Source organism: Nicotiana tomentosiformis, chromosome 2 (genome assembly GCF_000390325.3).
Source record: "Nicotiana tomentosiformis chromosome 2, ASM39032v3, whole genome shotgun sequence".
Classification (NCBI taxonomy): domain Eukaryota; kingdom Viridiplantae; phylum Streptophyta; class Magnoliopsida; order Solanales; family Solanaceae; genus Nicotiana; species Nicotiana tomentosiformis.
In genome coordinates, this window is record NC_090813.1 from 87,358,581 (window position 1) to 87,430,669 (window position 72,089).

Consider the following 72,089-nt stretch of genomic DNA (forward strand, 5'->3'; position numbering starts at 1 on the left):
ATATAAACAATCTTTCAGAGATTTCACAACAATGACAGATAGTAACTAAGTGCAACAACAAATGGAAATCAAGTACAACCTCTTAGGACAACAATCACTCCCTGGGCTCCCAGCCCCTCATCACTCACTCTCAATGGGTACCCGCGCTCACTAGGGGTGTACAGACTCCAGAGGGGCTCCTACAGCCCAAGCGTTATAATCTGCACAGACAACTCACTTGCTGCATGGACAACTCACGTGCCATAATATAAATATCTGGATCTGTACGGCCAACTCACGTGCTGCACGGCCAACTCACGTGCTATAGTAAAATATAAGGATCCGCACGGCCAACTCGTGCTGCACGGCCAACTCACGTGCTATAGTATAATATAAGGATCTGCACGGCCAACTCACATGCTGCACGGCCAACTCACGTGCTATAGTATCAATATCTCACAATCAGGCCCTCGGCCTCACTCAGTCATAAATCTCTTCAGTCTCTCAGGCTCTCAATAATCATGAAATCAGCCCAAACAACAATGATATGATGTATCAATAATAATAACAGAGACTGAGATAAAATGTGCAAGTAAAAACTGAGACTGAGTACATATAGCATTTAGCAGGCAATTCAACAAGTACGCGACCTCTGTGGGTCCCAACAGTACTATCACATAGCCTAAGCATGATTTACAGTCAAATTTTATCAACACATAGAGAGCATATAGCTAACAACAAATTATTCCACTTTACAGTTTTTCGGGACGGACCAAGTCACAATCTCCTCGGTGCATGCCCACACGCCCGTCACTTAGCATGTGCGTCACCTCCAAAATAATCGCATGATACCAAGATCCGGGGTTTCATACCCTCAGGATCAGATTTAAAACTGTTACATACCTCAGAGTATGAAATTCTTTACTCTACTATGCCTTTGCCTTGCAAATCGGTCTCTGAATGCCTCGAATCTAGTCACAAATAATTCGTTCTAGTCAATTAAATTTATTGGAATTAATTCCATAAGAAAATACTAATGTTTCATAAAAATCCGAAATTTAGCTCAAAAATTGCCCGTGGGGCCCACGTCTCGAAACCCGACAAAAGTTACAAAATCCGAAATCCTATTCAACCACGAGTCTAACCATAGAAATTTTATCAAAATTCGACCTCAACTCGACCCCCAAAGCTTCAAATCTTATTTTCAAATCCCTAAGTTCCAACCCCCGATTTACACCTCAAAAACATGTAATCTAGTCGGATTATTCGATGATAATTCAATATTATGGAATAGAAATGATCACAAGGGACTTACCTCAAGTTTTCCCGTGAAAACCTTGCTCAAAATCGCCCAACCCGAGCTTGAAATGCCAAAAAATGGCAAAAGCTCGGAATCCCTCTGTTTTTGTACTGTCCAGGGATTTTCGCATATGCGGCAACTTGGCTGCTTCTGCGCCAACCGCATGTGCGGAAAAAGTCTCGCATCTGCGCCTTTGCCCGCATCTGCGCGCCTGTTTACACTCCTGCGCAGGTGCTTCTGCGCGCGTCCCTCTGCATCTGTGCTCACGCAGATGCGGAATTTCCCTTGCACCTGCGACCACTGCCTTATAGTCCATTTGCGCATCTGCGCTTTCCCGACTCGCTTCTGCGGGCTCGCACCTGCGATAGAATTTCCGCATGTGCGATTGCAGTAGAGGGCAGAAACTTTAGCTATTTCTTCTAAGTCCGAATTTGATCCATTAACCATCCGAAACTCACCCGAGGCCCCCGGGACCTCAACCAAATGTATCAACAAGTCCTAAAGCATCATACGAACTTAGTCGAGCCTTCAAATCACATCCAACAATACTAAAACACGAATCACACATAGATTCAATCCTAATGAACTTTGAAATTTCTAATTTCTACAAATGACTCCGGAACCTATCAAATCACGCCCGATTGACCACAATTTTTTCACACAAGTCATAAATGACATAATGGAGGTACTCAAATTTTCAGAATCGGATTTCGACCCCGATATCAAAAAGTCAACCCCCCGGTCAAACTTCCCAAAAATTCAACTTTCGGCATTTCAAGCCTAATTCCACTACGGACCTCCAAATAATATTCCGGACACTCTCCTAAGCCCAAAATCACCATACAGAGCTATTGGAATCATCAAAATTCAAATCCGAAGTCGTTTACACATAGGTCCATATCCAATCCATTTTTCTAACCTAAATTTTTAATCATGAGACTAAGTGTCTCATTTCATTTTGAATTCCTTTCGGACCCGAACCAACTAACCCGATAAGTCATAAAACAACTATATAGCATAAATTGAGAAGTAAATGGGGAACGTGGTTATAACACTCAAAACAACCGGCCGGGTCGTTATATTCTCCCCCTCTTAAACAAACATTCGTCCTCGAACGGAATTAGAACAATATCTGGAGTCTCAAATAAGTGTGGATATTTGCTCTGCATCTCCTGCTCAATCTCCCAAGTAGCTTCTCCGACTGGCTGGCCTCTCCACTGCAACTTCACCGAAGCTATGTTCTTTGATCTCAACTTTCGAACCTGCCGGTATAAAATGGCCACCAGCTCCCATCATAAATCAAATTACCGTCCAGCTGCACTGTACTGAAATCCAAAATATGAGATGGATCCCCGACATACTTTCGGAGCATGGATACATGGAACACTGGATGAATACCTGATAGACTGGGTGGCAAGGCAAGTTCATAAGCCACCTCCCCAATTTTGTTAAGTATCTCAAAAGGCCCAATATACCGAGGGCTCAACTTGCCCTTCTTCCCGAATCTCAACACACCCTTCATGGGTGAAATCTTGAGCAGAACCTTCTCCCCAACTATGTGAACAACATAACGAACCTTCCTGTTGGCATAACTCTTCTGTCTAGACTGTGCCGTGCGAAGCCGTTCCTGAATTACTTTGACCTTCTCTAAAGCATCCTGAACCAAGTCAGTACCCAATAGTCTAACCTCACCAGGCTCAAACTAACCCACTGGAGACCGACACCGTCTCCCATATAAAGCTTCGTACGGAGCCATTTGAATGCTTGACTGGTACCTATTATTGTAAGCAAACTCAGCGAGTGGCCGAAATTGATCACAAGAACCCCCAAAATCAATGACACAAGCGCGTAGCATATCCTCCAATAACTAAATAGAGCGCTCGGACTGTCCGTCCGTCTGAGGGTGAAATGTTGTACTCAACTGAACCTGTGAGCCCAATTCTCGCTGCATTGCCCTCCAAAACTGTGAGGTAAACTGCGTACCCCGATCTGAAATAATGGACACCGTCACACCATGTAGGCGAAAAATCTCATGAATATAAATCCCAGCCAACCGCTCTAAAGAATAAATAGTACCGACCGAAATAAAATGTGCAGATTTGGTCAACCGATGTACTATCACCCAGACAGCATCAAACTTTTTCAAAGTCCGTGGGAGTCCAACTACGGAGTCCATGGTAATACGCTCCCACTTCCACTCCGAAATTTCAAGTCTCTGTAGCAATCTGCCCGGTCTCTGGTGCTCGTACTTTACCTGTTGACAATTTAAACACCGAGATACAAACCCAACTATATCTTTTTTCATCCGCCTCCACCAATAGTGTTGTCTCAATTCCTTATACATCTTTGCGGCACTTGGATGAATAGAGTACCGCGAACTGTGAGCTTCCTGGAGAATCAGCTCACGCAAAAAATCTACATTAGGTACACATAGCCTGCCATGCATCCGTAATACACTGTCATCTCCAATAGTGACTTCCTTGGCATTACCGTGCTGAACCGTGTCCTTAAGGACAAGCAGATGTGGATCATAATACTGGCGCTCTCTGATGCGATCATATAAAGAAGACCGAGAAACCACACAGGCCAAAACTAGATTTGGCTCGGAAACATCCAATCTAACAAACTGATTGGCCAAGGCCTGAACCTCCAAGGCTAAAGGCCTCTCTTCTACCGGTAAGTATGCTAAGCTGCCCAAACTCTCTACCTTACGACTCAAGGCATTAGCCACCACATTGGCCTTTCCGGGATGATAGAGAATGGTGATATCATAATCCTTAAGCAACTCCAACCACCTTCGTTGCCGCAAGTTAAGATCCTTCTATTTAAACAAATGTTGTAAACTCCGATGATCGGTATATACCTCACACTGGACACCGTACAAGTAATGTCGCCAAATTTTCAAGGCATGAACAATAGCTGCTAACTAAAGATCGTGGACTGGATAATTCTTCTCATGTACCTTTAACTGTCTGGACGCATAGGCAATCACCCTACCGTCTTGTATAAGTACTGCGCCGAGACTAATCCGCGACGTGTCACAATACACAGTATAAGACTCTAAACTTGTAAGCAACACCAATACTGGAGTTGTAGTCAAAGTTGTCTTGAGCTTCTGAAAGCTCTCTTCACATTCATCCGACCACCTGAACGGAGCACCTTTCTAGGTTAATTTAGTCATAGGCAATGCAATAGATGAGAAACCCTCCACGAAACGACGACAATAACCGTCCAAGCCGAGAAAACTCCGAATCTCAGTAACTGAGGATGGTTTGGGCCAATTCTGAACTGCCTCTATTTTCTTCGGATCCACCTTAATACCTTCACTGGACACTATATGTCCCAAGAATGCCACCGAACTAAGCCAGAACTCACACTTAGAGAATTTGACATAAAGTTCCTCCTCTTTCAGCCTCTGTAATACAATACCCAAGTATTGTGAATGCTCCTCCTGGGTATGTGAGTACACCAGAATATCATCAATGAATACCACAACAAATAAATCAAGATATGGCTGAAATACACTATTTATCAAATGCATAAATGCTGCTGGGGCATTAGTTTGCCCAAAAGACATCACATAAAATTCATAGTGGCCATAACAAGTCCTGAATGCCGTCTTTAGAATATCCGAATCCCGAATTTTTAATTGGTGATACCCAGACCTCAAATCAATTTTGGAGAACACCCTCGCTCCCTGAAGCTGGTCAAATAAATCATCAATACGCGGCAATGGATATTTATTCTTGATTGTAACTTTGTTCAACTGCCTATAATCAATTCACATCCGCATAGTACCATCTTTCTTTTTCACAAACAGAACCGGTGCACCTCAAGGTGACACACTAGGCCTAATAAACCCCTTTTCAAGGAGTTCTTGAAGTTGCTCTTTCAATTCTTTTAACTCAGCTGGTGCCATACGATACGAAGGAATAGAAATGGACTGAGTGCCCTGCACCAAGTCAATACCAAAATCAATATCCCTATCGGGTGGCATACCCGGCAGGTCTGCAAGAAATATATCCGGAAAGTCTCGCACGACCGGTACTGAATCAATAATAAGAGCATCTGCATCAAAATCTCTCACAAAGGCCAAATATGACAAGCATCCCTTTCCAACCATACGTTGGGCCTTCAAATAAGAAATTACCATGCTAGGAACAAGATCTAGAGAACCCCTCCATTCAACCTTTGGCAACCCCGGCATCGTCAACGTCACAATTTTTGCATGGCAGTCCAGAATAGTATGACATTGAGACAATCGATCCACAGTAATAATATCGCCCACCGGTGTAGATACACAAACAGGTGAAACTAAGGACTCACAGGGCATATCCAGATAATGAGCAAAATATGATTATACATATGAATAAGTGGAACCAGGGTCAAATAATATAGAAGCCTCCCTGTGGCACACTGAAACAATACCTGTGATCACTGCGTCTGAGGCAACAGCATCTGGCCTGGCAGCAAAAGCATAGAATCGAGCATGCTCGCCTCCTGATTGGCCTCCCCCTCTTGGGCGACCCCTAGTTGCCTGACCCCTACCCTGAGAAGGCAGGGCGGGTGGTGTAACTGCTGGTGCTGGTTCCGTCGGTCGAGAACTCTATTGTGAAACCCCACACAACAGCCTAGGACACTCTCTCTTGAAATGACCAAATTCTCCGCACTCGAAATAACCTTTCCTCTGACGGAATTGCTACTCCTGATAACCCGAGGAATGACCTGCAGAATCCTGTGCGGATGAGGCATGATGAGAACTCTACGCTGGTAGTGCACTAAATGAAGACTAGCCTGAGTGAGCAATATAAGAACCATGGCTAGCTGATGCACCACGATGAGCTGGACGACTCGTATGAGCGTGTCTGTAAGAACGGCCCCTACCACAGTAAAACTGACCCCCTGAAGGAACACTGCTGTAATAACTCGGACCATGAGGCCTCTTAGCCTCTCTTTCTCTCTCCACGTTCCTGGCTACGAACCATCTCTATCTGCCGAGCAATGTCCACTACCTCGTCAAAAGTAGCACCAGATACTCTCTACCTAGTCATAAGTAACTGCAGCTGATATGTGAGGCTATCAATGAACCTCCTAATACTCTCCCTATCAGTGGGAACCAACCAGACTGCGTGATGAGCCAACTCAGAAAATCTCATCTCGTACCGCGTCATGGACATATCACCCTGGCGAAGCTACTGAAACTGTCTGTGCATCTCTTCTATGTGGTACTGAGGTACGAACTTCTCCAAAACGACCACGGAGAATTGATGCCAAGTAAGGGGTGCTGCGCCAATAGGCCTACGTCTCTCGTAAGTCTCCCACCATCTGAGTGTAGCCCCAGAAAACTGAAAAGTAGTGAATGAGACTCCACTGGTCTCCAGAATACCTGCTGTCCGAAGCATCCGTTGGCACCTATCCAAAAAATCCTGAGCATCCTTTGACTCAGTACCGCTAAATGGTGGAGGTCGAAGCCTCTCAAATCTCTCAAGTCTCCTCTGCTCATCGTCTGCCATAACAGGAACTACCGGGGCTTGAGCAGCTGCAACCGGCTGGGCTGGTAGTGCCCCCGGTATCTGAAGTCCCTGTACTACCTGGTCTGGAGTACGGGCAACAAGGGTATGAGTACCTCCCCCAGCCTAAGAAGTGGCAGGTTTGGCCTGAGCCGAAACCACCTGAGCAAGGCCAGTACAGGCTGCCAAAATCTGGGCCAAAGTCTCCTGAATGCCTGCAATCTCAATGGGCACAGCTGGTGCCTGAGCTGATCCTGTCGGCTCAACTATATCTGGAATCTGCTTCTGTGCTGGAACAACTGGTGGTACTACAATTGCTATTCCAACTGTGGTATGAACTATACCTCGACCTCTACCTCGGCCCCGGCCTCTACCACGGCCCCGGCCTCTCGCTGCCCTAACTGGTGGCACTGGTGGCTGACCATCTGATCCGGTAGTACGTGTCCTCACCATCTGTGAAAGAATCGAATAGCAGAAATTTAGTTTCCAGAATCAATAAATTCGCATGACGGAATACAAGAAAGTGAAATTTTCTTAAGGATTCTGCAGCCTCTCGAAGATAAGTACAGACATCTCCGTACCAATCCGCAAGACTCTACTAAACCTACTCATGATACATGAGACCTATGTAACCTAGGCTCTGATACCAACTAGTCACGACGCAAAATCCCAACCTGTCATGATGGCACCTATCTCGATACTAGGCAAGCCAATAATCTCAATAAACGAAAGCGTCTCTTTAAGGTTGAAAATATAATATTTAAATACACTACAAACACTTCCCAAAACCTGGTGTCACTAAGTACATGAGTATCTAATATGAATACAAGTGTGAAAAATATAGTCCATAATAGTCTGAGACCAAATACAGTAAACAAAGAGATAGAGAAGGAGAGACAAGGTGTGCGGAACACGGCAGCTACCTCAAAATCACCTGAAAATCAACCGCGTGAAAGGATCAACACACGTTATGTCCGAGAACACCTGGATCTGCACACGAAGTGCATGGTGTAGTATCAATACAACCAACTCAACAAGTAACAATAATAAATGAGAAGCTGAAGATAGTAACGAGCTACACAGTTATGGTTCATTTCCAGTAATTCCACCAAAGAATAGACATGCTATTAAATCTAGCAGTTTAATGTCAAATCAATTTTTTTTATACAGTTCCTGTTCATGTTATCCGTATATTAACAATCTTTCAGAGATTTCACAATAATGACAGATAGCAACTAAGTGCAACAACAAATGGAAATCAAGTACAACCTCTTAGGACAACAATCACTCACTGGGCTCCCAGCCCTCATCACTCACTCTCAATAGGTACCCTCGGTCACTGGGGTGTACAGACTCCGAAGGGGCTCCTACAGCCGAAGCGTTATAATCTGCACAGACAACTCACGTGCTGCACGGACAACTCACGTGCTGCACGGACAACTCACATGCCATAATATAAATATCTGGATCCGCATGGCCAACTCACGTGCTGCACGGCCAACTCACGTGCTATAGTATAATATAAGGATATGCATGGCCAACTCACATGCTATATTATAATATAAGGGTCTGCCAACTCACATGCTATAGTATCAATATCTCACAATCAGGCCCTCAGCCTCACTCAGTCATAAATTTCTTCAGTCTCTCGGGCTCTCAATAATCATGAAATCAGCCCAAACAACAATGATATGATGTATCAATAATAATAATAGAGACTGAGATAAAATGTGCAAGTAAAAACTGAGACTGAGTACATATAGCATTTATCAGGCAATTCAACAAGTACGCGACCTTTGTGGGTCCCAACAGTACTACCACATGGCCTAAGTATGATTTACAGTCAAATTTTATCAACACATAGAGAGCATATAGCAAACAACAAATTATTCCACTTTACAGTTTCCCGGGACGGACCAAATCACAATCTCCTCGGTGCACGCCCACATGCCCGTCACTTAGCATATGCGTCACCTCCAAAATAATCGCATGATACCAAGATCCGGGGTTTCATACCCTCAGAACCAGATTTAAAACTGCTACTTACCTCAAAGCGTGAAATTCTTTACTCTGCTATGCCTTTGCCTTGCAAATCGGCATCCGAATGCCTCGAATCTAGTCACAAATAATTCATTCCAGTCAATAAAATTTATTGGAATTAATTCCATAAGAAAATACTAGTTTTTCATAAAAATCCGAAATTTAGCTCAAAGATTGCGTCACGGAACCCGACAAAAGTTACAAAATCCGAAAGCCTATTTAACCACGAGTCTAACCATACAAATTTTACCAAAATCTGACCTCAACTCGACCCCCAAAGCTTCAAATCTTATTTTCGAATCCCTAAGTTCCAACCCCCGATTTACACCTCAAAAACATGTAATCTAGTGGGATTATTCGATGATAATTCAATATTATGGAGTAGAAATGATCATAAGGGACTTACCTCAAGTTTTCCCATGAAAACCTTGCTCAAAATCGCCCAACCCGGGCTTGCAATGCCCAAAAATGGCAAAAGCTCGGAACCCCTCTGTTTTTGTACTGTCCAAGAATTTTTGCATCTGCGGCAACTTGGCCGCTTCTGTGCCAACCGTATGTGCGGAAAAAGTCATGCATCTGCGCGCCTGTTTGCGCTCCTGTGCAGGCGCTTCTGTACGCGTCCCTCCGCATCTGTGCTCACGCAGGTGCGGAATTTCCCTCGCACCTGTGACCACTGTCCTATAGTCTATTTGCGCATCTGCGCTTGCCCGGCTCACTTCTGCTAGCTCGCACCTGCGATAGAATTTCTGCAGGTACGATTGCAGCAGAGGGCAGAAACTTCAGCTATTTCTTCTAAGTCCGAATTTGATCTGATACCATCCGAAACTCACCCGAGGCCCCTGGGACCTCAACCAAATGTACCAACAAGTCCTAAAACATCATACGAACTTAGTCGAGCCTTCAAATCACATCCAACAACAATTAAACACGAATCACATATAGATTCAAGCCTAATGAACTTTGAAAATTCTAATTTCTACAAATGACTCCGGAACCTATCAAATCACGTTCGATTGACCACAAATTCTGCACACAAGTCATAAATGACATAACGGAGGTACTCAAATTTTCAGAATCAGATTTCGACCCCGATATCAAAAAGCCAACCCCCTGGTCAAACTTCCCAAAAATTTAAGTTTCGGCATTTCAAGCATAATTCCACTACGGACCTCCAAATAATATTCTGGACACTCTCCTAAGCCCAAAATCACCATACGGAGCTATTGGAATCATCAAAATTCAAATATGAGATTATTTACACATAGGTCTATATCCGGTCCATTTCCAGACCCGAACCAACTAACCCGGTAAGTCATAAAACAACTATATTGCATAAATTGAGAAGTAAATGGGGATCGAGGTTATAACACTCAAAACGACCAGTCGGGTCATTACACCCCACCTGCTGTAACTCCGGCCTCAACATCGGCTCCAATTAATATTGATGATGAAGAGGATGTTCCGGATGACAGTAGAGGTGGTGATACCCGGGTTGGAGGTTTGATTAGATCAAGGAAGCCAGCAGTGTGGCAAGATAGGTTCGTGAGTAAGAAGGCCTACCACAAATTCCGGGAATGGTGGCCACAAAGGTCGCTCACCCTTGAGCGGCATTTCATAGAAAGAGATATTCTACCCCACAATCCCAATGTGAAGAAGCAATTTGATGAAAGAGTGGGGTGAAAATTCTTCACTAGCAAGCTACCGGAGGCCAATGAGTACTTAGTCAAAGAATTCTACACCAATGTCGCCCATATCAAAAAGGGCACCTATGTGACTAAGGTACGGAACCGGAAGATCAGATTTGATGGCAAGACACTGAACACATATGCCAGGTTCGATGATGTGAACGAATCCCTGTACTTGGAGAAGTTGGCATTAGATGAGGCAGCCCGTCTATGGCTTGCAGGGGTGATACCCATCCCTGGGTCAACACCGGCTTGGCTTACACCTGGGATCTATATTGCTAGAAACACTTTGAGCTTTGAAGCAAAAGGGTGGTGCACCTTCGTCTGCAGCCGCCTTGATCCGTGCCTGCATGACAGTGAAATTCCACTCTCCCGGGCGATCCTCATAGCGTCCATCATGGCGGGGTACCCAATAAATGTGGGGAACCTCATGGTCCAGAACATATCTAAGGCAACCGGGAAGGAAGAAATGTCCTACCCTTACCCCAATTTCATCACTATGTACCTAGAAGACCAAGGGGTTGAGGGGAGACACTTTGACACGAAGGTGAAGCCGAAAAGGCCCTTCTCTTGGTACAGCCTTCAGGGAGCAGATAATCACAAGTCCAAAGGCAAATCCACTACCTCCGCTGGCTAGTCTGAAGAGCAAGGGTAGTGGCCACTGGGTCCGAGCCTTCCACAGCCGAAGGTTCATCTGCTGATATGCCACCTCCGTCCTCAGGGCCATCTGTCTTTGCCCTACTATCTGTGCCTTCCTCCTCATCTTACCCCCAGACTGCACTGCGGGTTAATCAGACTTTATCCAGCATCAACAACTAGATGCAGGTAGCTACATCAAAACTATCTTCCTTATCCAGTGCAGTCGCAGCACAGGTAGCTCCTGCACAGCTTCAGATGCCTCCGTCAGTGGAGAATTCATTAAAGAAGATCCTTGACAACCAAAAGCAAATTCTGGAGACTCTGGGTACTCATGCGAAGGTAATCAAGGAGATGGGAAAACAGGTCAAGAAGGTGAAGAAGAATCAAGAGCTGTTAAAGAAGGAGGTAGAGAAGCTTACTTCCATCGGCGATATTCCTCTAGACCTCCTTATGGAGGAGACTGCACCAGCAACACAAACAGCACAGCCATCAGAGCAGGAGGCTGACAGAGAGCCGGTGAGAAGATTTGTGGTACCCCAGACCGAGGACCTGGAGATCCAATTAGAGGATCCTGATGGTGCTGAGACAAATACGACATATGGACTTTTCTTTACTCTTTATCCCTCCCCTGATCTTATTTTTACTTTTAGCATTGAGGACAATGCTAACTTTTATTTGGGGGGGTGGTCTTCTTATTTTGATTTGATGACTGGCATGTAATAATTAGGATACTATTTTTCTTTATTTTTACTTATCGTTATTTTCATTTTTGTTATTTTTCACTTTTGGTATGTATATAACTTTACCATTCCATGTATATATTCATCCCCATTTTGTGTATATTCGTTTCACTCCCCTATTGTACATATTCATTTTACTTTCCGTATTTTACTTTATAACTTCTTTTGTAATTTTCCTTAATAGCTTAGCTTCTTATTTCCTTTAGTAGCTTCTTTTTGAGTTTGTAGCCTCTTTTTACATTTCTACGTGATCAATAAGCCTTTGGTTTTCTTAATGCCATGGTTTTTTTCAAAGATGAATGTTATGTGAACCGGGTGGATCTTCCCAACGATTGATATCGTGACAACCTTCTTAAGGGATTGAGTCTGATTTTCTTTCTGTTTTGATATATAGTAGTAATGAATAAAAGTGTCTCAAGTAGGCTTCACTTGGCACTAACACATTTACTTTTGACCTCATGGTTAGAGACAAGTTTGTTGACGAGATTAGCTCTAGTTGTGACCTTTAGACTCTTGAGTTGACTAAAACTGTCATCAAGTGGTTTCTGTGAGCCATCTTTAATCTTCAATCTTAGCTGAGGTTGTTGTGGGCCCTCGACTCTATTCTCTGTAACGATCCAGTAGCTTGAGAGGTGAGGTATTGAATTGCAAGTCCAAGTCTCGGGCCAAAAAATCTAGAACTTGCCCTGAATGTTTGTCTAGGCAAAATTCTAAGTGTAGATCGACTTGAGAAGTGAGTGTAGGCTCTCCTTGGTCCCATTTGAACTGCAAAAGCTTCCGCAACCCACTAATATGATATCCCTAGTCAACCCCTTCGAGCCTAAGCCTTTTTCATTCAATAGCCACATTACAAGCCTTCATCCATTTTATAATGACCCTCTCTTGGCACCCAATCTTTTCTTAGCATTCATGATGAGCAATTAGCAAAAACATAAGTTTGAGGGAGAGACGAGAAATTTTAAAGTGATGAAAAGTACAAAGAACAAAAAGAATTGATGAAAAGAAAAGGCAAAGAAATGGATGAAGAGTTAAAAAGAAATATGTCAAGCAGAAAGAAAAGGTTGAAGGGATTCAAAGAAAACAATGTTGAAAGGCATGGAATGATGAGAAAAGGAGAAAAATGATTGTCATGAACAAGAAAGAGTGACAATGTGTCTCTCTAGTTCCCCTGAGGAATAAGAAAATGACTCAAAGAGTCAAGAAAGTATGAACCGAAATGAGAAAATGGAGTGCTCAAGGAAAGATAAAACCATCAAAGTTCATTGTGTCCTACCTTGATCCAAAAAGCCTTCATTACATCCCGCTAAAGCCCTATATGATTTCAAGTTGAGTGAGCTTGCATTAGTGGTGATTTACATAAGGGGGAAGCTTATGGTACTTAGAGCCGGACTTGTGGCATTCTTTTGAGAGTGATGAGCACACTTCTTTACAATCCTTGTTTTGAGTGTCACATTCTATAAAGTGAGATTTGCTCATGGGGAGTAGAGGAGGAGGAGTTTGGGATCTACAATGACCTACGTGAGAGAGCGAGCTTCCTTGATGAATTCAGTCAACTCTTGATGCTTTTGTGTCACATTAGAACTATGGAAGTCATAGCATGATATTGTTGATAATGCATTTGTGTTTAAGGTAATTGTTAGTCCCAATTGATGTTTGATGAAGTCACCTTAGGACAGCTGAAAATTTCATTTCTTTTTCTTGTGGAGGTGGGAATTACCTTGTTTTCTTGAGGACAAGCAAAATCTTAAGTTTGGGGGAGTTGATAACTAGGGGTTTTAGCCTATTATTTACTCTCTTTTGCTTAGGTTTTGGGTCAAAAATGCGTAAAGGTATTCCCGAAAACTAACTTAATGTGCTTGTTTGAGGGTTTGGTCAAAATGAGGCAAAGAAGCCATAATTAACTCATGAAGGAGTCAAACCTACATGAATCCAAGGCTAAGACATAAGCGCTGAGAGTGGCAGAAAAGCACGCCCGCGTAAGGACCACCGCTGAGGCGGCCACTATTACGCGGTCCGCGAAAGTAGATTCAGAGAAGCTGCTTTGAATACTAAAATCACCGCTGACCGCGTTGGAAAGACGCGGCCACGAAATCTTTGGTGCGGCCGCGAAGGGAATTCTGCTAAGAGCGCATCTTGAGGTTCAGAGACCCTGCAAGTCAGATTTAACTGAAGAACGCAGTTCGTGTCCAAATTATGCGGCCGCGATGGAAGCACACGCAGACACAATTAAAATTACGCGGTCTGCTAAATTAAGCCCAATCCAAGCTCAGTATTAAAGAAACGCGGACCGCGCTCATTATTACGCATCCGCGAAAGCTCAAGCGCGGACGCGGTCAGAATTACACGTCCGCGAATCCTCCGCAGGGGCATTTTTATCCAAAAATTTCAGCCTAGTATAAATAGATCCTTTTATCAATTTTAGGTCAAGTTTTGTTGAGGAGAGCACGTGAACGGTTGGTTTTTCCCTTTTTGGGCAATTTTAGAGCAGATTTACTTTCAAACTTTAGATTTTCATCTTGTACTTTAATATTATGGCTTATATTTCATCTTTATCTTTGATTTCTACTATTATTATGAGTAGCTAGACACCATAACTAGGGTTGTGACCCAACCCTAATATGGATATTTAATGGGTCTTGAATTTTACGGCTTAATTATTTATGGGTTAGTGATATTTAGACTAATTCATACTAAAATTATAGAATTAGTGGTTGCAAACACTGACTCATGCCTTTATGACTTAGGCTCTTCTTGAGAAAGAGGGACTAAGTCTAGAAAAATTAGGCTTACAAGGAATTGGGGTGAACTCAAGAGATTGATAGCCCCAATTAAAGGGTTAAACCTAGAGATAGTAATACCCGACTTGAGCCTATTTTACTTGTATTGTATGAACACCCAATTGGGCTTGAGAAAGCCAAATCGGGCAAAGTCACTCAAACTACCGAGAGGTATAGAGTGAACACTTATGTTTGATGGTTATATCACGACTCCAATCATAACAAGCTTGTCCTAAATTCTTGATACTCATTAGATACTCACCTAGGCAAAAGTCACTTCCCTAGTGCCTTTCAACACTTGAAAACTTTCACCAAAAATATTGCACTTAGCTTACACTGAGCATACAATAGTATAACATTAGAATATAATTAATCGCAACAATGTTTGGAAGTGCAATTAAGAACAACATGCACATCTAGATTAGTTAGACACCTAACTCCAAACCAAATTAACTCCATGTGGAAATCGATCCCGACCTTGTTGGGTAAAACTGCATCGACCATCCTCGCTACTCTATAGTGGTGTAGGTTTGGACCCGATTATGTAGCCGGGCGGGATGGGATGCACCTCAGGCCAGCAGCTGCATTGAAGCACACAGGCTGTGGGACGCATTGATTTTTTTTTTGTATTTTATGTATTATTTTTATATTATATGCGCATTATATTTTTATTTTTCCGGTTCTTTGTTATTTTAATACTACAATACAAACACAAACATAGCAACTTAACATAATTTAAATTCAGTACAAATAATGAAAATATATGACACGGAAAGCATAAAGATAAAATACTACACTCAATACATACATGTCATTGTTTAGTCACTACCGCCTAGTATTCTCTGCCCCCAACCACTTTAATTTCTCTTCCAGCCTATTTTTTTCTTCTTCCGCCTCTTTTAGTTTCTCTTGCAATGCCGTAATTTCTCGTTTCATTTCAAACTTACGGCATTGGTATTCACAGTTCATATCCCAAATATACTGCAAAATTCGTTTGTAGCATTCCTGCTTAATGGGTTCATCAAGCCATACCTCAAAATTGCAATAATTTCCGTCATTGCCTCCAAACCTGTTTACACACATCCAGTATTTGCACCCAACATGACCATCGGACCAACAATCCTTCACCATACAACGTTTGCCACAATAGCACATTGGTACATAATTGCGTCCAGACATTTGTTAATGCAAATAAAACCCTGTTTTTATGGAAAGTTTTGCGATTTGTTTTGGTTAAGCGCGGATAATAACTAAAATGCGCTAGTTATTTATAGGCAAGGCAATACACATAACGTAGTATTTAACCGCGCGATGCTTCACATGTTAAAGATTCTTTCGGGTACATTACAACTTTTGCAGGCGGTCAACTTTTCAGGTCGACAAGACAACACACATAACGTAGTATTTAACCGCGCTATGCTTCACGTGTTAAAGATTCTTTCGGGTACAATACAGCTTTTGCAGGCGGGCAGCTTTTCAGGTCGACAAGACAACACACATAACGTAGTATTTAACTGCGCTATCTTATTACATACGGGACTAGGACTTGTCACATCACCTTTTTCCCGAGGGATAGGGGGTTTTCTAATTAGAGTAACATTAATCGAAATGATATTATTTATTTAATTTCAGAGTCGCCACTTAGAATAAGTTATGGTGTCCCAAGTCACCGATTTATTTTAAATCCCAAATCGAGGAAATTTGACTCTATTTTTGGTCCGCGAATATAGAAGACCGGATAAGGAATTCTGTTAACCCGGGAGAAGGTGTGAGGTACTCCCTAGTTCCGTGATTTTAGCACGGTCGCTCAACAATTAATAATTAGCCTAATTATCTAATTTATTACATGCTTAAAAACCTATTGTGCATTTTTTACTTTTAATCGCTTTTAATTATTTATGGAACTTATTTGAACAAGTCATGATGTCGCACTCATTTATTTTTATACATATTGCGAATCGCGTCACGTGAAACGCACCCGCAATTTACAACATGTTTATTTTTATTATTATTCGAAGTTGAAATCAAGTCGCGTGAAACGCGCACTTGGATTTGGGTTTACGTATCGTGACCATGCCACGGGAACCGTACCCATAGTCATGACGATTTATTAATCGCGCCTAAAGCAACTAGCACGTGTATGAATTATTTCTCCCTAAGTTCGAGATTATTGTAGGGCATGAGAATTATGGAAGGAGTTATTTTGGAAGTCAAGAAATATTTTGGCAATTTAAGGTATTGAGAAGTTATCCCCATTTAAAGATATTTACAAATTACTACTCTATCCTTGAACTTATGAGATAATTATCTATTATGAAAGAGTGGGCTAACTATTAATCTATTGACTAAAATTAATAAGGCCCGGCAAATTAAACTTGTAAAGCTAAATTGTTACTACTAAATTGTAATTATAAAGCTAACAAAAAGAAACATAAAATCATTATAGCATCACAAAAATCTCAAACTAAGAATAATTCACCACATAAAAATAAAAACAGGGAATAAGCAATATCCAACAACAAACCGATAACAAATACTCTCTAAAATTCTAAAGTAGTAAAGTTAAAATTCAAACATTCAGATGAAGTGAACAGGATAGAGACGGACCTTTATTGCTCAAAATTGCTAACGATTACAGAGGAAAGGAAATACCACAAACAACGATCTTCAATCGAGCTAGGGACCCAGAAACTCGAACCGAAATCAACAACCTCGAAGGATTCAAATTATCTGAGTTAGACGATGATATCGGGCTGATTTTCACACTGATTTGGGGTAGTTTTCGGTGGTACGGGACTGGTTTTATTGCGTTTTTGAGGTTAGTTTGAGCAGCACTTTCAACTAGGTCTAGGAGGTGGTTTTTGGATGATTTTCAGTCAGGTTTAGTTGGCCTTTTCAGGTGCTTTGAAGATGGATTTCAAAAGGTTTTTATGGCTGATTTTGGAGTATGGGGTGAGAAAGAAAACGGGAAAGAAAAGGGGTCCTAGGAAGGTCCCCTCTCTTATTTTTGTGTCGAGAACCTCCTCGTTGCTGCTATCCCTTTTCCTCTTTTCCTATTTGTCTATATATCCATTTGCTTGGAAAGAAAGAGAATTTCCGAGAAACATCGTGGGGGACCCTTAGCTTAAAAAAAATGTGAGTGGGAATTAAAATGGGGTGCATGTGAGTGACTTGTCAGATTGTGCAAAAGCGTTTTATCTCATTTTGTCTTTTTGTGAGGGATCCACACATAAAGAGTGAAAAAAAAATTTCTTATAAATCAATTTTTATTTTTCTTAAATACTAAATGTTAAGATCCTTTTTGCTCTTTTTTCGTCCTTTTCTCTCTTTCTCTTTTTTTTTTTTTTCTTTTAAAAGATAATACATACCCAAACAAAATACTATTCTAACTAAATTACTAATAAACTAAAAATGTATTGTTGAAATTACTAACTTAAGAACTAAACTATATTAAACTAAAGAAAGACATATTTTAGAAACTTTAAGGTGAAACAAAAGCTAAAATATCAAGATTAAAACCTAAAATTATTTAAATACTAAAAAGTGGTAAAAATCTAAAAATATGATCAAAAATTAGGTGCTCACAGTTATCCCTCTTTTCTTGAAAATATGAAGAGTTTTCAGGCAAAGACAAAGTGAGCGATATGACCAATTTTTGACCAAACCGTTAATAATTATTTTATTTTATTTTATTTTTTTTGAAAGGAAGAAAATAAAACAAAAGAGTGCAACTGATTTTTCCCCAGCAGAGTCGCCAGAGCTGTCACACCTCCTTTTTCCCGAGGGATAGGGGATTTTCCAATTAAAGTGACATTAATCGAAATGAGATTATTTATTTAATTTTAGAGTATCCACTTGGAATAAGTTATGGTGTCCCAAGTCACCGATTTATTTTAAATCCCAAATCGAGGAAATTTGACTCTATTTTTGGTCCACGAACACAGAAGACCTGGTAAAAAATTCTGTTAACCCGGGAGAAGGTGTGAGGTACTCCCGAGTTCTGTGATTTTAGCACGGTCGCTCAACTATTAATAATTAGCCTAATTATCTGATTTATTATATGCTTAAAAATTTATTGTGCATTTTTTACTTTTAACCGCTTTTAATTATTTATGGAACTTATTTGAATATTGAAACCCTTTGTCATCATTATGTGCCTTCCTGATTTAGCTTAGCCTGTACTTGGCGCTCCCACAACTTGAACTTCCCGTACCTTTGTCTTTGGCTCGCATGCCGCTTCATGCCGCCCAAACTTGCCCACACTGCCTCATCAAGCCTTTGCCAAGCTCGTCTTGCCTGTCCCAAGACCTTAGCCAATACTAGTTCACATGACAATGTTTCTCGTCCATTGTCCTGCATGATCGTTTTGCTCCCGCATAGGCCAATGGCAAGGCCATCACTCCCCAATCCTTTCCACAGCCGTGCCATGTCCGATTGTCAAAGAATCAGTCCCTAACAAATCACCCGCACCCTTTGAAATCGACGTCCTCGTCGAGCCGACTTAATGAATCTGCCCCAAGGAGTTGTTGACAGATAATGCCCCTGTTGCTCCATTCCACAAGAGAGTTTCCGGGGTTTTGACACTTCTTGCTCTCATGAACTGTTCCACCATTGGCGCAGTTCAGCATTTTTGCCACAAGCCATGTTCTCAAACAGCAACATTTTGTCTGCTACTGATCATCTTACCACTTCCATGAATCTTGCTCTGCTCTTATACTCGTCTATCAAAGCAGTTCTGCTAAGCTCTGATATCAGTTTATCAGAGCACTTCTGCTTCACTCGGATACTAGTTGTATTAGAGTACTACCGTCTCAGCTCTGATATCAGTTGTCACAGGGCCAAATTGGGTCAATTTTTCGCACCTAACTTGACACTGCACAGCAGCAACCTGACACTCAAGTTACTCAGCCTTTTCCAACACTTAGCCAACTTTTCATCAAGTTTGGCTTCCCATAAGATTCGGCAGCAACATAAAGAGAACGCCATCAGTTATGGGAAAAACCCAACCTTTGTATTAATCACAAAATATACAAAGGACCTATCTTTGCCACGAAACACTCTGTTCACAGCCCACTTCGTCCGGCCAATATCACAAATAGATCTTGTCACACTAAGACCTGCCAATGCTCCAGCCTTAGCCCACTTTCGAAAACACTTAGAAACCCTCAGTTTTCCATCTTGTTTCCTAATTTGCTATGAACATAAGTCATTCATAGCTACTAAGACCTGCCTACGCCCAGCCTTATCCCACTTTTGAAAACACTTAGAAACCCTCACGTTTCTTTCTTGTTTCCCACTTTGCAAAGATCACAAGTTGATCTTTGCTCACTAAGACATGCCTATGCCTAGCCTTAGCCCCCGTTTTGAAACACTTAGAAAGAATCACCTTCCTAACTTGATTCCATTTCTTTTCTATGAACACAAAGTCGTTCATAGCCCACTTAGTCAAGATCACAGGTCGATCTTGACACACTAAGACCTGCCCATGCCCAGCCTTAGTTCGTCTTCGCCTTCGTCTTGGAGACCCTCTTCTTCATTTGAAGACTCTCTCCTTCTGCTCGGAGACCCTCTTCTTCTTGAAGACCCTCTCCTTCTATTCAGAGACCCTCTTCTTCTTTGAAGACCATCTCCTTTTGTGGAAGCCTCACATATGACCCTCTTTTTTCTCTGGAAGGATCACATTTTGAACTTCCTCACTTGATCTAAGACTAATCTTAGTCTTGATCCTCTATTTCAAGACCACTCTCAGTCTTGATGCCTTTCTTCACGAAATGCCCCCATATATATAGATATAGGGGCTGTCACTAGCAGATTTGAAGGGACAACATACAAAGGGGCAATTCTGTCATCGTGCTTTGCCCAGTCAAAGCACTAAATAAGCACTTAACCATTTAATGGGGCACTCACCCATGAAATGGCCCTCTTCAGCACTTAGTTCTGTTTTTGGAGCACTCAGCCTTCATGGTGGAGCACTCAACTCTTCTGGTGGAGCACTAGTCCCATCTCCCACTGAACCAAGCCTTATACACAGCATTGCTAAATCTAATCATATCTTGTAGTTGACATCCCCCAACTACATAAGTCATTATCTTACATAAAATGATATTAGCTACAAGCACTAAACAGACATGGATACAAGTCATTACAAAAATACAACGGCCCACTACTTTGGCATGTACTCTTCATGTGCCCTTTTTCTTGGTCAGCTATTGCACGCCCCAAGGCTGGCATTGCGCCCAGCCTTGGCTGATTCTGACATTACTCCACACAAATGTCTTGTACGCAACCTGATGTCCATGATTTTACTGCACATGCCCGACGTCTGTCGCCCGCACATTGCCTTAGCAGCATTTGTGCCTTGTCTTTGTCAACACTTGTTTCACCCATGCCATTGCTTGTCTTTTGTCTCATATAGCTTTGCCTTAGATATTGAAACCCTTTGCCATCATTCTGTGCCTTCCTGATTTAGCTTAGCTTGTACTTGGTGCTCCCACAACTTGAACTACCCGTACCTTTGTCTTTGGCGCGCATGCCGCTTCATGCCGCCCAAACTTGCCCACACTGCCTCATCAAGCCTTTGCCAAGCCCGTCTTGCCTGTCCCAAGACCTTGGCCAATACTTGTTCACATGAGAATGTTTCTCGTCCATTGTCCCGCATGATCATTTTGCTCCCGCATAGGCCAATGGTAAGGCCATCACGTCCCAATCCTTGCCACAGCTGCCCCACGTCCGATTGTCAAAGAATCAGGACCTAACAAATCACCCGCCCCCTTTGAAATCAGCGTCCTCATCGAGCCGACTTAATGGATCTGCCCCAAGGAGTTATTGACAGACAACACCCTTGTTGCTCCATTCCACAAGAGAGTTTCCCGGGCTTTGACACTTCTTGCTCTCACGAACTGTTCCACCCTTGGCGCAGTTCATCATTTTTGCCATAAGCCACGTTCTCAAACAACAACATTTCGTCTGCTACTGATCGTCTTACCACTGCCATGAATCTTGATCTGCTCTGATACTCATCTATCAAAGCAGTTCTGCTAAGCTCTGATATCATTTTATCAGAGCACTTCTGCTTCACTCTGATACTAGTTGTATCAGAATTCCTGTAAACATCATGTGTGCCTTTAATTTCCTTGCTGCCTAAATTCATCTTCCAAGTCTAAAACATCCCTGAAATAATCTAACTGTTGGAAAGGCTGATGTTAAGGCTGGGCTTGACTGCCGCACGGGGCAAAACTCGGACGGGACTTGAGTTTCCAAAACCGCCCTTGCAGCCATTGCCGAGACAAAAGAAAAGGCAAAAAAGGTTGCCAAGCCTGAAAGTTCCCCATCAGGCGGGAGTCTCGGTAGCCAGTCTTGCTATCCTTTTTGCGTTCGGGTTATCTCAGGGTGTGATCCGGATATTTTACTTTATTGTCTTACTTTCTGATGTAAACCCTTCTATCATTAAAAATTAAAAAAAATCAAACCAAATAAAATTAATATTTCATTGTCCACAAATGTCTGTTTTCTTAATCTTGTCACCTTCCTTATTCTCTTTTCAGTTCTGTTAATGCAGATTTTAATAACATGACATGCTTGTGGACTTCATGCCCAGATCCTAAAACGCTGTCAGACCTCGAAATAATGAATCAAGAAGCAGAATGTTTTGAAGACAAGGCTTATAAGAAAATAAATAGAAAATTGGAACGAAGTTGAGATTCCCTCTCTTCGGATCATTGTTGAAGCTGAGGTTGAGGATAAAGATTGGGTCAAGAAACGATTTGAACAATTGACATTGATTGATGAAAAATGATTGGTCGCTGTTTGCCACGGGCAGTTGTACCAACAAAGAATGGCTCGTGTCTATAACAAGAAAGTACGGCCCAAGAAATTTGAAAAAGGATAACTCATTCTAAGACGTATCCTCCCACATCATGAAGAAGTTAAAGGAAAATTGGCTCCAAATTAGAAAGGTCCATACATTATAACGAGAGTATTGCAAAAGGGATTAGTGTACTTGGGAAGAATTGAAGGAATGACCCCGAGAAAACTGTCAATGCAGACGCGGTCAAAAGGTATTATGTTTGACCCTTTTACGCAACTTTAATGCTCTCTGATTGGGATGACGAAGGCATTCATTCTTGATACCCAAACACTATAAACCCTTTGCAAACCCTTTAAGTCGGTTACCTTTTCTTTGATTACCCTCTTTGGAACCTGAAAGCGTTATTGCAAAAAAAAAATGAAATGAAAAATGAGGAAAAAGGAAAGGAAAAAGAAAGAGAAGAAACCAAAACAGAAAACAAAACCAAAACAAAAGAAAATCAGAAACAAAGTTCCTTGAACTACGTTTGACTTGATTCCGAAAGGATACATAGGCAGCCTCTCTCTGGGGTTCAGTCACACTAAAATAAAAATCCACATTCCCCAAAAGTTGAAACTGGGGTAGAATTTATAATTGTTCAGCGATGGTTTCGCCCGAAGGGTTCCAAAGTTGTAAGTCAGTCCAACTCCTTTACCCAAACCTTTTTCAAAGTCCTTCTGATCAATCAATGAGAATGTTCAAGAATTGGAGGATACAGTCACAGGATCTGATGCAACCAAAATGAGAGAAATGAAATAAGAGAGTCTTATTGGTGAAAGCCCTCACGGGCACTGTAAGGCGATGGGAAGTAAAGAAATTAGAATGAGAGTCTTGTTAGTGAAAACTCATAAAGAGCACTATAAGGTGATGGTGAAAAGAGAAATGAGAGAGGTCATTTGGTGAAAAAATGCAAAGTGCGCCACTGATCGAAAAGAGGATCTTCACAGCCATTGGCATTGACATAGTCCTAGGCAAGGTTTCTCGGTTTCAAGGCAAAAGTTGTGTTGAATTTCTGAGAGTCGGACAGTTTACAGAGATCATGCATCCAGTCTAAAATGCATGTCATATTCATTGAAGTCCGCATGTACTCCAGATAAGTCCTTCTTTCCTTTCTCCCAAAGGGCCACTTCTTGTCTAAATTCATTCTCTATTCTACTGTTTGTTTTTCTTTGAATCCTTTTCGGTCTAACTCTATTCCCAAATTAAGACAAAGAAAGAATGGTAAAACTGATTTATAGGGCTCTCGTTTGATACAAGCTAATATAAAAAAAAATAAAAAATAAAAAGGCACCCACAGCCTTGACAGGGGCATCAAGTCAACCCCGACTAGCCATGGCAACCGATCCTCCAAAATCAAAAGCTCTTAGAAGGAGGAACTCAAATTGAAGTGCCTACAAAGGCAAAATGAAGTTGAAAAGGTTAAGTCCCACGTGGCTAACCGTCTTGGAAAAGTTTGAAAAGCCAAAGGTTCCCCAATGCTCTGAAGTTAAATTTAGAAGAAAGAAGTGAAAAGCCCACAAAGGCAAAATAAAGCTGAAAAGGGTTAAGTCTCACGCGACCAACCGTCATGGTAAAGTTTTGGAAAAGCCAAGGGTTTTCCACGGCCAGAAATGAAATCGGTGTTCAGGGAACAACCAGTTGCAGCTAAAAGTACCATCAAAGAAGACGGGCCAAGATCAAGTGACTGAAACACTCAAGGCCGCAAAACCAACCACCGTTTCAAACTGACAAATTATTTTTTGTTTGAACCACAGGAAACATGTGCAATCCAAAAGCAGCCTTGCAAGAAGCAGGTGCAACTAAAAAATAAAAAAGAAAGAAAGAAGAAACAGCGCAGGAGCTAGAAACAGCTTTGCAACAGCGACAACTCCAAAAGGGAAGTCTTCTCCAAACTCTTTCCCATATTTTACTCATTATCTTAAAAAACAAATATGAAATTAAAAAGAAAGAAAAGAAAAAAAACCAAATCATGGTAGTATAGGGCCTCCAATCCCTAGCTGCGATTTTCAACATAGGGTTTCCACTCCCTAGTTGAGATTATTTTAGATATAGGGTCTCCACTCCCTAGTCATTTTTTTCAACATAGGGTCTCTACTCCCTAGTTGATTTTATTTTAGACATAGGGTCTCTACTCCCTAGTCGCTTTTCCAACATAGGGTCTCCACTCCCTAGTTGAAGTTATTTTGGATATAGGGTCTCCACTCCCTAGTCTCTTTTCCAACATAGGGTCTCCACTCCTTAGTTGAAGTTATTTTGGACATAGGGTCTCCACTCCCTAGTCTATTTTCCAACATAGGGTCTCCACTCCCTAGTTGAAGTTATTTTGGACATAGGGTCTCCACTCCCTAGTCTCTTTCCCAACATAGGGTCTCCACTCCCTAGTTGAAGTTATTTTGGACATAGGGTCTCCACTCCCTAGTCTCTTTTCCAACATAGGGTCTCCACTCCCTAGTTGAAGTTATTTTGGACATAGGATCTCCACTCCCTAGTCTCTTTTCCAACATAGGGTCTCCACTCCCTAGTTGAAGTTATTTTGGACATAGGGTCTCCACTCCATAGTTGATTTTATTTTAGACATAGGGTCTCCACTCCTTTGTCTCTTTTCCAACATAGGGTCTCCATTCCTCAGTTGATTTTATTTTAGACATAGGGTCTCCACTCCCTAGTCTCTTTTCCAACATAGGGTCTTCACTCCCTAGTTGATTTTATTTTAGATATAGGGTCTTCATTCCTAGTCACCCTTTCCAACATAGGGTCTCCACTCCCTAGTTGATTTTATTTTAGGCATAGGGTCTCCACTCCCTAGTTTCTTTTCCAACATAAGGTCTCCACTCCCTAGTTGATTTTATTTTAGACATAGGGTCTCCACTCCCTAGTCTCCTTTACAACATAGGGCTTCACTCCCTAGTTGATTTTATTTTTAGACATAGAGTCTCCGCTCCCTAGTCTCTTTTCCAATATAGGGTCTTCACTCCCTAGTTGATTTTATTAAAGACATAGGGTCTCCACTCCCTAGTCTCCTTTCCAACATAGGGTCTCCACTCCCTAGTTGATTTTTATTTTTTTAGACATAGGGTCTCCACTCCCTAGTCACTTTTCCAACATAGGGTCTCCACTCCCTAGTTGATTTTATTTTAGACATAGGGTCTCCACTCCCTAGTCGCCTTTTCCAACATAGGGTCTCCACTCCCTAGTCTCTTTTCCAACATAGGATATCCACTCCCTAGTTGATGTTTTTAGACATAGGGTCTCCATTCCCTAGTCTGTTTTTCCAACATAGGGTCTTCACTCCCTAGTTGATGATTATTTTAGACATAGGATCTCCACTCCCTAGTCGCTTTTTCAACATAAGGTCTCCACTCCCTAGATGATGTTTTTAGACATAGGGTCTCCACTCCCTAGTCTGTTTTTTCAACATAGGGTCTCCACTCCCTAGTTGATTTGATCTTAAATGCAGGGCACACCACTCCCCGATATTTTTGCCAATATAGGGTATCCCATTCCCTAGCCACATTTTTCCAACATAAGGTACACCAATCCTTAGTTGAAATATTCTTTTGACAATAAAAGAACACCATCCAAAAAAACAAAACATGACTTTTTCAGGGTACACTACTCCTAACCTTTTATTGCTTTCAATAAAGAAGTAGTTTAGAATTTTGTTACAATAACTCACAAAATTTTTCTAGTGTAAACTGGAGCAGAACAATTTCGTTCGTTTGTTTGTTTTGGTGTCTGAGTAGGTTTTACCTCGAGGCACAGGGTTTGAGATGACCAAAAGAAGAAGTCTCAATTCAGATTAAAAGAAAAGAAAAAATAAGTGAATCCAAAATACAAAAGCAATTGAAAAGATGTGAAATGCTCAATACATGACTGAAGTTACGAGCATTGGAGTCCCGTTTTAATTTGAAGAAGCTATAGAACAATGAACTAGAACCTACAGCTAGCGAGCATCAAGGTTTTGATCAGAGTCTGCATGAAGAATCAGTCAAGACTCAAGATCAAGTTTCTGAAGACTCATAGATAGGAATCCTATAACTCATAACTGATAGGCTTGTTTAGTTTCTTTTTTATTTTGATATAATAGCAGGACCGTGGACCGGAGCCTCGATGGAACCTCACTCGACTCCTCAACTCATCATTCCACCATTCTCCTTGAACTACATGCGACCTGATTCTCCTATAACCCGGGATATGTAGGCTGTCCAAAATCAGGACTCGGTTACACCCTATCTTTTATTTCTTTTCCTTTTGAATAATGGTTTGGTCAAAAATTAGTAACATGGCTCACCTAGTCTTTGCGTGAAAACTCTTCATGTTTCCAAGCAAAGAGGGGCAGCTGTGAGCACCTAATTTTTGACTATATTTGAATTTTTATCACCTTCTACTATGTAAATATTTTCAGCAATTTAATATATATTTTTTACATATATATATATATATATATATATATATAGGATAAAAATTAATAATAATTTAAAAGGTCAATTATTACTATTAGTATTATTTTTATTTTTATTTTTATTTTTAAAACCGAAAATAAATAAAATTTAATTATATTTTTTTAAACAAATTTTGGATGGGAATTAAAAAATAGGAAAAGTAGAAATATAAAATTAAAAAGTAAAAGCAAAAGAAAGTGAAAAATTAAAAAAAAATAAAAGTAAAAGAATGTGAAAATTTAAAAAATAAAAAATAAAAGAAAGTTGGAATTAAAAAATAAAAGTAAGGGTAGCTGAAATTTTTTTTAAAAAAGTAAAATTAAGTGAAAATTAAAAAAAAATAAGTGGGAACTAAAAAAAGAAAAGTATAAAAGTGAAAATTTAAATATAATAAAAGTAAAAAAAAGTAAGAAATTAATAAATAAAAGTAAAGGAAAGTGGGGAATTAGTTTTTATTTTTTTAAAAAAAATGAGAAGTGTGAATTCTTTTTAATTAAAAAAATAATAAAAAATAAATTAATTTAATCTGAAAAAATTTCGAAATTTTTTCTATAAATAGAAAAGAAATGTGGGGAGAGAAAAGAAGGGAGGAGAGAATTGAGAGAAATATTTTGCTTATTCTATGCTAAGGGAGTTTCTATTCGTGTCATTCTTTCTTCGGCTTTCTTTCGAAAAATTAAGCAATCCATCACCTAACTCCAACCCCGAACCAACTGGAAACCAAATTAAAAAGCATGACAAAAACGAGCCGAAAATCCAGTGAAACAGTCACTTTTTGTACAGAAAACAACAGCTCCAAAGTTGAGTCGTCGAGCTCGAGCTCCGTTTGTCGATTTTGGTCAAGGCTCCATTTGCATCCTTGTCCATTATCCGAGCTTCAAAACAGTCTTGTAAAGGTCCATTTCTCCCATCATTATTTTGTTAAGATATTATGCTTGAATATATAATTTGATCTTATTTAGCTTCATGAAGATTGAAATATTTTTTTCTATATTAATTGTTAGGTCTCATTAGCTTTGTTAAATTTTGTTACTTTCTTGTTTGATTAATATGAAGATTGATGAAAACATGATTTTTGGGTACATAGTGAATGTTTGAACTTTGGGGATAAAATCCATGTCTGCTAGTTGAAATTGAAAAATGAGGTTTGGACTTTAAAAAAAAAGATGATTGGGCCCGGTGGTTAGACTTTGCTTAATGAAACATGTACTACTGCAATTGACTAATGGATAGTGGAGTAGCTTGATGAACTAGTAATTGGGCATACTCATTAATTGCTTTAAAAAGCCAATTGTGCTATGATCAATTTTAAGTTATCTGGGCCAGAATAATTAAGAGCAAAAGCTGATCCTTTTCCACAATTGATTTCATAATTCATGGCCTCACAATAATCTCAAACTTAGGAGTTGAGAAAAGTATGAACATCGTAGCTTGTTTTAGGCGCGATTAGTAATAAATTATCGTGACTATGGGTACGGTTCCCGTGGCACGGTCACGATACGTAAATCCCAACTCAAGTGCACGTTTCACGTGACTTGACCCCAACTTCAAATAATTAAAATAAAATATGTTATGAATCGCGGGTGTGTTTCACGTTACGCGATTTGTAATATGTACAAAAACAAGCGAGTGCGCGACATCGCGACTTGTTCAAAAAAATTCCATAAATATTAAAAGGGTTAAAAATAAATAAAATTGGTATAGAACAGTAAAGCATAAAAGGTTTTAAACATGTAATAATCAGGAAATTAAGCCAAGTGTAATTGTAAAGTAACCGTGCTAAAACCACGGAACTCGGGAGTGCCTCACACTTTCTCTGGGGTTAACAAAATTCCTTACCTGGTCTTCTGTATTCGCAGACCATAAATAGAGTCAATTTTCTCGATTTGGGATTTTAAAATAAATCGGTGACTTGGGACACCATAAATTATTCCAAGTGGCGACTCTAATTAAATAAATAATCCAATTTCGAATAATATCACTTAGATTGAAAAAACTCCCTATCTCTCGGGAAAAAGGAGGTGTGACAGCTCTGGCGACTCTGCTGGGGATTGCCTACGTATCATGACGCTGCATGAATCAGATCTTGCGTAGTTCGGTAAGTTTTGACGCACAGAAAAATATGACTTATTTTGAAATAATTTTTTTTTTTCAAAAAATTGGCATAATTTCGGGATATTTTGAATACCGGAATTTTCAGAATCGGGCGTTTTTCTTTCCTACCTCACTCTTGATTTTTCTTGATTTTCTTTCCCTATTCTAGAAACTGTTCAACATACAATCCGAAGCAAATAAATGCACAAGCAGCACGTAAAATGCATCGGGATGATCTTTTAATTTTTGGGTACACCTGTCCTAGACGGACCCAACCCCTGTGTTGAGTCCCCAAAGCCAAATGTACGTGATGCAACCAAACGTACCTACTAGGGATCCGGCATGAGGTTATGTCATTCTAAGTTTGAATCTTGGGTGTATTGTTCTAGACTTGGCTTATCCGAGCGGACAACTCGAGTCGGGGGAGGGGGGGGGGGGCAGCATACCGGGAATATAGAAGATTCACCGGCTTTGCAACTTGTCTGATCCTCATTCTAAAATTAGGGGTATGACTCTAACAGAAAAGAAGCGACGCGAAGCGCACGCTTCCCAAAAGATTTAGAAGACTCAGAGAGAAGAAGGGTATCGTAACAATTTTATATACAGTTCACGGTAATATCAAAGCGGTAAAAAATGACATTTAGCACATTAGGCTCAAACACGTAAAAATCATATAAGAAATAAGAGCCAAGTATAACAGTTATTCTAAGCTCGAATTGTGAACACTGAATTAGAGATTCTGGGTTCGGTTCCCCACCGGAGTCGCCAAAGCTGTCACACCTCCTTTTTTCCGAGGGATAGGGGTTTTTTTCAATTAAAGTGACATTAATCGAAATGAGATTATTTATTTAATTTCAGAGTCGCCACTTGGAATAAGTTATGGTGTCCCAAGTCACCGATTTATTTTAAATCTCAAATCGAGAAAATTTGACTCAATTTTTGGTTCGCGAACACAGAAGATCGGGTAAGGAATTTTGTTAACCCGGGAGAAGGTGTGAGGCACTCCCGAGTTCCGTAATTTTAGCAAGGTCGCTCAACTATTAATAATTAGCCTAATTATCAGATTTATTACATGCTTAAAAACCTATTGTGCATTTTTTACTTTTAACCATTTTTAATTATTTATGGAACTTATTTGAACAAGTCGTGTTGTCGCACTCATTTGTTTTCGTACATATTGTGAATCGCGTCACGTGAAACGCACCCGCAATTTACAACATGTTTATTTTTATTATTATTCAAAGTTGAAATCAAGTCGCGTGAAATGCGCACTTGAGTTGGGATTTACGTATCGTGACCATGCCACGGGAACCGTATTCATAGTCACGATGATTTATTAATCGCGCCTAAAGCAACTAGCACGTGTATGAATCATTTCTCCCTAAGTTCGAGATTATTGTAGGGCATGAGAATTATGGAAGGAGTTATTTTGGAAGTCAAGAAATATTTTGGCAATTTAAGGTATTGAGAAGTTATCCACATTTAGAGATATTTATAAATTACTATTCTATCCTTGAAATTATGAGATAATTATCTATTATGGAAGAGTGGGCTAACTATTAATCTATTGACTAAAATTAGTAAGGCCTGACAAATTAAACTTATAAAGCTAAATTGTAATTATAAAGCTAACAAAAAGAAACATAAAATCATTATACATCACAAAAATCTCAAACTAAGAACAATTCACCACATAAAAATAAAAACAGGGAATAAGTAATATCCAACAACAAACCGATAACAAATACCCTCTAAAATTCTAAAGTAGTAAAGTTAAAATCCAAACATTCAGATGAAGTGAACAGGATAGAGAAAGACCTTTATTGCTCAAAATTGCCAACGATTACAGAGGAAAGGAAATACCACAAACAACGAACTTCAATCGAGCTAGGGACCTAGAAACTCGAGCCGGAATCAATAACCTCGAAGGATTCAAACCGTCTAAGTTGGACGATGATTTTGGGCTAATTTTCACACTGATTTGGGGTAGTTTTTGGTGGTACGGGGCTGGTTTTATTGCGTTTTTTGAGATTAGTTTGAGCAGCACTTTCAACTGGGTCTAGGAGGTATTTTTTGGATGATTTTCAGTCAGGTTTAGTTGGCCTTTTCAGGTGCTTTGAAGCTGGATTTCAAGAGGTTTTTATGGCTGATTTTGGAGTGTGGGGTGAGAAAGAAAAAGGGAAAGAAAAGGGATCCAGAAAAGGTCCCCTCTCTATTTTCCCTCTCTTATTTTTGTGCCGAGAAGCTCCTCGTTGCTGCTATCCCTTTTCCCCTTTTCCTCTTTGTGTATATATTCATTTGCTTGGAAAGAAAGAGAATTTCCGAGAAACATCGTGGGGGGGTGGCTTAAAAAAAATGTGAGTGGGAATTAAAATGAGGTGCATGTGAGTGAATTGTCAGATTGTGCAAAAGAGTTTTATCACATTTTATTTTTTTGTGAGGGGTCCACACATAAAGAGTGGAAAAGATTTTTCTTAAAAAATCAATTTTTCTTTTTTCTTAAATACTAAATGTCAAGATCCTTTTTGCTATTTTTTCGTCCTTTTCTCTTTTTCTCTTTTCTTTTTGTTTTCTTTTAAAAGATAATAAATACCCAAACAAAATACTATTCTAACAAAATTTCTAATAAACTAAAAAATATTTTTGAAATTACTAACTTAAGATCTAAACTATATTAAACTAAAGAAAGACATATTTTTAGAAACTTTAAGGTGAAACAAAAGCTAAAATATCAAGATTAAACCTAAAATTATTTAAATACTAAAAGTGGTAAAAATCTAAAAATATGATCAAAAATTAGGTGCTACAGGATTAATTATATATATATATATATATATATATATATATATATATATATATACACACACACATACATAATTATCAAACATCTTCCTTCTCCGACAGTGTAGTTTTCTAATAATTTTAGATTGAAATTCGAAACTCATCGTAATAAGTTTGATTTTTTAATCTAAAACTATTTTTGATAACATGAACGGGAGGGAGAAATTCATTAATTTACTCCACTGATAATATTAAATATCAATAATATTTAACAACAATGGAAACATAATTTTATTCGATACATTTTGCAACATAAACAAGTACATACACTTATTACAACCACATTACGAAAACAAAACACTACGTGTATCCTTGATAGTTGGACACATTAGATGAAATTCTACCAAGAGCTGGATTACTACCACCACCCAAATCAGTTGAAGGACATTTTCGACGGTTGTGTCCTGTTTACGAGCATATACCACATTTGCGCACATAAACAGTATCACCAACATCCATTTGGTTTCGCATACGCATTCTTTTTTGTACCTGTCGCTGAAGCAAAAACTCCTTGTTATACACCATTTTAAATGGTTTCGGTGGCCAATAATGCTCAGCACCCACTGGCTGCAACTGCCCACTATAGGTGTTTAAGCATGCAGCAATACTATATTATTTATCAATGTAGTTGGTTGGCCCTAAACCTGTATGTTGAAAGTACTTGATGGCATATGAGCACGACATGTGGTAGATGGACCATTTTCCATAAGAGCATAACCTTCTAGATTCATTTATGGTGTGTACACTATTCCCCCGATTTTGATGGATAGTGGTGCGAACTTCAAAAATATTTCGGTCGTGATCATACTGTAAAAATGAATGCCAATATGCTCGCCGCCTGTATTTCTCAAATCTTTTCATTAGTTGTGGCATAAATTCAACACCTTTTTTCCATTAATGACGTTGCAGCTGCAGCCCTTTCAACAAACCTCTCCGCCATCTGCTTGAATGACATTCGCACCATGGCAGTGACAGGCAATCCTCATGCAGACTCCAATAACCCGTTGAAAGACTCTGACACATTTGTAGTCAGAATTCCCCATCTTCTGCCACCATATGCATGCAAAGTCCACTTTTCAGGCTTATGTCGCATCAACCAACGATAGGCTGCCTCGTCTTCCTGCCTGATAGATTCCATGTGCCTCCGAAATTTATGCTCTTGGTGATCTGTTGTAGCCATCCACATTAAATCATGCAAATCCTTGTTGGGATGTGCCTTCTTGAAATTGGCCTTCAAGTGCCTCACACAATAACAATGGTAGGCATACGGTTCTTGCCATGCAGGTAAATTCTCTACAGAACTTATAATACCACCATGCCAATCAGATATTAGACAAATACCTGAACGTTGTTTGACAACGTGCTCTTTCAAGTGGTTCAAAAATAGTGTCCACGTCTCTTGGCTTTCTTTGGCACAAATATCAAAAGCTAAAGGAAATATACTTCCATTAGCATCTACTGCAACGGCGATCAACAACTTAATATCATACTTTCCATAGACATGAGTGCCGTCTATAGATATTACCGGTCGGCAATGCAGAAAACCATCAACTGCTGGTTAAATTCCCAGAACACGTATTTGAATATATATATTCTGGTATTCCCAGACTCCGCTCAAGTTTTCATTCAATAACAGTCCCGGGGTTAAAGTATTGCAATGCGGCCATGTACTTGGGTAAAACTGTAAATGACTTATCCCAGTTACCATAAACAATTTAAAATGCATGTTTGCGCCCTAGAAATGCCTTTCTTTTGGTAATGGTACAGCCATATTCCTGGCGGACGGATGTAATGCATGAAAAATCAGTCAAGACTCAAGATCAAGTTTCTGAAGACTCATAGATAGGAAACCTGTAACTCACAACTGATAGGTTTGTTTAGTTTCTTTTTTATTTTGATATAATAGCAGGACCGTGGACCGAAGCCTCGACGGAACATCACTCGACTCCTCAACTCATCATTCCACCATTCTCCTTGAACTACACGCGACCTGATTCTCCTATAACCCGGGATATGTAGGCTGTCCAAAACCAGGACTCGGTTGCACCGTATCTTTTATTTTTTTCCTTTTGAATAATGGTTTGGTCAAAAATTAGTCACATGGCTCACCTAGTCTTTGCGTGAAAACTCTTCAGGTTTCCAAGCAAAGAGGGGCAGCTGTGAGCACCTAATTTTTGACTATATTTGAATTTTTATCACCTTCTACTATGTAAATATTTTTATTTTTATTTTTATTTTTATTTTTAAAACTGAAAATAAATAAAATTTAATATATATATATATATATATATATATATATATATAGGATAAAAATTAATAATAATTTAAAAGGTCAATTATTACTATTAGTATTATTTTTATTTTTATTTTTATTTTTATTTTTAAAACTGAAAATAAATAAAATTTAATTATATCATTTTTAAACAAATTTCGGATGGAAATTAAAAAATAGGAAAAGTAGAAATATAAAATTAAAAAGTAAAAGTAAAAGAAAGTAAAAAATTAAAAATTATAAAAGTAAAAGAATGTGAAAATTTAAAAATGAAAAGTAAAAGAAAGTTGGAATTAAAAAATAAAAGGGTAGCTGAAAATTTTTTAAAAAAAGTAAAATTAAGTGAAAATAAAAAAAAAAAAGAAAAGTAAAATAAGTGGGGAATAAAAAAAAGTATAAAAGTGAAAATTTAAATATAATAAAAGTAAAAAAAAGTAAGAAATTAAAAAATAAAAGTAAAGGAAAGTGGGGAATTATTTTTTATTTTTTTTAAAAAAATAAGAAGTGGAAATTCTTTTTAATTAAAAAAATAATAAAAATATTAATTAAATCTGAAAAAATTTCAAAATTTTTTCTATAAATAGAAAAGAAATGTGGGGAGAGAAAAGAAGGGAGGAGAAAATTGAGAGAAATATTTTTGCTTATTCTACACTAAGGGAATTTCTATTCGTGTCATTCTTTCTTCGGCTTTCTTTCGAAAAATCCAGCAATCCATCACCTAACTCCAACCCCGAACCAACTGGAAACCAAATTAAAAAGCATGACAAAAACGAGCCGAAAACCCAGCGAAACAGTCACTTTTTGTACAGAAAACAACAGCTCCAAAGTTGAGTCGTCGAGCTCAAGCTCCGTTTGTCGATTTTGGTCGAGGCTCCATTTGCATCCTTGTCCATTATCCGAGCTTCAAAACAGTCTTGTAAAGGTCCATTTCTCCCACCATTATTTTGTTAAGATATTATGCTTGAATATATAATTTGATCTTATTTAGCTTCATGAAGATTGAAATATTTTTTCTATATTAATTGTTAGGTCTCATTAGCTTTGTTAAATTTTGTTACTTTCTTGTTTGATTAATATGAAGATTGATGAAAACATAATTTTTGAGTACATAGTGAATGTTTGAACTTTGGGGATAAAATTCATGTCTGCTAGTTGAAATTGAAAAATGAGGTTTGGACTTTAAAAAAAAAGATGATTGGGCCCGATGGTTAGACTTTGCTTAATGAAACATGTACTACTGCAATTGACTAATGGATAGTGGAGTAGCTTGATGAACTGGTATTCCCGGACTCCGCTCAAGTTTTCATTCAATAATGGTCCCGGGGTTAAAGTGTTGCAATGCGTCCATGTACTTGGGTAAAACTGTAAATGACTTATCCCAGTTACCATAAACAATTTAAAACGCATGTTTGCGCCCTAGAAATACCTTTCTTTTGGTAATGGTACAGCCATATTCCTGGCGGGCGGATGTAATGCACTCTTTGATATTGTACCTTATAGACGCTTCAATGTGTGGAATCAGGACAAGAGAAATCAAGTCAACATCCAGGTTGAAGTGATTCCCACTGAATGTGTCCATTTCACAAGTGTGGGTGCCAGTGTATTTACCCACTTTCCACATACATGTTTTCTTCTTGCTTGCACGCAGCATCCAATGACAACCCGTAAATCATCTATGGCAAACAACCTTATATACATCCGATGTTAACTCCCATACCGTCATTTCACGATACTCTTTTACGTTGTACATTTTCGCCGCCCTGCTTAGGCGTGTTTTATCAGAAAAAAGCATGCCCTTTGCCATCACCGTTGGTTTAGACTCATCCCACATTGCTATCCGAATTTCGTCAGTATCCCTTGTGAGGGCATCCACATCCGGCATACTTGACAAATGATCAAGGTAGGAAATCTTCCTTGAATGAAACGGCATGTGGGACTCGTACACTCTTGGTCTAACGGGGGGTGGATCATGCTCCCTCGTCAAATCAGGTCCATCATTCTCTTCCTCCTCATCACCACCCTCATCAGGAAAGGGTGTATCATCTCCGGACTTATCGGCATTGTTGTCATAATCATTGTTCTCTTCCTGACTCTGTCCATCTTCCAGATCCCGATTAAATATGTTGTCTTCGAGCAATTAAGTCAGGATAGGAGGTTCAACTTGCTCGTTTTCACTGCACAAACAACAAAATAATGAGCTACTCAAATTGATAAATACTTTACATATAGCTATATCACTTCACTTACAAGTCGTAATGTGTTGACATCCCATGATGGACATTATCCTGTTGGTGATGACTCCCGGATGGACCACCGTGATCCAACACACCAGAACTACATATATTTCAACTGGTGTGGGTTCATAACTTATTAAATTCATATCTGGCCGGTACCCCCTGTGGAATATATGAGTGTTAATACAAATTCAAATACAACAAAAATAAATATCGTAACACAAAGGAAAATTAAAGTTTACTACTCATCTTGTGGATTATGTAAAGTAGGAGAGAAATTATTTTCTCGCTCCTCATTCGCCCGTGGAGATAAGTTTAAATCAGGCCAAACTCTTTCAGCCGGAACCTGTTTGGCAAAAACTGCTCCAGAATAACCACCCGATGACTGAGGGTTATCCCTGCTTTGCACAACCTCATTATTGCGAACGTCTTCAACCTTCACATACATTTCCAATATTTTTATCAAAAGAAATTCCCGGTATTCATCCGGAGTCCTCAAAAAATCACTCAAAATTTCATCATCCTCGATGTTAAACTCAACATTGTTAGCAACCCCTTGCAGAGTGACAGAATGCAGATATCTTCCGGTTACTTTAAGGTTCACCGAACGTTTGCTCACACTCATTTTGTTACACAACAACGATACCAGTCTATCGTACTCCATTGTAAGTGGCAACTTAACATGACATTGTGGAAATAAACTATAGCTCACTGAGTTATTCGTCACCATAACCTCATCCCCTCCCCCCCCAATATCCCAATATAATGAAACCCTTACTTTTCGCTCTTCACACATTATGAGAATATGTTTGAGAATTTAACAAGAAGAAAAATTTAACAGTAGTTGAGAATATTTCTGAATGGATTTTTGCAAAATCCTTAACGCCTTTAAATAAGGCAATGCCCAATCCGGGGGGTCAAATTTTTTGAGGTATAACGCCCTTTAAAAGGGAGCGCAGAAGAGTTATTTTATTGGTGGGCTATACCTGGCAGTCTTGTACCATAGCACATTTATAAAAGGTGTTATACATATAGCGCCCTTTTAAAGGACGCTATATGTATTTCGGTCACTAAGTTTTTTTCCACGTATTTCGGTCGTTTGAGTCTAAAAAAGATCATATTTTGGTTCCGGAGTCATTTTTGTGAAACTCTTGGAATCATCTTCCCACGCCAAAATCATCAGATTCCCAGTGCTTCATACCTCGGACACCTCGGGAAGAGGTAGATTAGGAAGGAGAGAGAGAGAGAGAGGTAATTCGGGTCCCAAATGGGTCGGCCCAATTCCTCATCTCCATCTCCCCTCTATAAATACCAGCAAAAATGAGAACCAAAAACCCAAAAGTCAAGTAGTGAAAGATGTAGGTTTCATTTTACGGAGAAGGTCCAAATATACCCTTGTATTTTTAAAAATAGTCTAAGAATACCTCTCGTTATACTATTGGGTTATCTATACCCCTGCAGTCATACTTTGGGTTCAAATATACCCCTCATTTAAACGGAGGGACACGTGTCATCGTCCTATTGGCCAATTCTAAATATCTCATAATTAATTAAAAATACTCATTATCCATACCCGAAAAGCAATTTTATAAAGCAATATTTTTTTTGTAAAAACTGAAAAAAACTGAATTGTTTTTACTAAAAACTGAAAAAAAATGAAAATTTTTTTTTTCATTTTTTACAAAAAAATCTTCTTCAAAAAAAATAAAAAATATTTTTTAAAATAATATTTTTGTAAAAACTAAAAAACAATTTTCTAAAGCAATTAAAAACTGCAAAAAAAACTGAATTATTTTTAACTAAAAACTGAAAAAAAATAAAAATATTTGTTTTTTCAGTTTTTACAAAAACAATTGCTTTAGAAATTATTTTTCAGTTTTTTAAAGCAATATTTTTCTAAAAACTGGAAAAAAAATATTTTCGATTTTTTCAGTTTTTAGTAAAAAAAATCAATTTTTTCCCGTTTTAATTGCTTTAGAAAATTGTTTTTCAATTTTTTTTCAGTTTTTACAAAAATATTATTTTAGAAAGTATTTTTCAATTTTTTTTAAAGCAGTGTTTTTGTAAAAACTGAAAAAAAATTATTTTCGTTTTTTCAGTTTTTAGTAAAAAAAAATCAGTTTTTTCCAGTTTTTACAAAAAAAAAATTACTTTATAAAATTATTTTTCGGGTATGGATAATGGGTATTTTTAATTAATTAGGAGATATTTAGAATTGGTCAATAGGACGATGACACGTGTCTCTCCGTTTAAATGAGGGATATATTTGAATCCAAAGTATGACTGCAAGGGTATAGATAACCTAATAATATAATGAGGGATATTATTAGACCATTTTCAAAAATACAGAGATATTATTTATTTTATCTTTACTGCTCATTCATATTCTCCATTTTCATCTTTATTTTATTTATATTGTGTGTTTATACGATTTTCTTGTTTTAAGTACTGATTTTCCCCTCTCTGTGTCTGTTGTTTTATAGTTGAGCCTTCTTTCCAATAGACAATAATAACAACAACAACATGCACAATAATAATAACAATAACATACCCACTATAATCTCATGTACTACGTTTTTGGGAGGGTTTGGAGAGCCTCTTTCCAATAGACAAAATGAGCAGAAAGAAGGTGAAAGATAAAATGGTGACATCAATTGAGCAAGTGACTCCCCGATCATCTCCCTGAGTTCTTTAAGATTTATCACCCTCAAATATGCAACCCCCAACTGGTAATATTTGCTGTTATAATTGTTTGTTATTTCTCCTTAACTGGTAATAAAACGTCGCATTAAGATCCGCTAGTTGAACTTTTAACTTATTCCAACCTTTTTGCTGTTCTTAATCAATTTAAAAACAGAGGTCATTTCATGTAGGTATGTTCTCTTATGGTTTTTGGTTCTTGTCTGAATGTTCACGGTTCATATGGGTCCTTTTAGATGTTGATGAAAATAATACTCAAACTTGCAAATATTTATTTCCTACTACTACTCCTTATAATCTGGTAAGATGGGTGTTTATTATCCTAATAAGCAATCTATACTCTTATAATTGCAGAGAAACTAGGATTAGAGATGGTTTGTAAATATTTAAAGAAGGGCTAAAGATGTATATGTGAAAGGAATGCCAATTTAATACACTTCATTATTGACTGAAGAGTGAATGATGACATAATAAAAGATTTACCTGGTGGTTATGGTCCTAGATATAGAAGACTAGAGTGGACATTATCAGACAATATACTCAAGAAATTAGCACTGGATTAAGACCCAGCTAGGAGTGTACTTCAATTTTTGTTATAGCAATTCTATCTTGTTCTATTGTTTATATTGCACATTTTTCTTCCACCGGAAATCAAAGCGAAGTTATGTTCCGTTTTATCTCTCCTTTGCTTAGAGAATTCCACCGGCCTTTCTCAAGTTTTTCAATGGAGATATTCCTGCGAGCTCTATGCTTCAAGATCTTGCAGGGAGATCTTGGAAGGTTGTTGTGAAAAAGAATGACAATGATTTCTTTTTCATGGGAGGTTGGCCAGACTTTGTGCGGGACAATAATTGGAATTTGGAGAATTTTTAACCTTTTCCTATGCTGGAAATTTGAAGTTTTACGTTAAAATATATGGCAGCTTAAAGCGGGACGTAACTGCCATCAAAGAACCTGAGATACATCCATTGGACGAAGAAATTGTGCATGGTAAGTTTCTTTGAAGATCTTCAGTTTGTAGCTAGTTTGGTGCAACACATCTGTCTTCATGCGTAATGGATCAGGAGACTTGGTTGTCTATGTCCCTTCATTCAACATTGTCATTAAGCCATCCTGTATCCAAAAAAAAGTGCTTGGTAAGTTATTATTTGCTAATTTGCATGTATTCATAAATCCTTAAAACTAATTTTCGAAAATGATTAAATACAATTGCTTTAGTATCAAAGATGCAAAACAGTATCGAAAATTCATGTTTCTAGGATTGACATTTATGTCCAATAATTTCCCAACAAAAGAAACTTTTAAAGAAAATAGAAGCTTCGATATATTCTTGTGAGCTAATTAGTTGAAATTGTTGACCTTTTTTGGAAGATAGAATTGTGTGAAATGTTGTGCAATTTGTTATTGAGCAAAAGGTAAATGTTTCATGAAAAGAGAAGTGATTAGTTCTCCATTAGCTTCCTAAGGAACTGTCAAAATCAATCAGATGATTTATATCATTTACACCTTAAAATTAGACCAAACTGACAAAACGTATAAGTAATTGTATTTTAGTTGATGCACTTTTGTTTTATCTCCATGAAAGCATGTTATGTTCTTGCTCATTCAATAGCGCCCAAAATATAGTTAGAGGGATACAGTTCCATATTCTAATAATCGGCTTATGAATCCTTCTTCTCCAGCTGCAAAGAACCTGTTTTGTGTTCCCTGTAAAGACCCATTTGATATTGATTGGATTTAAGAATAGTTTACACAACTCCCTAGCTATCGTACAATATATAAATAAGTGATTGACTGGTGCTTTATCTTTTTTCACACAAAGAACATCTACTGCATAAGATAAAACCTCTTTTGGCTAGATTATCTTGTGCAAGGCATGCTTCACGCAATGCTATCCAGCCAAAACATTGCCACTCTGGTAGGAACTTTTGCTTTTCACAAACCGCTGCAGAATGAATCTTCATTACCACTTCTAGTAAGAGCTTTGTATCCTTCCCTTACTGTAAAATTTCCACCAGCTTCCCTTTCATAAGTAATGCATCTCGTCCTACATTTGACTACTTCATTCCTCTTGAAATTCCCTTCTAAAATGTTGTGCGATTTTAACTACCTTGTGCTTCCGAGTTTATGGGAATGTAATATTTGAGATCCTCTGAAAGACATCCTCTTTGATTCTTTGTGTTTCTTTGACCTTAATATTTGATGAAGAGAAAATATTTTACCTCCTAAAACATTAAAACTTACTTCAGATGCATATAATTCGCAGAAGATGATAACTCGGTATTTTATGATTATATAGTTGTAACTTTGCATGTCGTCACAATAACATCAGTTGTGTGAATATTATTGGTCAATTGGTATTCTTTTAAGTAGTTGAATATACTTCGAATGGTGATGGAAGTTGTCTTACTGCTTGTTGTAGTGTTTTTAATTCATTGCATTTGATATCGATCACTTGATTATTAAATGTGTATTGTGTTTGAGCATGTTTGTGACCACACATACTTGTGCAGAATGTACCAGCTACTTTTGGCAATAGATACTTGAACAGGGGGGCAAGGGCAAAACTTTGAGGCTACTTTTCAAACTGATAGAGGTAGTTGGCCGGTTTCAGTTCACATTTCGGATAGACTTCTACTGCAGACTGGGTTCGGAGAATTTATAGCCGGTAATGCTTTGCGTGAAGGAGATGTTTGCCAATTTAAGCTGATTGATGAGGAGAAATTCATACTGGAAGTTAGCGTTAGAAGACAACTCAAGTAAAGTAAAAATAGAGGCAAATCTCTTTGATCATTTAGCTTAATATCTATCCGGTTCAAATATTTCTACTTGAGAGAAAGAGAGCTGTATGTTTACTAAGCATTGCATAGTGGAATAGAAGGTTGATGTATCGTTAGTTTGATTTACTGAATTTACGTCATTGTATGATATGCTAATTATAAGGCTAGACAATTTTTAGGAAGGATTCTCACACTATATTTCAAAAGAGCTATTAAAAATAAAAACTCTTCCAAGGCACTTACGGTTGCTTGTATCAGAAGTCCTTGTCTTGGCAGAACATAAGACAAATAGTTTTTTTCCTTAAAATGACTTCTAATTGCTGAACCCTAACCAAATATATATGGGAAAAGAAAATGTGGTACATACTTGGACGATTTTATTTTCTTTGATAGAAGAGCCAGTGTACTTTTAAAACATCCTAAAAAAAATTAAAATAAAGTTAGTATGATCATGAATTTACATCAAAGTTAGACATACATCAAAGCCACTCTTCTGTATATATATCCTCATGATCATGAAACCACCAATTTCCTTGCACTTTCAAATATCTGTCAAGACAAATTTTAACCATAGAGCTTGCAAACCTCCAAAGCCTCCGTTTTCCATGTTAAGAAATTGGACCATAAATACTAATTATCTGCGTATGCTAAAGGTTTATTATGTTTATGGGATCCATTCAATTTCATTCAGCCGGCTATTATTGTAAATCCTAGTACAATAGAAACCAGATTTCTTCCTTGCCTAAGTAGTGTTGCTGATCAAGAAGATCTAAAGTTTGTTCCATTTCACAAAGATTTTAAGTGGTGTTATTGTTGTACATTGGGTTTCCACACAGATAAAACAAGGCATAAAATATTGATGACACTACTTTATGATGATCCAAATAAGCCGTCAAGAAATTGGATTTTCACTTTAGAAACGCCAGGTGAATCATGGAGAGAGCTCAAAAGCATACCTTATAATATTAGACCACAAAAGCTAGGAGAAGGAGTTGACATTGATGGAGTTGTCTATTTCTTTAACAATAGCTATAAAAGTAATTATGACACCACTTAAAATCTTTGTGAAATGGAACAACGTAAAATATCATGAGGTAATTTTAAATCACCTACTGGATTCGAAAGTATAGATTCTATAGTCACTTTATTAATCACAATGATATGTATTAGTACTAATTTTGTCGTCTGCAATAAAATTCTAGTTTGTACTTCAGATGTTTTACGGATTTTCGGAGCTTCTCTTTTTCAGAGTGTGAATACATTCTGGTTGATTGCGCTTCTTGGACTTTGATTAAAGACAGGCTTGGTTCGGCTGAAAATTTGGCCCATAACAAATGGACCAAATTGTCAACCTATTGTTGGAAAAAAAAAAATCAGAAATAGTCAAATTTACAATTGTTAATTGAAAAATAGCCACAGTTTCAAAAGTAATCGAAATTTAGTCACTTTTTCATGTAAAGATAAAATCTGAACAAAAACACCCTTAAAAATCCGGAAAAATTCCAGCATAATATGCTGGAGTTTGAATTTTTTACATATGAGATTCCAGCATAATGTGCTGGAGTTCCAACATAATATGCTGGAAGCTTATATACAGAAGCTCCAATGTCCATCATATTATGCTGGAACTTTCCGTATACTGGAGTTCCAACATAATATGCTGAAAGTTTATACACAAAAGCTCCATAATCCAGCATACTATGTTGGAACTTTCTGTGTTTCAGCAAAATAGTGGCTATTTTTTAGTGAGTTTGCAAACGTTGGCTATTTTTCAATTACCAGTCCGAAAACTGGCTAGCCCGTGCTATTTTTACCCTATTGTTTGGGCAAGAAAATTTAGACCATATATTATGATGTCAATTTCCGCTTAAGCAGTATTGACATACTCATAATAAATAGCATTAGCATATTGGTTAAAAGTTGCGCCGGTGACAAATATTTTTCTATAGATGTCCTTATAGAGATTATGTTGAAATATAAAAATATTACATAAACATTTAAAAAGTTATTATACGGTTGTTACCAAATTCTAAAGATGTATATAAATTATTACTGTCCTGAAGAATGAGTGGTGCTATTCCAAGCTTCAACTCATTCTGCTTCCATCTTCAAAATGGATAGCAAAAGCTCATTCCATGTATCAACAGGACCTGGCATACACCAATGCACACAATCAGCTAATTTCTTCTCATTTGGCCAATGTCCATAATGATTTGGATGCCCATCTGGCCTCAGTAACATGGCTTCACTTGTATCTAACAATCGAAACTTGACACCCCTTTTGTTGCCTTCTCTTTGTGCTGCCTTAAATTCCTCCAATTGAGTCAAATACATTTGTAATGTATATCCATCCAACTTAATATCTTGATTCGTGAAGGGCCTTGTTCTGTTGCAATTCCCTCCTTTATTCCATTCCCCATTCTCAAAATGTTGAGGGGAGAATGGTCTTAGTATTACCAATCGACTCTTTAATCTTTTGAGATTTAGAAGTGTCTTGAAAGCTGTACGAAACGCCATTCTGTATCCATAATAATGGCTTAGTTTTGTGGTGTTCTTTTCATTGCATTTGTGACATCCAATGAGCTGACCGTTTTCGTAGTACAAAAATGGCCTAAAGAACCATTGTCCTCCGGAGATTATGACAGTATCAGCTTTGTGAACTTGACTTGCCCAGACATGATCGGCCTCGTCTAGATACAGATCCATGAGACTGTTGTATGAATAGCCATTAGGATCAGATTCATAGGATTTAATCAACTGTGGAGACCATAGGGCTATGATTGCGAAGTTGTAATCTTTATACAACCAACGCCTGAATCTCGCGTCCTTAGTCTCTGATACGTCTACAGGAATGGCCGCCTGAAATATGGCGCAAGATATTTTGATCAGAAAGAATGTAGAAATATAAAAAAATAAAAATAAAAAAACTGCTGAGCTTTTGTGAATAAACTTTGATTTTGCCAATTCTCATATCATTATTGGACTAACTTTGTTCTTTCATTAGCATAGTCGACTAAAGTCACAGGGTTTTTTCCACCCTTATTCCTGTTATTCCCTGAACCAGCCAGAAAACTTCCCTCATGCCATTTGACTTGCATAAACGAAACCATCATATTAATGCGACCAATAAGAACAAGTGATTATTTATAGCAGGTCTAATTTGGTAACCTGGAATAGGGAAGGATACGTTCGTTACATTGTTAGTGCATATAAGTTAAATCATTTATAAATTGTCGATTCAACATGGCTACACCAGTAAAAGAGTATATTGAATAAAGTTTAATGAAAATATAAAGTCAGTAAATGAGGAATTAAATTTAGGATTAGGTGAAAACAGAGTAATGGAAGCACAAAGGGTCCTACTGTTAAGAACAAGACTTACACTAGCTAGCAGGCACACCAGTGACTGCATCTGGTTTCTTGCTAGTGAGTCTCCAACAAAAGCCAAAGTCTTATCACGTACAAGTTCCAAGAATTGCATAGCATCAAAAAGTGGCAGCTCACAATCATCTGGCTTCCATCTCCAGTGTATAAAATCACGATCCGGTCTTCCAAATTTCATGCAATTTTGTCGATCATCGATTGCGCAGTTTGTCTCATTTGTATAGTATGGTCCATTTGGATATGATACCCATTTTCCCACAAAGATGTTGCATGTTTGTTGCTTTTTCCCTACTTTTTCTGAATGATTAATGCTAGTAATTCCAACAGACTGCAGTTGGGTGATTGCCTCATGTTTTTGCTGATCAAAAGGGACTGATTTATTGAGGGTTGTTTCAAGATTTTGCAGCAAAGAATCAGTGGTAGTATTATATGAGGAGAAGGTGATTTTGACTAGGAGTACTAATGTTAAGATTGGTAGAACAACTTTTCTAAAGCTTTCCAACAGCATATAAATGTACTTCCAACGGGGAAGCTCTGCTCCACCACCACCCTTCATCTGCAAGTGACGTTTTCGAAGATCAAAATTTTGTGAGCAATTTATATACTAGCTAGTACTAGGAAAATCAATCATAGAAAAAACTACTGTTACTGTATATGTTTGGAGTTTGGTATTATGGGCTAAATGATTATTATCTTGGTGAATTCTTTCAAACTTGACTAATATTCTGGTTTTTAAATCTAATAAGCAGCATATCATACATGAAGCAAAGTCGCTTATGATAAAAAGGAAAATAAACGTTACCTTATATGGTTCAACAAACAACGAAAATTATTACTAAATCCCTTGAAAGTTGAAGAGTAAAATATTCTCAAAGATTAAAGAATAGTATATATATATCGCAAACCAACACTTCAAGCTAGACAGATATTTTTGCCACTAAGATTTATATAAATGTTTTAAATACTGCCATAGATACACAGTACATTCCATATCTTATGTAAACATGGTTACTAAGCAATCGATCGTCCTAGGTTCACATGAGAGCTCTTACTATCATTAATAAAAGTGATTCAAAAACTTAATTTACTCTGTTGGATAGTTAGAGTTACTCACTTTTAATTAATTGGACAATGATTATGTTGTCCGTTTTCAATAACTTTCAGAGGAAAAAGGTGAAAGAGTTTGTTGGAGACTTAAAACATGGCGTAGCTTGGTGGCAATTAGCTGAATGATGAGGACTTTGCATTGCTTTTATTTCCTTCTTATCTATGCACCATTTTTGCCTTTTTAGTACAAAGTTTCACGTGTGATCCGCCTTTGATAAAAATAGTTTCCTTGAATTTCAAACTTTTATTTACTCTTCGCATACATTGACCAACCACTTGAAAAGCACATACAAATAAAAATCAAGCAAAATTATTATACTCGAGTTAAATTGATTGAATCAGTGAACACGTCATGGCCCAACTCAGTTGAAGTATACTTCGGCAATTTGGATTGAAAAAATGTGTTTTAGTCTAACTTGTCCGTCTTTATTTTCTAACAGATGAAAGCACAGTAACAAACAAAAGTCGAAATTTTAGAAACTAACTTAAAAGAATAAGAGTTGGAAATTTGTGTTTTTTAAATTCAAATAGTTTTGATTATGATTTATGAACAACCTTAATATTCTCTTGCAGAGTGGACAAAAATACCAATTGAGTGGATTTAGCAATCTCTGGAAATAGTATAGTTCATGAATCATGAGATAGAAGATGAATTTCTTTTTCTTGTCCGTGAGTTTAAAGACAAATTGTATGAAAAGACACAGAGATGATAGATCAAACTAATAATTCATTTTCCCCAAATATGACTATTTCACATATTTAATCTAAAAAGAGAAAACTCAATTAGGTAACAGCTTTTAAAAATAAAATAAAATAAAACTCTAGATTTGAATTTGTAACGCTGCAATTCGAGTTTTAGCCTCATGGCGACTTGCCTTTCGTTGCAGGGGCCTGCTTCTATATCAAGATGACATTAAATTAATTAAATTGACACTAAATTGTGGCATTTTGCAGGCTAAAATTTCCAAGCTAATCTAGATCTCCTACCTAAACTTGTAATGGATCATGAGTACATGTTGGTTGTGTTAGTAAAATCGGTGTTCGAAACCATAAAATCAGAGAAGCAAAAAAACATTAGTTTAATCAACAAAACGTAAAATAATTTCGAGCCTTGTGTCCTTAAGTAATTTAATGCCCTCGCTGTTACTCAAGGTTTTGGATTAATTCTTGCCATGATAGAATGGAATAACTATGCTCTGATAGCGGCACTACAAATCACAGAATTTCAGTGAACTCAACAAACGGAGCAAATCACACTTGATACTTATGTTTATTTAGAAAATAATACAACAAATGCAGAAAAGAGAGAAGTTTTCAGATTTTTCTGTGTATGAAAAATGAGACCAAGCATCTAAATTGATAGACAAAGGAAGGGTGAAATAAAGAAGAGCAATCCAAAATGTGCCTCTTTCCATTCACACTCGTTAGAAAAATCCCAACAGATTGCATATAATGTAACTTGTCATTTATCAAGTTTTAGATTCATTTCTCTAATGATCATATTTTAATTGCGTTTTGAACGAATTGAAAGATTTGTCTTCTACTTCCCTGAATTCGGAACCAACCTATCGACTATAGAGTCCTCAAAAGAATAAATGATCATTAGAAACAAAAATACATAAAAAATCAAAGTACAATAATGTATAGTTTAGCTCTCTCACTGAAGCTTTTCAACTAGGAATCTGGTGCCTTCCATCTTGAACATATGAAACAAGAAATCAGCCCAAGAATCAATAGGACCAGGCAAGCACCAATGAACACAATCATTTACCACATTTTCATTAGGCCAATGCCCATATTTACTTGGGTGACCATCTGGTCTCAACAACATTGCTTGTGTTGTATCCATCAATCTGAATCTCTTCCCCTTCATCTTTCCTTCCTTCTCTGCAACCTTAAACTCTTCAACTTGGATCCTATATTGCTCCAAGCTTTGACCTTCCGACGCAGTCTCATTACTTCTGAATGGCCTTGTCTTTATGCAATCTCCTCCCTTATTCCAGTCCCCGCCTTCATAATGAGAAGGTGCAAAAGTTCTAAGAATCGCTACACCCTTAAAATTTTCTACGTCGTTGATAGCTTTAAGAGCAGTTCTGAATGCCCTTTGGTAGGCATAGTTATGTGGGAGTTCAGTAACATTTGGCAGTCCACAATACCTGCAGCCGACTAGTTGGTTGTTTTCGTAGTAGACACTGCACCGGGCAAACCAGTGGCCGGCGTTTAAGATGATGTAGTCATATCCCCCAATTAGGGTGGTCCACTTCTCATCTGCTTCATCTAGGTAAAGGTTGTAGAGTCCAGTATGGCATGGACCATCTGCATCTGCTTCTTTCGTTGAAACCAAAAATGGTGACCAATTTATTGCTAGGGTGAAGTTGTAAGTTGTGTATTTGTACTTTTTGAAAGATTGATCTGGATTGTCAGAGATATCAACAGGATATTCCACCTAAAAACACAAAAAGAAGTAAAAAAAGCATATCAGTTTTTTTATTACTTCTTGATTTTGTTTTTAGATTAGTCTAGTGCTAACTATGGGACATGAAGTAGAGCGGTGTTTAGCAAAGCATCCGATTGTCCGGAGCAATTCCGGGCTTACTATAAAGAGTTTTATCTAAACCAAAAAATAAGATTAATACAAGAACAATGGTCATGGTTGTTAATGATTTAGTCAAGCTAATCTCAACAAAAACATTTTATGTATTTCTGTATTTCGCCTTAGTTGTATTCGTTGCGCGAACAAATACAATCGATACATGTTGTACCTTTTATACATGTATACAGTCGATATAAGTTGTATCCTTTGTATACACACTTATATTTCGCCTTGTTTACGGTTGATACATATTGTGTTCGTTGCACGAATAAATACAATTGCACGAACGAACACAGTTGATACACGTTTTATTCGTGTGAACGAATACAGTTGACACTAGTTGTATTCGTTGCACGTTTGAATACAAGTGATACAAATTAGTAACAATTGAATAGTAGCTACAAATAGTAATTAGGCAAACTATAGTTACTAGACTCTAAACTAGAGTGATTTATGAAAATTCCTCTATTATACTATTATTGGGAACACAAGAGACTTTCTGACGATTAAGAATTCCTCCTATTGTCTGCTTTTCTTTTCTTGTATAGCACTCCTACTTTGTTATTTTAATTTTTTGAGGGATGATTAATAATGAAATGAGAAAAAACTTTTGAATAAGGGAAAAATCACGGCCTCGGGATGAGCAACTGATATCACTATAGCAAGAAATTTTTCACTTTGTAGGTCCGAGTAAAATACTCCAAAGACCACTACAACACTCAAAAGAAATAACCCTCCTTTGATATTCTCACCTCACTACAATATCGTTTACTCTCTCTATTTTTCTCACAGACTATTTTCTTATATCCTGTCTGTGAAGCTTCACTCTTTCTTTCTCTCTTTGTTGGTGTGTAGAAATGAGAGCCGAAACTCTCCTTTTATAGCCGAAGCCTCACTCTGTGAAGCCTACTATATTTGACAATTTGCACATATTTCTTTTTCTTCAATGTTAACAATTCAACAATGTTGGCTGCCAAACCAAAGAAATTCAACGTCGGCCGCCAAACCAAAGAAATTCTCAGGCAAGTATTTTCCTTAGGCACATGCCTATTATTTTGGCTTTTGAATGAGATGGACTCCATCAATTTTGTCTTTAGATTAGTTTAGCGCTAACTATAGCACATGAATTAGAGCGGTGTTTAGCAAAGCATCGCATTGTCCGGAGCAATTCCGGACTTACTATAAAGAGTTGTATCAAAACCAAAAAAATAAGATTATTTTGGTACCAACCATATTCATTGTTTACTTTTTCAAGTCATATATATAGATTATACATTCATTGTACACAATTATACATACATATATAATACATAAATTGTGAATATATTATAACCTTCACCGACTATTTTTAGTTTAATCAGTTGAGTGGACGACTATTTGGGTTAATTATTCGTATAAGAACCATAATCATGGTTGTTAATGATTTAGTCAAACAAATCTCAAGAGGGGCATAATTATCTTTTTTATGTCTTACATTTCTAAGGAGCAAGTTATGACCCCATTCTCTAACAATTTTTCATGATACATTATTTTAAGGGGAAAAGCTCCATGGATCTAGCTAAATAGTCGTATTATAATATTATTGGGAACACAAGACACTTTCTGAGGATTAACAAGCAATATGACAAATTTCACGCTGGCCCCCGATGTTCCTCCTATTGTCTGCTTTTCTTTTCTCTTGTATAGTACTTTGTTATTTTAATATTTTGAGGGATGATTAATAATGAAATGAGAACAAACTTTTTTGGACTAGATGAAATCATTTCCAAATGACAATGACTTTATTATTATATACTATATTTTAATTTGACAGTGGTTTGTGACTAGACTGGCATCTCCGTTGAGCAGTTGGATGTGCTACGACGTCGTACTCTTTCACATCACATTTTATACTCACGACTCACGAGGTTGTGCTTACTCCAAAGCCCTCTGTGCACCCTTTCCATCGAAAAATCATCAGTGAGTGCAGAACTTTACATTTCCAGTCCTCCATCTTACTGTTAATGGCCATATTTGCCGTTAATCCTATACTTTTTTGTCTCAATTTATATGTCATATTCTTTTAATTATTTTTAAAAAACACATATTTTCTTATTTAAAATAATTTAATTTTAACTTTTTAGTTTTATCATATAAATAATATGTTTCGTTTTAAATCACGAATTCTAAATTTTTATTTACTCTTTTTAAGGTTGTCTCCAATTAAACGTTGTCACATACTCACATTATTAGAGGAGAGGGAGTACATTTTACTATATCTCAGAAGTCACAACTTTATTCTGGAAATTAAAACACTAAAATTTCACCAAAATCTTGGAAAGCTCTAGCCTTAGCCCTTAGGTAGACCAAATCTTCTATTAACCATTATGCATCAACAAGCTAAGCAAAGTGCATCCAACTAGCTAATCCAAACTAGAGTTTTCACCAAACTAAGATAAACTATAAAAGAATATAGTAGAAGCAAATAATTTACCACACACCGACAACTAGATGCGGATTCAGAATTTAAATCTAATGGGTTTAACTTACAAAATTTTTAGTATTAAACTTATTATATTTTTAAAATTATAAATTCATATCTATTATGAATTTTTACATTTAAATTTTTACTCCGCGTCAAAAGTTTTGAATTCAATTAAAACCTAGTAACTACATTCGCCCTGCCAGCAAGTACAGTCTATGCAAATGGAAGAAAATAAAAAGCTTAAACAAAATTAATAAAAATTGCAGAGGAGAGAATGGTACCCGGCCCAGGAGGCAAATCAAGGACTGCATGTGGTTTCTTCCAACTGAGTCACCGACAATTGCCAAAGACTTGTTTCTGACCATATCCAAAAACTGAAACGGGTTAAAAATGGGGAGCTCACATCCACTAGGCTTCCACCTCCACTTCAAGTAATCACTATCAGGTCTACCATACTTCATACAATTTTGGTGCTCATGGATTTCAGAGCAGGTCATATTCGTATAATATGGAGCATCCGGATTCCTAACCCATTCTCCACTGAAAATATCGCAAGTCTTGGGTTCTTTAATCTTTATCTTTCGCTCCTCAGCATGGTATGTGGGTGAAATTTCAGATGGATATTGGGTTACTAAATCTGCTGGGTACCAATTAAAGGGGTGGTAAAGAGGGATAAGACCCAGAACTGTAACTGCTAAAACTATAAGTAGAAATATTCTTGGAGTTCTTTGAGCTGAAGTGGAGTATTTCCCAAAGGGAAGCTCCATTTCTGTGAACTGCTTCAATGGAGAGTTGAAAAGGAAATTAGAGATGGGAGAAAGGAGCAAAGGTAAACTGTTAAAAATACATAGTGCATGTAGTTTTACATCTATGTTGACTCGGTGAATGTGCTAATCCCATTATAAGTACAATTCCCCCTAATTCAACCTTGGTCAGAAAAAGTTCAAAGTTATCTCTAAATCTTACAAAATTAGTCATTTGTACCTTCCGTAAAACATTTAAGCATATTAATCCAAAAGTTTAAAATACTATAAAAAGTCCCCACAGCCTAGAACTACTCATTTGTTATAAATGACTTTTAGCTCTCTGTCACGCTTCTGCGGATTTGTGAAATTCTAGGCAGCGAATGGGTTGAAGGAGAAAAAGTGGTGGTACAATATGCAATGGTGGTGGTACTAGAAATAGAGGGAGGAAAATTGTCGGTGGGTTGGGTGTCTCATAAATACCACTAGTGTTGTAAAACACTTATTTGGCATAACGTGTGGTGACTGATTAGTTGTCTCCGGTAGAAAGTAGAAAGTTTGAGATTAAGGTGAACCAAACGCTGAAATTTGATGGGCAAAATACAAAATTGGTCAAACTGGAATCATAGTGCAGTCTTGATCAATAGCTGCAGCAAGCAACCATATATACTCTTTGGTCAATGGGGAGAAATATCATTAGCTCTATAAAATGCAACAAGGCTTTTCTTTTTTTCACTTTTCTAGCAGTGCTATGGTTACATCTTCACATCAACCATAACTATCCAAGAAACAGAGTTCCTCTTTAAATCACAACAACAATCCTAGAATAAATTGAACAAATAAAAAATCAGAGTACATTGTATTGTTTAGCTCCTCATTGAAGCTTTTCCTCTAGGGATCTGGTGCCCTCCATCTTGAACATATGAAACAAGAAATCAGCCCAAGAATCAATAGGACCAGGCAAGCACCAATGAACACAGTCATTGTACAATACCACATTCGCATTTGGCCAATGCCCATATTTACTTGGATGACCATCTGGTCTCATTAACATTGCTTGTGTTGTGTCCATCAATCTGAATCTCTTCCCCTTCGTCTTCCCTTCTTTCTCTGCAGCCTTAAACTCTTCAACTTGGATCTGGTATTGCTCCAAGCTTTGACCTTCCAATGCGGTCTCATTACTTCTGAACGGCCTTGTCCTTACACAATCCCCTCCACTATTCCAGTCCCCACCTTCAAAATGAGAAGGTGCAAAAGTCCTAAGAATCGCCACACCCTTAAAATTTTCTAAGTCGTTGATGGCTTTAAGAGCAGTTCGGAATGCCCTTTGGTACGCATAGTTAAGTGGGAGTGCAGTGACATTTGGCAGTCCACAGTACCTGCAGCCAACTCGTTGTTTGTTCTCGTAGTAGACGCTAATCCGGGCAAACCAGTGGCCAGCGTTTAAGATGACATAGTCGTATCCTTCAATTTCGTTGGTCCATTTTTCGTCTGCTTCATCAAGGTAAAGGTTGAAGACTCCAGTATGGCTTGGACCATCTGCATCTGCTTCTTTAGTTGACACCAAAAATGGTGACCAATATGTTGATAATGTAAAGTTGTAAGTTTTGTATCTTAACTTTTTGAAAGCTTGATCTGGATTATCAGATATATCCTCAGGATATTCCACCTAAAAGAAAGAAAAGAAGATCAAAATTTGTATTACTTCGTTGATCATTCTCACTTTGATTTGTTTTTAGATTAGTTTAACACTAATTATGGTACTTACAGTAGCATGTGAGGTGTTTAACAAGAATCAAGTTGTTCCTAAAATATTCTCGGGTTTGCTATAAGGAGTAGTAATAAAATATAAGAGGCATGGTCATAGTTGTTAATGATATAGTCAAACAAATCTCTAGAAGGGCACAATTATCTTTTTATGTCTTGACATTTCTAAGAAGCAAGTTATGATCCCGCTTTACCCGGCTTGGATTCTCTAATAATTTGTCACCATACATTTTCTTAAGATATACTTTAATGGGAAAAGCTCTTTGGATCTAGCTAAATAGTCGTACTATAATATTGGGGACAAAAGCGACCTTCGGAGGATTAAAATTCAATATGTCAAATTTCACGCTGTCACTCAATGTTCTTCTCAGTCTCTGCTCTTCTTTTCTTGTAACCTTTTTTATCTTTCGATGGAGAATGAATTAAAGAATGAGAAAGAAACTTTATTAGACTAGAGGAACCAACTTTCAAAAAGAGAATGACTATATTCTTAAAAATTTCGTTTTTACCACACAAAAAAAAGGGTAGAAAAATTCAAAAGCATAGTTTCAATAATTTGTACTAGTTAAATGGTTAATATATTCTAATTTGATGATATGGATTATGACTAGATTGGCATCCACTTTGAACATTTAGATGTGATTAACCGACGTCGTAACGTGCCCTATCTATCACATTTTATACTCACGAGATTGTGATTACTCCATACTCCATAGCCCCCCTATGCTCCTTTCCCTTCCAAAATTTATCAATGAGTACAAAACTTTACATTTCCAGTCCTCCATTTTACTTTTAATAATCATTTTCCCCATTAATCCTATACTCCATTTTACTACCTTTTACAACTTCATTCTGGAAAATAATACGCGCGTTGACCCATCAATGGCGTCTTCCGCGAAATTTACACCTAAATCTTGAAAATTTCTAGCCTTAGATAGACAAATCCTCAATTAATCCTAAATTATGAACTCAACAACAAGCTAAGTACATCCTAGTTACTCATCCAAGCTAGAAGCAGTAATTCATCGCAGATCGGCAAGCACTATCTATGCAAATGGAAGTAAAATTAAGAAAAACTTTAACCAAAATTAAGATGAATTGCAGAGAAGAAAATGGTACCCGGCCCAAGAGGCAAATCAAGGACTGCATTTGATTTCTTCCAACTGAATCACCAACAAGTGCCAAAGACTTGTTTCTAACCATATCTAAAAACTGAAAAGGGTTGAAAATGGGGAGCTCACATCCATTAGGCTTCCACCTCCACTTCAAGTAATCAGAATCCGGTCTTCCATACTTCATACAATTTTGGTGCTCATGGATCGCAAAACAAGTCATATTCGTATAATATGGAGCATCCGGATTCCAAACCCATTCTCCACTGAAAGTATCGCATGTTTCTGGCTCTTTAATCTTTATTTTCTGCTCCTCAGCATGGTATGTGGGTGATATTTCAGATGGATATTGGGTTACTAAATCTGCTGGGTACCAATTCAATGGGTGGTAAAGAGGGATAAGACCCAGAACTATAACTGCTAAAACTAAAAGTATGAATATTCTTGGGGTTCTTTGAGTTGAAGTGGAGTATTTCCCAAAGGGAAGCTCCATTTGTGGGAGCTTTCTTCAATGGAGGGTTGAAAAGGAAAGTATAGATGGGAGAAAGGAGCAGAAAAGTATAAGATGTTTAAAATACGTAGTGGATGTAATTAAAGGGGGACCAGTTGGCACATGTATGTTGACTCTGCAAACGCGCTAGTCCTATATTATAAGCTTAATTTTTCTTGGTATTAAGTACTAATTCCACCTTAGTTAACACTTAACAGCCATGTTTTGGATCTTAATCACTGCAGATCCATGATTTAAAAATCAATAAGTACAATTTAATTATAGCACACGTATATATGTGTATAATTCACTGTCTCTAGACTATAGAGGACATTCTTTTAAGGAAAAGACTCAAATTTATTCTGATATTCGTAAAATTAGTTATTCATAACCTTCGTTAAATAATTAAATGTACTGATCTAAAAGTTTAAAATAGTAAAAAATTCTTACATCCTAAAACTACTCATATGTTACAAATGACTTTTAGCTCTCTGTCACGAAGCTTCTGCTGATATGTGAAACCTAGGCAGAGACATTAGAGGGAAAAAAAACTAGACGGAGAATGGGAGGAAGGAGAAATGTGGTGGTACAATATGCAATGGCGTTGGTACTAGAATAAGGAGTGGAATCTTGTCGGTGAGTTTAGGTGGCTCATATGTGCCACTAGTGTTCTAAATCAATTTGGCATAATGAGTGGTGGCTGATTAGTTGTCGCCAGTAGATGGGTAATTGAGGACACGTTTGTATAATACATTTTTTTGTCCCATCACATACAAAAAAGAAAAAGAAAAATACTAGACAATATTATAATGGATTTAATTTTTATGTATAGTGCATGGGTCAAAATCCGCCCTTAGAATATTCAGGGCGATGTAGCATCACACGAAGAATCCTCAAACTGTCACTTATTAAGATGGTCCGAGAAGCCGTAAGGCCCGCGATCGAAGAGTTGATGAAAGTCGTAGTCAAGATGTCAACAAGGAATCAAGGATTGATGTCGAAGTCGAGGTCGAGTACGTTCAATAGAACTGTAACGGCTAGTTTTCAAGATAGGATATCAAAGAAAATATTCCTTTTGGTATTCTCTGCACTTGTACTTTTAGAGGTTTCTTGGAAGTATGTCACATATAAATAGAATAAGAAACAATGATAGGGGGACATTCATTTGTGAGAAAAGCACTTTGACAAAAGGATTCGGTCTTCACTCGATACAAAGATCTACTTTTCACTGAAATTCTTATCTACACTTTACCATTAGATCCGAGAAATTCTCGATTATTCAAGGATTTGTCTTTCAATCATTGTCAAGCGGAAGGTTCATTTATTCCACTTTTTATTGATTGAATCATTCCCCTTATCTACTTAAATGGCATTTATTATTGCACATCGAATATTATATGTTACACCACTGTTCTTGATTTTTCAGGGCATTTATCACGTGGTTCCTTTACTATCCGCTTGAACACCTATCAATTGCTTCTTTTTTTTTTAATATTAAGATCTAAGGATATTATTATTAACTAGGATTAACCTTTGTTTATATAAATTTAATTATTTGAACCAAGATTTATATTTTTAGTCAAACAATTTTACGTCGTCTATGGGGATTTCTTAGTTAAATGTTTAGTTTCCGCTAGATCCACAACTAACACGAGTCACTAACGTACAAAACCCAAGATCTCCTTTCTTAGTATATACAAAACCCTACATGGAAGGTAACCGAGAAGAAAGGACGGGAATAACAAGTGACCTCTCAACCAACCTCATGAACGCCATCAATGAAAGCATATATTAGGACGGCATCAACCATATATCAGGACAGTCGCCGCGCCCTCCCCCCGCTACGAAGAAGGTCCATCCGGACCAAGGGCGGGAACTCATCGGAATGATAAAGGTATGCCCCCTATTATCTGCTCACAATTTTGTGTGTCACCAACAGATATAGTCTACGCCCTGGGGAAGCTCGGGCCAAAAGTGAAGTGGCCGCCAAAGATGAGATCTGACCCTAATACCATAAAATCTGACGCCCTCTATGAGTTCCACCAGGAACGAGGGCACAAAACTGAAGATTGCATCGCCCTAAGGCAAGAAGTTGTTAACATGTTACGACAAGGACACCTTAAAGAGCTACTAAGCAATAGGGGAAGAACCAATTTTGCCAGAGGACGCGAACATCAAGGGCCGCCTAAGCCACCCTCACCAGCGCGTACCATCAACATGATCATCGGCGGCGACGACGACGCCTCTATCAATAACGTGAAGTTTACCACTACCCACAAACTCAAGTGGTCTATCACCCGCAAATGGTACGACGAACCCGAAGAAAGTATCATCTTCGACAAATCAGACGCCGACGGTTTGGCTTTTCCTCATAATGACGCACTCATTATTACTATGCAAATTTTAGATACTGATGTTAAACGCATTATGATAGATGACAGGAGTGGCGCGTGCATTATCCATCCCCGAGTACTTACCCAAATAAAACTCGAGGATAAGATAGTACCGTGCAACATCACTCTAATAGATTTTCACAATGCAGTTGAACGGAGATCAGGGAAATTACACTCTCTGTTCTAGCCGGTGGCGTAACTCTGGAAATAATATTCCACATCATGGACCAGGATACCGCGTACAACACCATAGTAGGACGACCGTGGATACACCCAATGAAAGTCGTCTCCTCCAGCTTGTACCAAGTCTTCAAATTCCCAACTCTGTGGGGAATATTCAGTATATGAGGGGAACAACGTGCATCCTGGGAATGCTACCGAATTACCTTAGACAGCACGGCCACCCAACAAAGAAAGGACAAAGAAAAAGAGGTGTAGCAATCGGTAGGGTCGAGATTGGAGCATGATATGACCGGGGATGACATCAAAGACCCCGACACGGTTGAAGCTGCAAGATCGACCATAGAGGACCTAGACCCCGTTCAATTAGACCCAAACGACCATAGCAAGAAGGCCTATATCGGTTACAAACTTCAGGAGTCAAGTAAATTCAGTCATTTCTTAGAACCTAACGCAGGCTTACTTGCTTTTAGCCATGCAGATATGCCAGGCATACCGAAGGAAATCGCCACGCACAAATTAAACGCCGACCCATTCCACTCCCCCTAGTGAGACAGATCATGCGTAAATTCAACCCCTCAATTAATGATGTAGTGCGCGGGGAGGTGGAAAAACTATTAGAAAATGGTTCCGTCAGAGAATCGAAGTACCCGAAGTGGGTCGCCAACATAGTAATGGTTAAAAAGAAGAATGGGAAATGGCAGATGTGCATGGATTTTACAGACTTGAACAAAGCATGTCCGAAGAACTCGTTCCCGTTGCCTCATATCGATGAAATAATTGATGCAACAGCCGGGCATGAACTACTAAGTTTCATGGACGCCTACTCAGGCTATAATCAAATCCTCATAGAATAGAAAGATCATGAAAAAACTACTTTCATCACCCACCAAGGAATGTATTGCTACAGGGTCATGCCTTTTGGACTAAAGAACGTAGTGGCTACTTATCAAAGGTTGGTAACAAGGTGTTCAAAGATCAGCTCGGTAAAACAATGGAAGTATATATAGACGACATGCTGGTCAAGTCAAAAAGGGGAGAAGACCGTATCGATCATCTGAAAGAAACTTTCGACATACTCAGACGGTATGGAATGAGGCTAGACCTAGAGAAATGCGCGTTTGATGTAGCCTCGGGAAAGTTCCTAGGGTTTTCTAGTATCACAACGAGGGATCGAGGTCAACCAAGACCAAATCAAAGCCATTGAGGGGATACCAGAACTCTTGACAACCAAAAAACAGGTCCAAAGGTTGACTGGTCACATCACCGCACTATCAAGGTTCATCTCGCGGTCATCGGATAGATGCCAAAAATTCTTTGGCTTACTTAAGAAAGACAACGGCCTCGAATGGACTTCCGAGTGCGTCCAAGCTCTGCGAGAACTAAAAGCATACATGTCATTGCCATCTCTACTTTCAAAGCCCAAATCGGGGAAACGTCTCCTCATCTATCTTGCTATATCTGAGGTAGCCGTAAGCGCAGTCTTAATTCGAAAAAACAAATATACTCAATCTCATATCTATTACATTAGCAAAACACTCGCCGACGCCGAGACGAGGTACCCACACCTTGAAAAATTGGCTTTATCCATAGTCGTAGCTTTACGAAAGCTTAGACTATATTTCCCCTTAAGAAGCATTTTGCATAAACCCGAGCTATCGGGAAGGCTGGCCAAATGGGCCATCGAGCTAAGCGAGCACGATATCACGTACCAGCCACGAACAGCGATAAAGTCAAAAGCGCTCGCTGACTTGGTCGCCAACTTCAGCGCAAAAATAATTCTTGAAGTCGAACGGGAAGCCGTCCAAACTTCCCTTCAAATACAAGACCTTTGGGTCCTATACATCGATGGCGCATCCAACGCTTTGGGGTCCGGACTGGGATACGTACTCGAAGTCCCCACAGGTGAAGTAATTCGCCAGTCCATAAGGTGCCCAGATATGACTAACAACGAGGCCGAGTATGAGGCCGTAATTACAGGGTTAAGACTAACACTCACTTACGGAGCTAAACGAATGAAACTACATTGTGATTCCCAGCTCGTAGTCAACCAAGTCATAGGGACTTTCCAAATCAAGGAACAAAGATTGCAAAAATTCCAGACCGAAATATGCAAACTGCTGCCCGAGTTCGACGAATGCCAGTTCGACCAAATCCCACGAGCACATAATGCCGAGGTAGATGGCCTCGCTAAACTAGCCACAACCACCAAAAACATCACAACCGGAGACAAAAACGTGGTTCACCGCCTCAACGCATCACTAGAACAAGTCGAGGTAAGAACCATAAACTTAACTTGGGACTGGCCCAATCGCGTTATCGCATACTTGCAGAACGACAGGCTCCCGGGTGATTAAAAAAAGGCAAAAAAACTGAGAATGCAAGCGGCCAGATACAGTATCCTCCATAACGACCTGTATAAGAGAACTTACGGTGGCCCTTTAGCGAAGTGTCTAAGCCCAAAGAAAACTCGGCGCGTCTTTGAAGAAGTCCACGAAGGCCATTATGGGGCTTATTCCGGCAATCGTACATTGGTCAGATGCCTCATACGGGCAGGATATTACTAGCCCACCATGAAAAAAGAGGTTGCAGGCTTCGTAAAAAGATACGAACAGTGCCAAAAGTACGCCCCAATAATTCACCAAGCAGGCGAACATCTCCACTCGGTCACCTCACCTTGGCCATTCATCAAATGGGGAATGGACATCATCCCCCCCTCCCAGCAAGGCGAGGTAATGTACGATTTCTTTTGATTTTAACTGACTATTTATTTAAGTGGGTGGAAGCAGGAGCTTTCGCACAAATATGGGAGCAGGAGGTAATCACCTTTATATGGAGAAATATCATATGCCGGTTCGGCCTCCCTAAAGAAATCAGCTGCGGCAACGGATCCCAGTTCACGGAAAAGAAAATCGCCGAATTTTTAGAGAAATGGCATATCAAAAGAATACTCTCAATCCCGTACCACCCCACGGGCAACGGGCAAGCAGAGTCCTTCAACAAATAGATAGTAAATATCATGAAGAAGAAGCTTGAGGACGCTAATGAACTGTGGCCGGAAGCACTACCAGAAGTATTGTGGGCATACCGAACAACTCTGTAAATGAGCACAGAAGAGACGCCCTACTCTTTGGTCTACGGGACCGAGGCAGTAATACCAGTCGAGGTCGGACAACCCAGCCTAAAGTACTCCCATGAGAGCAGCCCAAGCAACGACAAGAGCAGAAGGCAAGAACTCGACGAAGTCGACGAACGAAGAGATATGGCCTATAAAAGAATGATCGCCCAAAAAACAGAACGCTATTATAACAAGAAAGCAAAGGTCAGGCCGCTCAAAGTCGGGGACTACGTACTGAAAGCTAGAACTCAAGCGAGCAAAGATCCTAGGGAAGGCAAGTTGGGAACAAATTGGGACGGTCCGTACAAAATCACAGCAAAAGCAAATAAATGATTATTCCAACTAGAAACAATGGAAGGAAAGCTACTACCGAACAACCGGAATATCAGCCATCTAAAATACTTTAACTTCTAAGAGAAAAAGCGTCCCCCAAGTCGTACTCTTTTTTTCCCTCACTTGAGTTTTTTCCCAGTTGGGTTTTCTCAAGGAGGTTTTTAACGAGGCGAAGAAGGGAACACTCCAAGTCAAAGTATGCGAAGGCAAGACAGTGGTTACTATTTCATTGCTCGACCTCTCACTATTCTCTAGATTGACCAGTGAAGGGACTAGATAGACCGGGGCTAGGACTGGAATGCCAGCCAACACCCAAACATCTGTAAATTTTTCCAAGTATGTAACAAACACAACAATGTCAATGCAATAAACTTTACACTTATCAACATATTTTTCTCGCATTTAGGTTATGTTCGACCTTCTCAAACTAACATCTACCGGCCCTCGGCCATAATTATAATCAGGTTATGTTTGACCTTGATCGAACTAACACCTACCGGCCCTCGACCATAATTAAATTCAGGTTATGGTCGACCTTGTTCGAACTAACACCTACCGGCCCTCCGCCATAATAAAATTCAGGTTATGTTCGACCTTGCTCGAACTAACACCTACTAGCCCTCGGCCATAACTAAATTCAGGTTACGATTCGACCTTGCTCGAACTAACACCTACCAGCCCTCAACCATAATTAAATTCAGGTTATGGTCGACCTTGCTCGAACCAATACCTACCGGCCCTCAACCACAATATTATGTTCGACCTCATTCGAACAAACACCAATCGGTCCTCGATCACAATTTAACGAAAGGTCACGACCAAACAAGTCGATGATCTCGGTTATGTTTCAACGCACAAACAAATAGCAAAGGCAGCAGAACAACAGAAGCAAAAAACATACAGAAAATAAACCACAGGAAAAGAAGCAGATGCAAAGAACCACTTTGGCTTTTCATACTTAAACCATTTTTTACAAAGGCTCATGGAGACGCCGCCAAAAATACACAAAAGTTTACAAAAAAAGAGAGGAAGAAAAACTATTGATCACCACCATCATGATCTTCTGCGCCTTTACCGCCTTGGCCATCAATACCCTCGCCACCTCGATCACCCCCACCTCCTTTCCTCGCCCACAGGATAAGCAATGTCGTACCAAGCATCCTCTTCGAGTCGATCTACGCCTTCATCATTGCCCTCAGGTGTGGCGGAATCATACCCACAAGTAACTCGAGCTTCCCGAACCTTAACACGAACATCCTCGAGGGCAACCTTAGAAACATACCCCGCTTTATGCAAATCTCGATACACATCCAACTGAGCCTCGGCGTGAATCCGTTCCTCATACAATTCCTGAGGAACGCTGGGAAATTATGAAGTATGAGAAGAGGAGGGTTACGCAAGAAGTTGAGCCTTCTCAGCTTCCTATGCGACCACCCGATCATGAAGGAGGGCGTTATCCTTCTCCAGCTCTGCGACCCTCCCCACTAGTCGATCCTCCTTAGCTTTCGTCGTGGACTGGTCATTCTCCCCCTCGGCCTAGAGAGTGTTGTTCTTTAGCTCAAGCATCTCCAACTTCCTCTGAGCGTCCAAACGGAAAGATTCTGCCTTCTCAAGCTCACTCTGCTTCTCAGCAACTTCACCATTGAGGCCCTCCAGCTGAAGCCAACTTTCTTCTAATTGCCTGCACAATTCGACCACTTGTGCTTGAAGATCACTGCATTGGGACTCCATGCTCCTGCTAACCTCATGCTCCTCTTCACGACTCCTCAACTCCCCCTCAGGGATGCTGCACTTCTCAATGGCCTTTACGAGCTCATCATCTTTCTCCTTCAACTAGTCCCGAAGGGCCTGCATGTTGCTACCCTCATCAAGTCGCCGTCAAAATTCCTGGTACTTGCGTCGATACTCAAAGTACTTATTTTTAAACCTTACTAAATTTCCATACGCCTCTCCTCCCTTCGGGCCCTCTTGATCTCCAAAATCATCGTCTATGATCAAAAAAAGAAAAGAAGGGAGTCAGAAATGAAAACGCACCGAAAAACAAAGGAATAAAGAAGAGAAGAACAAAACATTAAACAGTCACTCTAAGGGAAAGACCAACAATGCTCCTCGCTAGAGTATCATCATCCAACTCTTTAAGGGTATTACCCTCATTCTTCAGCATATCACGATCCATAGGGATCACAATGGTCCTCGTAGACCTCTCCAACCTTACCTCAAGTTGGGTAAACCCCTCCTCCATCATCTTCAGGTCGCTAGTGTCAACGTCTGAACTTGTCTCATAGACTTCTTCAGCAACGCCTCTGCCTCTCTCATCGACCGGCAAAGAAGTATCACCAACTGGCCGCGAAGTCGATGACTCCTCTTGCTGCGAAGTGTCGAAAACTCCTGTGGCTAGCCCTTCAACCACCGTCTTCATAGAAGGAAGAGACGTACCTATGTCGGCCTCTACCAATCTCGTAATCTCAGACACCGGCCCGACGTCGCCGTCTCGCGCAGCGTAAAATCACCCTTCATTAAGTCAACGGCCCGGGAGGCCGCATCACTAGTATCTACAGACCTACTCTTGCGAGGCATCAAATCTTCCTCACCGGGTACATACTCCTCCTCATCTTCCTCTATAATACGGTATAATAAAGAGGCCTAGGTTCCCATATCCGAGGAAGGAGCAGGACAAGACGCACTAACAGGGGCGCGAGCAGAGGCAGCTACAGTCGAAGAAGAAATTGGGACACGAGCCGAGGTGGACACAGTCTAGGAGGGGGCAGAAGCCGAGGACTTAGCGTTCATTCTCTTTCAAAACATAGATACGGGAGCTCTCGACCTCTTCGAAGACCCCCTAGCTGAAGTTAAGGGAAGTACAAAGGGAAAAGAAAGTCAGCCAAAGTAAACTAAAAAAGAGAAATAACTAAGAGGCCGAAGATAAGAACAACTTACCAGTCGATAAGAGATGGGGCCCAAACCTTTTGAAGAAGACCGACTACTTGACGAGCACAAAACACACACTTAAATTATACTCGCTAGTCAAAGATAGGATAGTATAATTATTGTCTCCACAGGGATTGGATTTAAAAAGTATTCTCGTAGTTCTTAGCTCGATTACTATCTAAGAGGATCAACAATGGATATTTATACAATTAAGAATTAAAACTACATAAGAACCTAAGCTATTGACTAATGACAAGTCTCAACAAAGGTAAGCAAGGAAGTTATCAATGCGAGAAAATATGGATTGATAGGATAGGTTCAAGATAATTGTCCGGGATCTAACTCTAGATAATTCACTTCTAATGTTCAAGTGAGTCTCTCGAATTCACTTAATTATCAGTATAAATATTTAGTAAAAACTCCTCTCTCGATTTCCATTTGGGTGGTAAAATAACTTCCTTTGATATATGTGTTGGTATATTCCATTTAGTTCGGTCAGGGAGAGGATGTACGGGGACCTCGTATGTCATTACAACACACCTTGGTTTGTAATAGATCGAGCAATAATCATCCGGCATTAGACACTTGCTTTTCAAGATAGCCTAAACTTGTGGGCATGGTAGCTCGTCTACTTGGAACCTCCCACAACTGTAATTTTTCTTTCGGAGGCAAACGGTGTAATGCCTTCCTTCATCATTCACCATCTGCAACTGTTCAGTCGATGGTACAACCTACACTAAATGGAGAAACATAAATTTTGGACATATGTACAAAACATGTATTTGTCCATGAATTCATGGAGTACATACAGTATGCATGAATACAAGATATAAATATTGAAATACACTAAATACAAATACTAAAATAAACAGAATATAAACATTGAATACATTTAATTCTGAAATATAGTGAATACAGTAAAATACACTGAATAGAAATAGAAATACAGTAAATATAACCAATGAAATATACCGAATACAACAGTAATAACATGTATTTGGAATAACTAAAATATTGTTAATACAAATACAATTGAATACGCTGAGTACAAACTAGTGAATACAGTGAATACAAACATTGAATATAATGAACGCAACAGTAAAAAAATAAATATTGAAACACGCTGAATACAATAGTTAAATACAACTAAATACAGACAGTAGGTTGATAACATACCTTATGCATGAATACATACTTTCAATAAATATTCATATTACAGGCTATATTCATACATGTATTAAGGTATCACATTGTAACTTTCTTATACATTACACCATAATTTAAAATAACATATACATTATACCGATTGAATACATGCTTTCGATAAATAGGGAATATTCGATTTACTACATGCTTTCAATATCACCTCAATCGAATAATCGACATAATAATTTTTATTTTTCACTTTCTAGAATGAGGAATTATCATTGTTAAGCTTGCCATATAGTAAATCGAATTACTAAATATTCTGTAAATACTTGTATCAATGAATGCCAGGCAGAAAAAATTCCTATCAATGACGGTCAAATCAAAACATCGAACTATACCAGAAAAAAAATTGACTGAAGCTCTGCATATTGTGTTATGTTGAAGCTGAATTGACAATGCTCTATTTTTTGTGTTTAGCATTTGAAAAATCATTCTAATTAATTGGGTTGATAATGAGGCGTGTTAGAATTGATTTTGTTGAGTTGTATTAGGAGTATATCACGTTAATTGATCATATTTCCGTTATTAGACAGCTGGACAGACCTATTTTTAAGGTGATTATCGTTACTGTATTCATGAATACATGACGCGAATACATCTGAATACAATCGCGTACAACTGGACTCCCATATTTTAGGCGATTTTTGCTACTGTATTCATGAATAGAGTAGCACGAATATAGCGAATACACTACCGTAATAACTGAATAATAGCTATATAAAGTAATTATGTATATGTTATTTATATAAAGTTAATAACCACTAAATAATAGTGTTTTCTGAAAATTCCTAATGATTGTCACCTAACAGTGAGTCCAATTAATTCTTTCTTAATATTTCTCTTATGGCCCAATGTTTTCCTTGCGTGTTGCTGACCTGTTCAATAAAACGGGCAGAAAGTTTTATCCATCTATCCAAAATTAGATGGCAAATGACACTTCTCAAAATAATATCTAATATATATTATATATAAAAATATATATATATAATTTTTATATACTTTTATCGAATATAAATAATTTCTGTCACGAACTAAAAATATCTTTACCCAAATTATATTGCCGGAAAATGTTAAGCAAAGTTATATACCTTCTAACTGCAATAAACAGTTTTACAAGAACCATTTTTCCTCTTCGCACAGCAATCTGCCCTCTAATTTTATTTTTGAAAAACCTCGGTAGTATTTCTTAACAAATATCTAAAATACTCAATACTCTTAACTCTTTTCTTAGTAACCCTGCCAAATTAGAAGTGTCAAATAAGTCGGTCAAATTAGGCAAAAATTTTGGAAATACAACTTACTTGCAGACATGCGGATCTTTATACAAATAATCGGTCAGATTTATTTTTTACTTTTTTCAGTCGATATTCATAGATTATACACTAACTATACATAATTATACTATATTATACATGAAAAATACATATATTATGCATCGGTCGACTATTTTTAGTTTAAGCGGTTGAATGGACAATTATATTGGTTAATTCTACTTCATTTCACAAGTCATTATCCTTTTCTTTTCAAATATGAAACTCGCACAAGCTTCCCATAAATTAAAATGTGTACTAAATTCAATAGCATCATATATCATATCAACACTAATTTATTTATTTGGCGCTAATGGTGTTACTAAGTTTGGTAAAGAGATGACCATCACTTTATTAATGAACATAGCGCAACATGCGTATATTTCATAAACTCTATAATATTTCATCACTGGTTACCTCTCTTTCTTTCTTTCTTTCTTCTTCTTCTTCCCTTTGTCTAATTACTTTCTCGTTAATTATCTGCTTATGTCCACACAAACCTATCTCCATGAAGTTCCAATCCTCTGAACTTCCAGTAGGGAAACCACAAACACGAAGAAAGAGTAGCGCTCCAAAAATTGCTCCTCTTGTTGCCATTACCATACTTTTCACCATTATTCCTATTTACTATCCTTCTATACGTTATTCTTCTCAAAAGAAAATCTCAGAAGCTATTTCTTCTAATTCCGAAGAATCAATTCAGCCCATTGATCATTTGGAAAATGATTTGCAAGTCAACCAGCCATGTCCCGTGGAGGACGTGCCCATAAGAGAAGAAGAAAAAGAAAAAGAAAAACCCATGAAATCACAAGATGAGATAAGTATAAAATTTGAAACAAAAAGTGATACAAAGGATAAAAAAGTACCTGAACCCAGGAAAAAACTTGAAAGGCATGATCAACGTGCTAGAAAAAAATCCAGCCATCGTCAACGTGATTTCACGGTTCCTAAAGTCGCCGAAAAAGTTGAGAAGAAACCACCTAGTGACGGTGATGGTGATGTTAGAAGTTTGACGTCAGAAGTATCAGATAGTGAATACTGCAACTTATTTTCAGGGGAATGGGTAGAAAATCCAGAGGGGCCTTATTATACAAATGAGACATGTTATGCAATTCAACAACATCAAAATTGCATGAAATTTGGGAGGCCTGATAATGGGTACTTGAAATGGAGGTGGCAACCAGATGCTTGTGAGTTGCCAATATTTGACCCTATTCAATTCCTGGAACTTGTTAAAGGCAAGTCTCTTGCATTTGTTGGAGATTCTGTCGCAAGGAATCATATGCAGTCATTGATATGTCTATTGTCCAGAGTAGGTTCTTCTTATCACCATTCGTTTTCATTAAATAATCCTAATTCTAATTCATTTTGTCCTTTCAACTTGGATTTACTACATCCCATTCTTGCCAACTTGTTTCTTATTTTGGATGCATATGCATATAAACTCATTGTGGTTTGAAATTCCATTGACCTTGTGCTGACTTAAATTTCAACACAAGTACCCCACAAGTTTAAGGTCTGATGTATGACGAACAGAATAAGTCAAACACTAACTTAGCCTTGTATTCTGCATGATTATGTACAAAGCTATAGCTTTTTTCCGTCAGTCCGCAATTGGGAATTGTTAAATATTAGCGGAAACCAGAATTTTCACTTAACAAAGTTAAAATATAAAGAAGTAAACACATAGAATCAACATTATATTGGAGTATATACTTAAAAAAATAAATTTCTTAGTTAAACAGTATAATTTTCCTACAAACAAAGGCAGCATAGCCACTTTACAACTTAATCCTCGTAATACTATATTAGTTTCGTTCCGGCTGGTTTTAGAACAGAGTAAGGGAACACAATGAAATAGCTATGATCGTTACATGGAACAGAAATAAGCAGACATAACTTGCATAAGATCTAAAGGAAGCTCCAAAGATAAAGACAGGATCCAAGAAAAACAATTTTCTGGATGATTAAAGCTTGAGCATTTTCAGAAAGTTAACGTTCGCGTAACTGGTAAAGTTGCTGGCATGTGACCACGAGGCCACGGGATCGAGCCGTGGAAACAACCTTTTGTAGAAATATAGGGTAAGGTTGCGTACAATAGACCCTTGTGGTCCGGCCCTTCCCCGGACCAGTGCATAGCGAGAGCTTAATGTACCGGACTGCCTTTTATTAAACCTTGAGCATTTATCAATGACAATATGTGTCCTTTTTCCCTTATATTGCTATCATATTATAGTCCAAAACCTTATCAATATTGTTGGACAAACTACAGGAGTAACAGAGTATTTCATATGTTGAAACTTTTTTCCATTTTTTCTCATTTTCTCTTTGGTTTTATTTTAGGTTGTATACCCGGAAGATATTTCAGAAACACAAGATGAAAACAGACGTTGGATATACAAAGACTACGACTTCAACATTTCCATGTTTTGGGCACCCTATTTGGTAAAAACTGAAAAAACTGATCTAAATGATGTTACAAAGCCCTTCAACTTATATCTTGACGAATTCGATGAATTCTGGACAACCGGAATCCAAAGTTTCGATTATGTGATAATTTCTGCTGGCCACTGGTTTTTCCGACCAACAATGTTTTACTTAAATCGCCGACTTGTCGGTTGTCTCTACTGTCCACAAGCCAACGTTAGCCATGTAACATCGTATTTCAGCTACCGGCGAGCTTTTCGGACAGCATTTCGGGCCATTAATAGTAATGAAAATTATAAAGGGGTAACGTTTTTGAGGACATTTGCACCATCTCATTTTGAGAATGGGTATTGGGATAAAGGTGGAGATTGTGTAAGGACTAAGCCATTGAAAAGGAATGAGAAAGTATTGGACGATTATAATTTGGAGTTTTATAAGGTTCAATTAGATGAGCTAAAAATTGCTCAAAGAGCAGGGAGAAGAACAGGGTTGAGATTTAGGCTGTTTGATGCGACGCAACCTATGTTGTTGAGACCAGATGGCCATCCTAGTAAATATGGTCGATGGCCTAATCCTAACGTTACGGTGCCTAATGATTGTGTTCATTGGTGTTTGCCCGGACCCATTGATACTTGGAATGATTTCTTAGTAGAGTTGCTGAAAAGGGAGGTGGGAAATTGATCATTTATGTGAATTTTTTTTTCTTTTCTGAAACACAGTTTTTTTTCCTTGTGATTTTTTACTTAGCATTTTCTTTTTGGGTTAGAAGGGGAAAATTGTTCCACGGAAAAAGAAAAGGATATAGAATGTAAATTTGCAAATGCAACTCTTGTTGATTTTCTTGGAACTATTAGTTTTATTCAAGGCAATATATCTATAACAACGTGACTTATAGTTGTTTTAAGGATTCAGATTTTAGTATTATAGTTTTTCCATAACCATATCCTAGTACTCAACAGTGTTTTAAAAGGCGTTTTCGGGGCGAGGCGTATCAAAAATGCCCCGGGACGATGGTGTGGGGCGAATGTTTAAAGAGGCGTGTGCCCGGGCGTATCTATGGGGCTTACGCCCAGTGCCTCGGGGCTTACGGCTCGCTGAGGCATATGTAAAACATCTCGCCTTACGCCCACGCCTTTTAAAACACTAGTACTCAGTACTCACTAACCAAGCGCTTGCTATCAGGGGCGGATCTAGAGCAAACATTATGGGTTCCCTTGAATCCAGTAACTTTTACATAGACCCGGTATTTGTACTAAAAAATTCATTAAAAGTATAAGAATATTTAGCTTGGAACCCAGTTCGTTGGTCCAATTATCATGTGAATTAACTTGAACTTGTTATAGGAACTCATATGCTTAAAATTCTGGATCCGCCTCTGCTTGCTATAATATGTGAATCCAAAAATTCTAAGCCAATGAGTGTTGAATAAAACTGCACTTAATTTCTTTTCTATGTAACAAATAGGGTTGAACTTAGAATTTGTTTATGTTTAAAGACATTTTATATATATATATATATATATATATATATATATATATATATATATACTTTCACATCTGCAACCAATGTTTGACCAAAAATATAAATCTTAGTTCAAATAATTAAATTTATATAAACAAAGGTTAATCTTAGTTAATAATAATATCCTTAGATCTTAATATTAAAAAAAATTAATAGGTGTTCATGCGGATAGTAAAGGCACCACGTGATAAATGCTCTGAAAAATCAAGAACAGTGGTGTAGCATATAATATTCGATAGGCAGTAATAAATGGCATTTAAGTAAATAAGGGGAATGATTCAATCAATAAAAAGTGGTATAAATCTTTCGCCTAACAATGATTGAAAGATAAATTCTTGAATAATCGAGGCTTTCTCAGATCTGATGGTAAAATGTAGATACGAATTTCAGTGAAAAGTAGATCTTTGTATCGAGTGAAGACCGAATCTTTTTGTCAAAGTGCTTTTCTCACAAATGAATGCCCCCCTATCATTGTTTCTTATTCTATTTACATGGGACATACTTCTAAGAAATATTAAAAGTACATGTGTAGAGAATATTCAAAGGAATATTCTCTTTGATATCTTATCTTGAAAACTAGCCGTTACAGCTCTATTGAATGTACTAGACCTCGACCTCAATCCTTGTTGACACCTTGACTATGACTTTAAACGACTCTTCGACTGCGGGTCGTGCGGCTTATCGGACCATCTTAATAAGTGACAACTTGAGAATTCTTCCGGTAATGCTATCTCGCCCTGAATATTCTAAGGGCGAATTTTGACCCATACAGTTAGTCCCTCCGCTTATTGAGGTCGGCCTCAGGCGGGCTTGATGAGCGAATTCTGTTCATTGCGGTCGAAACGATTGGGCGAGATGGGCGGGTTGTGATGATTGAGGCGAACTGGCAACGTGGCCCTTCGTGAGCCGTGAATTTTGGATGCGCCGTCTCACGATTGGTTTGTTGGAGTTGTGCTTTCCATAAATCAAGATGGCATCATGACGTCATGCGTCATCATGACGTGTATTCCCGATGTGTTGTTTCGTTTTGCGTGGGACTCCTGATTGGACCTGCCGCTTCTCTTCCTATGCCAGGTAATAATGAGCTGATTTTTTGGTTTTGATGCTTGAATCCTTATAAATAGGGATGTG

General features: G+C 38.3%; 4 protein-coding genes across 4 annotated transcripts; 1 reads left to right on the forward strand and 3 right to left on the reverse strand.

Moving 5' to 3' along the window:
• Positions 1-43,808: 43,808 nt before the first annotated feature.
• LOC104114496 (protein trichome birefringence-like 19) lies at positions 43,809-46,234 on the reverse strand. Its single transcript, XM_009624953.4, has 3 exons — positions 46,066-46,234; positions 45,262-45,819; positions 43,809-44,738 (listed from the first exon to the last, which is right to left on the reverse strand). The coding sequence occupies exons 2-3, from the start codon at positions 45,817-45,819 to the stop codon at positions 43,971-43,973; spliced, it is 1,326 nt and encodes a 441-aa protein (XP_009623248.1). The 5' UTR covers positions 46,066-46,234; the 3' UTR covers positions 43,809-43,970.
• Positions 46,235-47,945: 1,711 nt separating this feature from the next.
• Positions 47,946-52,706, reverse strand: LOC104114494 (protein trichome birefringence-like 19). The gene is made up of 2 exons (XM_009624951.4): positions 51,709-52,706; positions 47,946-48,816 (listed from the first exon to the last, which is right to left on the reverse strand). Exons 1-2 carry the CDS (start codon positions 52,192-52,194, stop codon positions 48,028-48,030), a joined length of 1,275 nt encoding a protein of 424 aa, XP_009623246.1. The 5' UTR covers positions 52,195-52,706; the 3' UTR covers positions 47,946-48,027.
• A 136-nt stretch (positions 52,707-52,842) lies between these two features.
• LOC104114495 (protein trichome birefringence-like 19) lies at positions 52,843-55,653 on the reverse strand. The gene is made up of 2 exons (XM_009624952.4): positions 55,057-55,653; positions 52,843-53,839 (listed from the first exon to the last, which is right to left on the reverse strand). The coding sequence occupies exons 1-2, from the start codon at positions 55,540-55,542 to the stop codon at positions 53,045-53,047; spliced, it is 1,281 nt and encodes a 426-aa protein (XP_009623247.1). The 5' UTR covers positions 55,543-55,653; the 3' UTR covers positions 52,843-53,044.
• Positions 55,654-67,432: 11,779 nt separating this feature from the next.
• Positions 67,433-70,320, forward strand: LOC104114492 (protein trichome birefringence-like 19). The gene is made up of 2 exons (XM_009624950.4): positions 67,433-68,322; positions 69,354-70,320. Exons 1-2 carry the CDS (start codon positions 67,519-67,521, stop codon positions 70,116-70,118), a joined length of 1,569 nt encoding a protein of 522 aa, XP_009623245.2. The 5' UTR covers positions 67,433-67,518; the 3' UTR covers positions 70,119-70,320.
• Positions 70,321-72,089: the final 1,769 nt, after the last annotated feature.

Coding starts and splice junctions, on each gene's coding strand:
- LOC104114496 (XM_009624953.4), bottom strand. CDS start 45,819: ATGAAGGGTGGTGGTGGAGCAGAGCTTCCCCGTTGGAAGTACATTTAT. Junction 44,739..45,261: donor TGGTGTGCCTGCTAGCTAGT/GTAAGTCTTGTT, acceptor GCCATATTTCAG/GCGGCCATTCCTGTAGACGT.
- LOC104114494 (XM_009624951.4), bottom strand. CDS start 52,194: ATGGAGCTTCCCTTTGGGAAATACTCCACTTCAGCTCAAAGAACTCCA. Junction 48,817..51,708: donor TGATTTGCCTCCTGGGCCGG/GTACCATTCTCT, acceptor TTGTGTTTTTAG/GTGGAATATCCTGTTGATAT.
- LOC104114495 (XM_009624952.4), bottom strand. CDS start 55,542: ATGGAGCTTCCCTTTGGGAAATACTCCACTTCAACTCAAAGAACCCCA. Junction 53,840..55,056: donor TGATTTGCCTCTTGGGCCGG/GTACCATTTTCT, acceptor TCTTTCTTTTAG/GTGGAATATCCTGAGGATAT.
- LOC104114492 (XM_009624950.4), top strand. CDS start 67,519: ATGAAGTTCCAATCCTCTGAACTTCCAGTAGGGAAACCACAAACACGA. Junction 68,323..69,353: donor TGATATGTCTATTGTCCAGA/GTAGGTTCTTCT, acceptor GTTTTATTTTAG/GTTGTATACCCGGAAGATAT.